Here is a 72,089-nt window from a genome sequence, read left to right as displayed (position 1 = left end):
AACTGTTGATACAACTTCGAAGGATTTCAAGTAAATATGACTATCTGCAGCCCATAAATGGTTCTTTGTCAACAACAAAATTTTCCTATCAAAGGAAAGAGACAATCAGTCATTTTATCATTTTATCTTCTTGAGAGATATATATCAGAAAAATAACCATATGAATCACTTCAAGAAGAATACCTATATAGAAATCCTATGCCCAAGGGATATCTCAAGAAAGTGAAAGAAATTCTTCTGGAATCAACCTGATTTGCGGTAACTGTCAAATCAATTTTAATTTTTTATAAATCAACGGCTCAGAATAATCTATTCATAATCCGACGATAAAGAAATTGTGAATTTTTTTAGTTTTATATAAATAAATTTATAGTAAAAATAATGTAAAAAGAAACGTAATTAGTTTAAATTGAGACATAAATTCAACGATAATTTGTTGCAAGATTTGCTTTGACAATGTTCTTGAAGGATTGGTTTGATTTTTTCCTAAGGACTGTTGTATGCTTAAGGATTTTTTTAAAAAAACTCTTAGGTAATCAGAAAATGGTTTTACAAGAAAACTGTTGTCACCTATATTCTAATGGAGGTGATTTAGACAACAGGTAATACACTATTGTGTGACACACATTTACTCAATAGAGGTGATAAACAATTGTCTACATCTTTTGCTTCTAATAATGGTTTTTCAGCACCATTGTCTAAAATATATGAACACATGTGTTCTGAGCCACCGTTGTCTAACTTGCACAACAGTCATGATAATTAGTTGTCTAAATTTAAAGTGAGCACAATGGTTTATTATGACCTAAAAACAACTTGTGTAAGAGAAGTCACATAATAAGCTGAACTATAAGCATTGTCTCATTGGAGCACACTGGTACCATGTAGACAATACATTGGAAAAAGTTGAATCACCATTGTGTGAAGGGAAGTTGCACAATGCTTTTTAGTCAACGAATCGTTCACCTTTGTCTGATGATTTGGGACAACAGTTTTTTGATCAACCATTGTGTCAGTGGTGTTGTTTGATTCAGTTTCTGGTGTAGTGTAGTAAAAGAAACAGGTACTTAATAATTCATTTCTCAGTTAAGTACCAAAAGTCAAATAAATAAATCTTATCAATTTAAAGAAATTCATTTCTTTGTGTTCAATGATATCTTTCATATATCGCATAACACAACATCCACATTCAGTGCCACCAGGATGTTTAGGGCAGCCCTATTCCGATAATACCAAATATATAATCAGTCAACAAAGTAAAAAAAAATTTAACTACAAAGAACCTATTAAATTAAAGTTCATAATTACTTATAGCGAGATTTACAATTTTGGGATTTTTTATCACCCTTCCTTTTGAGCATTGTAAGACCTAACTGCTCTGTAGACAAAAATTAAGAATATTGTCAAATCAAAAACTAAACAAGTGCAAAGATAGAATAATATCAAATACCTATGCTAAAAAAATATTAATTACCCCGTTAATGCATTTTCTAGTTTTGGAAAATGGGTCACACGTGACAATGGATTGAGGAAAAAAAATTTTGATTCCCAAATTACGACCAACATCCAGTGCATACTGTTGTCATTAGATCAAGGCCAATATGAGGATTAATAAAAAAAATAAACAAATATATTGAAACACTTGACATACTTCTGATTAAAAGGCATGAAGTGAAGAACACCATCATTCAGTCTGCTAACGATATAAGTTTCAAACTCAGCATTAAACTTATATCTCAATAGATCAACAAATGCATACATGTCCAAACTCTTCCTGTCATGAACCATGGTACACAAGAACCTGCCAAAAAGGTTTTATACATTTATAATTTATATAATTATCCTTAAAAATGTAAAATGAGATAAGATTGACAATAAAAAAACAAAAGAAACTTACTCCATATATGTTGATATAACTGCTTGTCCTAATATTTTAAATTCCGAGAGTGCAATTATATTTTCATGCAATAAGAATATGGTTCTTTCTACTCCAAACACATCAAAATCACAAAGAATTTGAATGGAGGCTCCAGTTGCTTTCATAAAACAGCTTGCATGTTTATACAAGATCTTGTATCGTTCAGGCACGTTATCACTCAGCACCACCTTACCAAAAAGGTCTTGTGCAATTTGCAGCTCACCCTTCTTTGCAGGTTCCTTTACGTTTCTCTTTCTCTATTAAAAATGTAAAATTATGATTAAAGGTTCCATTAATTTCAAGGTTCCTTCAATCAATATTATAAAGAGGCATTAAGAAAATATATACCTGAACAGGAGTAGGACCATTGTGGGCGTAGATTATCAAATCTCGAGGCCAGGCTAGAAGAGATCCAACCGCTTGTTTGACCGTCTCTATCTCACCAGCTATCGGTACCAGAACCAGGGCATCTTCCTGAATAATTCTGTCTACTAAGACACGAGCATGGTCCGGTTTGAGAGGCACTCCATGAATAGTTGAAGCCATATCTCCATCATAAAAAACAACACCAAAAGCTACCTTTTTGTCAATTGTATCCAGTGACAGCTCACATTTACGTGGCCCCTGAATTTATAATTATATGGATCCAAATATGAGTCTCCTTGATTAGAAACAACAATTAAAAAAGGCAACTTCGCATTGGATATAAAACTTGCATCTATTTTTTTACCTTTTCATGTGTTGGAGGTCGAGAGCCAATTATATCAACAGCAATACAATCATCGGCACCTTCATTTTCAATCAACTCTTCTGCAGCTGCAGGCTCCACAGTCAAATCAGCTGCCCTTTTTTTGCACCTCGACAACTATCTCCGTCAGAAAACTTTGGTAATAAGTGAAGATTTGATGCCCCAATAAGTGCCCTTAATTCTACAATCTCTGACATCAAAGTTTCTGTTTTTTGTCAAATTCCTCCATTCTGTTCTCAAATTTCTCCTCCCTATTTTTATCACGGACGATCAATTCATCTTTACTAATTCAGTTCTTTCCCCCCTCAGCAAATTGAAATAAGTTATCGGGGTTATAAAACTTCCAACTCCACGAACCCTACCTGAATGCTCAGGGGTTTCCTAGTACGGTAGAGAGAACATCATTGCTCCCGGATGATTTGAATTCACCTTTTTCTTGCATCTCAATTAAAGAATCCTTTTAACACCCTAACAATTAATCAAGTTGTGAAGAGTAGGTTTGTCAATGTCTACAGAGTACAATAAGTATTGCAGATGTCCTTACAATTTTATCAAATTTCTGCGCAAGGTCCTCATCAATCACAACCGTCAGGTCCTCTGGCATATGAGCTTTTCTCAAGAAAATTGCCCAATTAGGTTTTTTCCCGGCTTCAAGCGCCCTGCTTTCACCTGATTAAAAATTAAATATTAAAAATGTAAATATAAATCAATAATAAAAAGTACTTCCCACTCACGATGTCAATTATAGTAACTAATTGACTAATTATGAGTAGAAAATGAAAATGATGCAGTGCTGAAATTACATAATGCTAATAAAATTTTACTTCTTCTTCTTCTTCTAGACCAATATATCCTTTTCTTGATAGTCTATGGGGATACTTTCGCTTACGAACTCTTTTACTTTGCTTTTTATTAATTTTATGCATCCAAATAAATCGTAGAAATGTATTAGATTTTAAAATTTTAGGTCAAGACCAAAGATCTGCAAAATAAAAAAAACTAGCACATGCCTGCCATTTTTTTGTGGTCCTTTCTGCAACAAACCGTCTCTAGGACTCCTTACCGACGAATGCATACTTCTTAGGAGGCTTATACAGCTTTTTCCTTTTTCCAATATACGGCATCACATACTCGGTGGTTTATTTGGTCTTGAATTTCCTCCATTTCACACCGGCCGACTGTAGACATGTCTTCTCAAGTTCTTGAGGCACCTTGAAGGTATCCTATATAATTAAATGGCAAATAAACAAGTTACAATAATTATTATCTTAATTAATTAATTTCTATATGACATGATTCAACCATCTGATTGTATGTTTATATGCATTTACAATAAAATGGACTGCAATTTCAAAACTATAAAGATGATCATACCTCAATATCATTCCAAATCTTTTATTTCAATTCCGTTGCTACTGTGAGCCAACTAGTAATATCAATTGGAACCATTGTCCTCGCTAGCATGCCAATGTAGGACTGTAATGTGTGTCTGGTATCTCCAACTGGAATTCTAATGCCATTGCATCGCACTTTGAACTTCTTTCATTGAGCTCTTTTCATGACTATATTGTGCATAGCACAAACACTTCTTTTTTATCCACAAGTTGAATTCTTTGTGGAGTGTGTACTAGTTATTGTTGGTGTCGGCTCTTTAGCTTTGGAAGTTTCCTCCAGGAGGTTTTGTTGTTTGTGTTTCTTGCGATGCTTCATGTTGTGGAGCATTAGATTCATGTTCTTGTATTTCTGATTCTTTTACCTCATCCTGCTTATTCCGATCTTGCACAAATTTGACTTTACGTGCAATGCACTTTGCCATTTTTCAATATATTTGTAAAATGCAATTAGCTTAGCATAAGGCAATATTTTATGCATATATTAAATCATAAGGCAACATTAAATCACAAGGAAATATTAAATCACAAGGTAATATTAAATCACAAGGCAAGATTAAAACATGAAATTAAATCTCCTTACTAGAATTAGCAGTTAATATTAAATTTCTAATTTTATATCACTTAATGGAAAATCTAAATTAAATCACAAGAAACTAAATTAAATCTCCTTACTAAAATTAGCAATTAATATTACATTTCTAATTTTTTTATCACTTAATAGAAAATCTCCTTACTAGAATTAAATTTAGTTTCTTAGTTTTCGGTAATAACTTCTTAATTGGCTAAAAAGATACATATTTTTTGATGCAGAAATTAAATTACAAGGCAATATTAAATCACAAGGAAAGATTGAAACATGCAATTAAATCTCCTTACTAGAATTAACAGTTAATATTAATTTCTAATTAAATCCCCTTACTACAAGTCTTCTGCTTTTATTTAGATTAAAACAAAGAAGCATTTAATATCACATATTAAATTGCTTTTGATGTTCAAATTAAAATGAAATACTAATATTGATCACTTCTTGATCAAAATTCCCTCTCCATTCTCTCTTCGAATTTCAGAAGTAGGCTCCGCATCAGTGGCATTAACATCAATAACAAATGCAGGGATTTTAGAGCAAAAAGTGGATTTTCCAAGATCGTGTCTCTTAATTCATCGTCATTATACACTTCATGATAGTCGCGACTCATTGAGGTTAATACGACTGACCATGTAGAATCAACTGGATCTTCAACGTAGAAAATTTGCTTCACTTGGTAAACTGACATATATTTATCATTTTGTGTCCTTTTCGACTAAGGTCCATGAGTGTGAAGCCAAGATCATCTATCTTCAATCCATTTTCGTTGTCTACCCATCTACACAAAAATAATGGGGCTTTAAATCCATGATAATCCAACTCCCATATTTCTTCAATCCTTCCATAAAAGGTCATATCGCTCTCCACGGGATTTAAATCTTTAGCACTGGAAACCTGGAACGTCTTAGCTACTAAGGAGACATCACTATTTTGTACAACCCTTGCATTATCTGTGTCTTTTGTGAAGTAACGCACCCCATCTACCAGATAGCCTTCAAAAGAAAAAATAGTGAATGACAGTTTGTATGCAAGCCAACTTATCATTTGTGAAACAATTTCACCATTCTCTATTTCATCATTAACCTTTTGTTAAAACTAGTCCGCTAAAAGCCGATTGTGCTTACCAATCAGCCACTAAATGGTTTTCTTTCTCCCTTCATAAATATGTTCAAGATATTCCTTGTGCATCCTTGCAAAATGCACAAGCTAAATTAAAAACAACAAAAATGTTGTCTGAAAAAAATTTATTACAAAAAATAGACTTATATAATATATGGATGAACTTCAGGATTGTTTAGAAGCACATGTAAATGTGCCTCGTCCCATTCTCTTTCTTCCACCGACTTTATTATTGTAGCGGATAATGGACCAGAAAGTTTGCTACCATGGTCCTTCGGAAGACCAGCAGTTGTGCAACTCTGCTTAGCAAACTCTGCACAAAATTCAACGGATTCTTCTCCAAGATATATTTCTGCTATACAACCTTCCGGATAAATTTTTTTTTTCACATAGCTTTTGAGCACTTTATTAAACCGTTCGAAAGGAAACATCCATTGATAAAAAACATGTCCACATAGTCGCAATTCTCTGACCAAATGAACGGTAAGATGTATCATTACATCAAAAAATGATGGAGGAAAAATCTTTTCTAGCTCACATAATGTTAGTACCACATCCGCTTGCAGTTTTTCCAGTTTTGATAAATTTACAACCGTGTTATATAAAGAGTTAAAAAAACACAACCTGATAATGCTAACCCTAACATTTTTAGGGAGTACGGACCGTATTGCGACCAGAAGCAATTGTTGAAGGAGTATATGATAGTCATGGGACTTGAGCCCAAACAACTTCACATTAGCCATTGATACACAGTTTTTAATATTTGATGTGTGTCCATACGGTAGTTTCATTGATAATAGTGATTTCAACACTTTTCATTTTTCGGCCTTTGTAAGAGTAAAAACTGAAGGAGGTAGGTAAGTTCTCTTTACACCTACTTGCGGAGCTAAATCAACTCTAATCCCCATTTCCATCATGTCATTATGAGATGCTTCACTGTCTTTAGACTTGTGCTTTATATTAAGTAGTGTCATGATGAAATCTCCAATATTCTAAGTCAAAAAAAATTGTCTTTTTCATCCATGGAAAGTCTACCTTCTTTTCCTTCTTTACTTCTTTTCCAAAAGTAAATTTAATTTACTCTTATTGCTCTAAAAACCTGTTCTCCAGAAAGGGGTTGACGTGGTTGTCCAAATTCTTGTTCGCCATTAAAAGCTGCTTTCTTCCTTCTACAAGGATGATGCCTAGACAAATAGCGACGGTGACCTTGATAACATATTTTTCTACTATGGGATAAATATTTAGCAACAGTTTCATCACCACATATAGGACAAGACATATACCCCTGATTCACACAACCTGATAAATTTCCGTATGTCGGGAAGTCATTTATCGTCCATTACAACATTGCACTTAAAGTGAAAAAAGAATTGGTACTAGCATTGTATACATTTGGCTCACCTTCTTCCCATAGCTTCAGCAAATCATCAATCAGCGGTTGTAGAAATACATCAATGTTATTACCAGGCTCATGTGGACCAGAGACCAGTACTGTTAACAACATAAACTTCATCTTCATGCATAACCATGGAGGAAGATTATAAGTTACCAAAACTACTCGCCAACATCTGTACCTATTAGTTAGACTGTTATTATGTGGGTTGATACCATCTGCCTCCAAAGCTGAGCAGAGGTTCATTGGCTCATTACCGAAGGTTGGCCACCTATAATCAATATTCTGCCAAGAAGGTGAATCCGCTGGATGACGCATTTGGTCATCTTAAATTATCCTGTCGGAATGCCAAGTCAAAATTTTAGCGGTTGAAGCAGATTTAAACATTAAATCTGGGAATAATTAGAAAGTACCACATTACTTTTGCTGGAATATTAACCCTAGCTTTCTCATCCTTCCCCAGCTTCCAACGAGATAAACGACACTTGGGACACTCAGAAGCATTCTCGTTTATACCCCTGTACAGAACACACTCATTCGGACATACGTGGAATTTGATATATTCGAGGCCTAAATTAGATAAGGTTTTCTTTGCTGTGTACGCATTAACGGGAAAGAAATGATCCTCGGGAAGTAAGGAACCCACAAAAGATAGTAGGTCAGTAAATGCATTATCGCTAATACCAAATCGCGCCCTTCAGTTATGCAACTTTAACATTGAATCTAGTTTACTGCACTCACTAACCTCATATAGAGGTTGTTGAGCATCAGCTACAAACCACTTGAATTTATACAAATCTTTATCATAATCATCAGCCCCCGAATTATTATATGCTGCTTCACAAACACCAAAGGCTTCCGTGCGATCAGGATTAATAAGCAGCCTGATTGGTGTTAGAAGCAGCAGTTGACCTAGAAGTAGTCTTAGAATCCCCCATGCCAAATCCATTTAATGTAACCCAAGCTAAACCCATTCTCATACAGATGACCCCTAATAACTTTTACAATGAACTTTTTGAAAATATCGCAGTGTGAACATGGACAAGGTATGCTCTTAGGATCTTTTTTATTATCTTCGGCATAAATCAAAAAAATTTCAACCCCGATTTCGTACTCTAATGTGTCCATGTCTTTCCCGATACATGTTTTATCCATATGTTGTTCCATCTATACAGGACCTACCTAATTATCATTACAAAAATATAATTAAATACGGGTTTCATATATATATAAGCTCATGTTATGATAACATACATTAATTTAACTGCCTAAAAATGTAAAAATATGCTACCATAAATGGTTGATTACACTATAATGAGGTAATAATACACTGTAATGAATCATTCAAAACATTCAACTGTAAAAAATTATAAGCACTATACAAAATCCAAACAGTGTGCATTCTTAATCGAACAAAAATTTAACTTTCAGTGAGTAATAAAATTGCAAGCATTCAAATTTCAACTTTAAATTACAAGTATAAAAATTTTAAAATAACGTTATGCATAATAAATCCAAACTCCAACAAAAAACAACATGTAAGTATAAAAACAAAGAACAAAAAATCAAAAGTAACATGTAAGTATAAAAACAAAGAACAAATCCAACTCGAACAAAAACCAACATGCAAGTATAAACACTCAATCGAACAAAAAATCGATATGTACCTTAGCAAACAACGATTTGAAACCAAAATCAAACTAATCCAAAGCAAAACTCGAACCACTCGAATTCAGACTCGAACCCAAATGAACTCCAAGTTGTAAATCGAACCTTTAATCCCTAAAACTGAAAGCTCCAACTTTTAATCCCTAAAATCCATGCTTAATCGAACAAAACAAAATGAGAAAAAAAGGAAAAGAAGTTAGGTTAAATAGAAAAATAAAGAAAAAAGTTAAAGAAATAAAATGGGGAAGAAGTAGGAAGAAAAAAGGAACAAGTTTGTAAAGAAATTGAAAATTTCAAAAGGGGGAGAAGAAGTTAGGTCTGAAATCAGGGAAGAAAAGAGAGAGAATTACCTATTTTTGTCTGAAAAAGGGGATATAATATTTTTTATTTATTTTTAAATTTTTGTCTGAAATATTTCATTTTTTTAAAGAAGGGGGGGGAGAAGATAGATGCAAAACAAAGTTTTTATTTCAGAGAAACGGGAAGTATTGGGGGGAACTTATTTGGTAAAAATTTGTCTAAGGCGGGGGAGAGAATGAGATCGTGCTTAAAAATTTTAAAGACAAGTTTTAGACATCGGTTAAAGGATAAACTGATGCATAGTTTAGTAAAAGACATCGGTTCTATTACAGCTGATGTAAAAGAGCCCTTTTAACATCGGATAAAGAGAATGGGATCGCGCAAACTGAGTAAGAGCACTCCTCATAGCAGCAGTCTTCGCCATTGGATAGCACTTCACTAGAAACTTCTGTGCAAGATCTTGCCAAGTAGTGATGGACCCAGCTGGTTCAGAATGTAACCAGTCCTTAGCTTTATCCCTCAGAGAGAATGGGAAAAGCCTCATCAGTCACACCATTATATTTGAAAGTACTACAGATCTCGACAAAATTCCTGATGTGCATGTTGGGGTCTTCAGCCGCAGCACCTCCGAAAGAAACAGAATTCTGCACTAGTGTCCAGCTTGATTTCAAAAGTGTTAGCCTGAATAGCCGGATGAAGGATGCTTGATTGAATGTCATCAAATTTAGGCCGAGAAAAGTCCATAAGAGCTGGATCTGCCGGAACTATACGATCACCCATGATTATTGGTTATTTCTGCTCACTCTCTTTATCCGAATCTTCAAAATCTATCTTCTCCGAAATATCAAGAACTGAGTCTGTCTCCTCAGCCGTATCTAAAGTCCTCTTGCGAGTACGAGAACGTGTTTGCATAAAAGCTCACTAAAGTACCTGAAACACAACCGGAAACAATAAGTAACACGTCTTAATCAATGAGTCTTAATGACCATTGATGGTAAGTACATAAACAAAACAAATATGCCGAGTCCCCGGCAACGGCGCCAAAAACTTGTTAGGCACAAAACACGCACTAATAATTCACGCAAGTATACACGTTCGCAAGTAATATAGAATAATTTCTAGTTCGTTTCCACAGAGATTCAGACTAATTATATTCAATTAACACTTACTCACCAATGTATGATTACTTCTCAATGTCAAGATAATAACAGTTAGATTTGATTAACTAATTATTAACTATAATTAACTACGAGAATTAAACACTTAATTGATACTTGAATTAACAATATTAAACACACATGAGATCATAACTTTATTACTACTTCCTTCAATAATTATATTTATTACCCTTAGCATGTAACTGTGATGATATTAATCGAACAACACGAAACTGATAAAAGCCAACTTTCGTTGTACTAATACCATTATACCTAACATCCACAATTAAGATAGAAGTTGAATAAGCATCAATTATGTTGAGACCCTATATGTCTACAGAATTTGACAACATAATGATTTAAGCACAAGTTATTCCTTATGATTACACAGGGCAAGTAAAACGGTTAGAGTTACCCACTAATCATGCATACACATACATGAACCTATGCTAGCATGGCAAGTTCTAAACCTTAAGATCCACCATCGCTTCACAAAAGATTAACAACCTATCTTATATGTTCGCGATGCACATAAGACGAATAAGCGCAACCTATACTAGATATCATACAATCATCACACACTAAGATATTAAACAACTAACTAAAGAATTTCATAGTAAATCCGTTACGACCCCATGATCACGATTAGCCCATGATAGAACTCATCGTCACCATGGGTTCATATGAAAACATGATAATAACACACAAGATTAACTAAAAAAATACTTATTAAAACTAGAGTACGTCACAAGAGTAATAAGGTTCAAAGTAAAGAAAACTAGCATCCACTGATACAATAAACAAAAGAATCACAAGAAAATGTATGCTTCCTCTTCTTCGTTGCGATGTGCTAAAATGGTCTTCTTCCTTCTCTCCTTGCTCCTTGACTGATACCACAATTCTTCTTTGAAAAGTCTCTGAAACTACTTATATAGAAGCCCCACAAGACCCAGCTATCTCAGAAGTCAGAAGTCCAACAGAATCAGTAGTCTAAAAATCGGTATTTTAATTTACGCCCCTGAGCGGCCGCCCAACAATCTTGAGCGGGCGCCCAGCTTCCTGAGAGGCCGCCCAGCTAGGCTGAGTGGGCGCCCAGCATCTTACTGGAAAAAAATTTATTCTGCTCCTGTTTTCTGCTGCGTTCTGCTCCTAACTTCCCACTTGCAATGCCAAGCACTCCCCTAGGTTTATTCCTAATGAAATCTCCCCACAAACGCAAGTTATACCCTGAAATGCACAAACACTAGAAAAAAGCATCAAATACACAAAATACTTGATTTCAAGACATCAATTCAAGCCATTATGAGACGTTCTAACTAGTATAAAATGCCACTTATCACACCCCCAAACTTAAATCGATGATTGTCCTCTAGCATCACAGACTCAAAAATAAAACAAAAACATACATGAATACAATCTACATGAAATCCAGCGGTCCCCCTCACAATGACTAAACCAACCAACTCATAACATCTCAACAAATGCAGTTAGGTGAATAAAGATCAATCAAATCATGCAATCTAACATACAACTAGAAACGTGGTGTATGCGGATGCTTAGCAGATATGCTTCGAAACTAGATCAATTATCATAACTCGACTATCCTCAAGGCAATCACATGATTATACGAAGAATAAATTCTAGGCACAAAATGACTTATAACACTTCAAGATCACTGGAGCTTATTACGGAATCATGCTTTTTATTCAACACAACAACAAATGCTTATTTAATCGTGCAATGAGTGAGGTCCACAAAAGACTTATACAATGGCATCCATTTAGTGAGCGTTAGGTTAGCCGATCCCAGACTATAAAAGCCTTAGGTCACTAAGCACAAAGTCCCCTAAGAACTTAATATCTCGAATACCAAAGAGCCCACTCGTGATCAATTATGCATTAACTCTTTTTTTTCTTTCTTTTCTTTTCTTTTTTTTCTAATTTTTTTCTTCTTTTTCTATTTTTTTCTCTTCTTTCTTTTTTAAATTTCTGAGCAAGTGCGTTTCGCTCCATCTTGCTCAACCCTAGACTACTCGCATAAAAATACGAGCCGGCTACTAGCCATTTGACGCCTAGCCACAATTAGCAATGAATTCCAATTTTTACTCCAATTTTTTCTTTTCATACCTTTTATTATTAAAAGCCTATTATAAATTCTAAGCATAATCAATAGATTAACCTCAAAAACCATCCAACCATGACAACAATCTAGTCCTTAAGCATACTCTAAGACTTAGTGAAATTACAAGTGTTTCTAGCATACATGTCAACCTACAAGACTCAATCATCACTCTAACGCTATTATTACACTCACATCAATATCACAAATCAATCGGTAAAGCAACGCAAAAGGGATCATGGTATATGCATGAGCTAAATGACATGATAAATAAAGCTATAAAATAAAATAAAAAACTATATAGGAAAAATATGCAATTATATGAACTAAACTATCATGAATATGCAACTACATCACACACACACAAAAATATTCCTTAACTATCACCCCCAAACTTAAAATCTTCACTGTCCCCAGTGAAGGTAGTAGAAAGGAACACAGGGTATACCTACTCGGAGAAATCATCATCATCACCCTCAGAGGGTGGAGTATCAGGAGGCGGATAAGCAGAGTCCTCACCAAAAATGGGCCACTAGATGTCAGCTCCAAGGCCTCTGAAAGCAGTCCCAAATGCAAGGGTGAGCTCCTGAGCGAACCTACTATGCGACTCATACATCATATCCATCCTTCTCGATAGCCTCCTATACTGGGCATCAGCCATCCCAGCGCCCTCCTGAGCTCTAGAAGAGCCTGCCTAATCACTAACCTGACTGGGCCTAGCCATGGTGGCACCAGCTGCTGGACGTCCTCCTGGAAGACGATAACCCAAACCATGCTCCTCGGGCTCTCCACCCGTCCACTCCTGCATCGCATTCACAGTCGCTGAATCAATAGGAGCGGCCGACATCTGCAAATGCTCGTGAGAAGGCCAATGAACTCCCACTGCTCGGTATAGCTTCGTGACAGTAGATGCATAAGGGATGTTCATGTGCTTCGCTCCCCTCAAAAATTTCAGAATCCCTTGGTAGATGAACTCATCAAGGTCCACATAGTACTCCTCATTCAAGATCCCCCATAATAACCTTGCTCTCTCGACTGTAACCTCATGTGCATGTGATGTAGGCAAAATATTAGCACAAATAAAGTCATTCCATGCACGGGAATACCTATTCATCGCAATCGCAGGAAAAGAAAGATACCCGTTAGAACCAATCTTGAACCTCCACACCGTGCCCGGCTGATAGAGAGTAGCACAAATCAAATCCAAATCAAAGTCCTCGGGGGTCTTCTCATTCCAATTCTCCTCAGTGGGCTTCCGTTGTCGATGTCCAATCACACGGTGAATCGCCTCCGAATGATAATCCACAGTAAGCCCACGAACAACAGTAAACCCATTTTTTTCAGCCTTTGCGTTCGCATAAAACTCGTGAACCACGCTCATCGGAACCGCCTCCGGTGACTCACAAAAAGAAATCCACCCCTTTTCAGGAATCATCGGCAACAACTCACCGTCCCTCCCTGATGGTAAGAATCCCCTCTCCTTCAAAATCGGCTTATCCAGAAGCCTAGTATACTCCTCATCAGCATCCCTATCAAATAAACGAGGTCTCGCAGCAGTTCCCCTTGAAGAATCAGTAGTAGGAACGGTTCTGCTGCTATCAATAGTTTGGGATCTCTTAGGTGCCATTGAAACTGAGAAAAAGTGTTTAAGAGTTGTGTTTTGAGTATAGGAGAGATTTTAAGGTTGAAAGTATATGAGAGTGTATATGGAGGAGTTGTATATATATATAGGGTAGGGATTAGGGTTAAAATTTGAATAGGAGTGGGGTTTGAGGGAGATAAAATGTGGGTAGTGGAAAAGAAATCGTGGGTTGTGGGTTTATATTTTGAATTTGTGTTTTTCTGATTTTTTTGGATTTTTTTTAAGGCAAAATTTTTTTTTCAGACAGTTGGGACATGAGCGTCCGCTCAGCAAAGCTGCGCGGGCGCCCAGCATCCTGAGCGGCCGCCCAGCTAAGCTGAGCGGCCGCCCAGCTAAGCTGAGCGGGCGCCCAGAGGGTCTCTGGAAAATTTTTTTCTTGCCCAAATTTTCTGATTTTTTTTTGGTTTTGGATAGGTTACTAACAGAATTCTTCAGAATTTTTTTTAGGGTCTTCAGTCGCAGCACCTCCGAAAGAAACAGAATTCTGCACTAGTGCTCGGCTTGATTTCAAAAGTGTTAGCCTGAATAGCCGGATAAAGGATGCTTGACTGAATGTCATCAATTTTAGGCCGAGAAAAGTCCATAAGAGCTGGATCTGCCGGAACTATACGATCACCCATGATTATTGGTCCTTTCTGCTCACTCTCTTTATCCGAATCTTCAAAATCTATCTTCTCCGGAATATCAAGAACTGAGTCTGTCTCCTCAGCCGTATCTAAATTCCTCTTGCGAGTACGAGAACGTGTTTGTATAAACGCTCGCTAAAGTACCTGAAACACAACCGGGAACAATAAGTAACACGTCTTAATCAATGAGTCTTAATGACCACTGATGGTAAGTACATAAACTGAACAAATACCCCGAGTCCCCGGCAGCGGCGCCAAAAACTTGTTAGCCTGAATAACCGGATGAAGGATGTTTGACTGAATGTCATCAATTTTAGGACGAGAAAAGTCCATAAGAGCTGGATCTAGCAGAACTATATGATCACCCATAATTATGGGTTCTTTCTGCTCACTCTCTTTATCCGAATCTTCAAACTCTATCTTCTCCGGAATATCAAGAACTGATTCTGTCTCCTCAGCCGTATCTAAAGTCCTCTTGCGAGTACGAGAAAGTGTTTGCATAAACGCTCGCTAAACTACCTAAAACACAACCGGAAACAATAAGTAACACGTCTTAATCAATGAGTCCTAATGACCACTGATGGTAAGTACATAAACTAAACAAATACCCCGAGTCCCCGGCAGCGGCGCCAAAAACTTGTTAGGCACAAAACACGCACTAATAATTCAAGCAAGTATACGTGTTCGCAAGTAATATAGAATAATTTCTAGTTCATTCCCATAGAAACTGTGACGGCCTCAACCCCGGGGTCAGGAGTTGACGTCATCAATAATAATAATAATAACCATCAGAATTCAATCCAAATCATTAATAATAAATAACTACGACCCCTTTTACCAAGACCTTTTCCAGGCTTAAGTATAATTTAGGTTACAACTAACACAAACCAACTTACAACAAACATCTCGACTCAACTAACTTAACACAACAACTCAACAGACCACCCTTGGTCCAACACAACCATCTCAGAGGAGTCTGACACGACGGGAACTAGAATTCTGCCCCGACTTCCATGTAAGAATCTCCTAGGCATCTGCAATACATATATAAAACATTCTGCAAAGGTGAGCAATCAATTGCTCAGCAGTACCACTATATGAATAACAAGTAAAAATGATTTATAGTAAAGCAGTCATAGGAACAGAATTCATAACTTGCCAGAAACATGAAAAACAGGTATAAACAGGATATTAAAACTAGCATGCTCTGTAAAACAAAATTAATAGTCGTGTGCTGTGCATATAACCATAGTAAAATTTTAGCATGCTATTTTCATTTATAACCTTCCGTTCCCTTACCGGAACTATAAAACTATCTGTCCCGTTACGGGGACCCAAAACCATTGGTTCCTTTACTGGAATCAAAAAATCACAATCAGATATGTATTGGATGTTATCTAGGGATGGCTGATCAGGCCTCCACACAAATTATCTAGGATAGTTGGTCGGGCTATCACACAAAATGTCTAGGAAAGCTGATCGGGCTTTCACACAAAATCAACGGATTCGCAGAGACTAGCTAGGTCTCTGATTATCTATGTTGGACTAATCGGTTATGTAATGCGCGCAACCGAATTAGCCACTTACGTAACATTATCGAATATCTGATTCATTTTATCCAGTTTCAAAATCACTTTTACCTATCTCTTGTTAAAATCAATTCTGTCACAGCACACTATTCAAAACCTCTTTTCCATTTTAAATCACACTTTAGAGATAAGTGTTTTCAGAAGTTACTTTTTCCCAAAAACACATATTTAACAACATTTTTCAAACACAGGGGATACGTAACTTAAAACATTTTTGTTCCATTACGAAAGTAAAACATTTAGTTATTCATACGTACTGAACCATAAAAGAATGGTCAGGGGTACTTGCCTTGCAGAGCTTTACGACTATCTCTGATTGACCTTGAACTAACTTGGACACTCGATTTTATCACCTTACTATCAGACTATCCTGGATCCGACTTCAACGTTCGGGTCCTTCGCTTGGAACCTCGCTACGCTTGTCGACTGATCACTAGGTTATCCTTAGTTCGATTTCACTTCTGGAGTCCTTCGACTAGAACCTACAGAGCCGAAGTACTCTACGTTAGACGTCTAGGTATGCTTGACATATCCTCGATAACAATTCTACCCAAATTATAACAATCCCGACTCGCACTTATATGCACTATTATAATAGGATAACACACACAATAATCAGGGTTCACATTCTCGAAAATCGGTTCGGTGTTCGTTTCCAGAAAATACATATACTTGTAATTTTACGAATTTAGGGTTACTGGATTTTGACAAAACATTCACCACAACATACAATCAGGTTTTGCACAACATATATGTATATACTTATTTATACTCGTTCGACGTTCCGATAATTACAGGGTATGTCACGAATTTCTGAATTTAATTTCCAAAAATTTTGGCAGCACCTCCAGTGTTTATCAGCCTACCCGTCGAACAACTCGACGTCAAATTATAACAACAACAATCCAACAATTCATTCCACAAATACAACCGAAATCCGTCTCACAAATCCCAAACACCGATTTAACCAACTAATTATTATTATTACATCTTATACTCATACTCGTATATTTATTAATTTGTAGGACTCAGAACAACGTCATCACCGTCCACCGTCGGCTATCCAAGGCTCATCGCCAACGGCGGTAAAATTCGCGGGTACCCATCTATTCCGGGTTTCCCAACGCGAATCCTACCGATATTTAATTTTTTTTCCTGCACCGAATATTATCACATATTTTTATTCATATAATTTCTGCAGAGAATAATAGAAATTAAAATCAGTAAGCAAATAGTCGAAGAACCCAACACAGATTACAAGACCAAACAGCGAGTCTCGGCCAAGCGCCACCACCCTCGCCGTTTCCGGTGAGGGGCGGCGGTTTCCAAGGAATACTAGAAGCGTAAATATCACCCGCTAAATATATATATAAACGTATATATATGAGTACAGGTATCCCACAAAAATAGAATCAAAACCAACAGTTACCACGGCGGTTCACCAGAATAACACAGCGGCGGCTGGAATCCGGAATAATAGCGGGCAGGGGCGGCAGAAATGCGATAAAACAGGGAAGAGGGACAAGAGAGAACAGCGAGAAAGGAGAGGGACGAAATCACGAGTGATGGAGGAACAGAAGGGGGTATATCCCTCTCTTTCTTTTTTTTCTGTTTACACAGCATGCAGCAGCAACACCAACACAAACAAGAGACTGCCACATTTCTGAAAATGGCTGAAATTTTGCCACGTATCAGCTACCCATCAAAAATTCGACACGTATTACCCTTCCCGGGTCTATAGTTTACTATTTAACGATATAAACACGCGAGTAAATAAACCCGAAAGGACACCAAACTAATTGTAAAATTCCTATAATAATTAAATACTAATAAAATATAAATTTCATAATTTGTAACACAATTCTGAAGTGCACCGCATATCCGCATTCTACAATTAATGAACCGGGTTGCACTTAAAACAATTTCATAAAATCACGAAAATGGTCTTAAAATATTAGAAATATCCCGAAGTAAATAAAAACATAAATTTTAAAATTTTAAAACAATTTCTGAAATGCAATTTATACCCGCTTTTCTCAAATAAACGAATCGACATGCGGGTAAAATTAATACTGAAAATTCCTAAAATAATTTTAAAATTCTCGGAATATTCCAAACTTAAATAAATATGGGTTTCATAATTTTTGAAGAATTCGGGAATTAAATACAGATTTTACAGATAAATGCTATCAAAAAATCATGCAGGGTTAAATAATTGATAAAATATTGATTTCTCAATTTTATAAAGTCCTAAAAATAATTATTGAAATTATAATGTCATAAAAATAATTTTAGAGACAATTCACATATTTATACAAATAAACTTGTATTAAATCCACTTTTAAAAATGAAAACAATTCAGTATAGTTAATAATTAATTACATGAACAATCATGTACACCATAATCACCTACACAGATAAAAATAAAACAACCCCTAGCTGACAGAAGCTATATACATATATTATTCATTTAATAATTCTATAATTACGCATTTAAATAATATAAAAATACACGAGTCGTTATATCCTTCCCCCTTAAAAAGATTTTGTCCTCAGAATCTGATCTTGCTAAATAAACGAGGATATTTGTCAAGCATATCTGACTCTAACTTTCAGGTAGACTCTTCGACTCAAGGATTTATTCAAAGCATACTCATTATGGATATAAACTCATTCCTAAGGACTCGCTCTTAATGACCCAAACTAGGATCGATCATTCCACGCAGAATAAATTTGGGTAAGAGCCCATTAGCTTCTAATCAATGGCTTGATTCAAATTAGAAACATATCGCTTAACATTAACACATATAATATATTATATATATATACTGCAACTGCGGCGTAATACCAACTCATAAATAACTTTATCTATATTCCTTTATTTCTCGAAAGGTTCAATACGTTTAGGACTCTACTTGTTCTTTCTATTCAAACTTAACCAATCTCTTCCAAGGTAAAACTTTTGCCTATACTACGATCTTCATTCTATATATTCATATTCTTCTGATGCAAATCCGCTTTCTTTCTTCATCTATCTTGAGCAGTTTCAACTCTTTTCCGAGTCAACACCACCGCACTCTGGATATACTGAATTAGTTCAGGACTTAACAATATCTCTACTCCCACTTTATCTCAATAGAGGGAGGACTCATGTTTATGTCCACACAAGACTTTGCAAAGTAACATTCTCGTACTAACATGATAACTATTATCATAGAATACTCAATCTTTAGTAGATAATTATCGCGGTTCACTTTTTAAACCCATCATATATATACTCTCCACACATCTTATATTGTCTAAATCATCTTCTCACTTTAACCCTCTGTCTAAGGGTGATAGGTAATACTGAGTTTCAATTTAATTTCCAACATTCGATCACTTCTTACTCATTTCCATTAGTTAAGGCTAGGAAATAATCTTATATACTATTCTCTCATCGCCTTCAGATACTCAACTTCAATTCCCACAGTTTCCAATTCCATACTGATTCATTGGCAATTTTAACCATATTTAATCACTTTTCTCTGCACAAAGCATAAACTACTACACTGACCTTGGATGGTGGTTAATGAAGTACTCCAAATCTTTTGTTATTTTTCACCTAAAATTCATATTTTAAAACTTAGCGTATAATTGCTTCCCTTCTAATCTTCGTAGGGAAATCCTTGGGCGTTCTACACAGACCTTGTTAATCCGTAGGCAGCTGAGGATGTTATCAATAAATACAACTACACCATCCAAGTATTTCTTATGCACCATATCTTTAATTCCTTATAGTCAGCTGATACAATTATTACTCCATATATTATCACCAGAACTTACAACATTCATAACCCACTCTCATCATAATCTTTGATATGTCTTCAGGCTGGATCCTCAATCAATAGTCAATCTCCGAGAAACAACACATTCCTTGCACTAAGTCACATAAGTAACCAATTCTTTATAGAGGTTACCTATTCTTATATATCATTTTGTTAAACTCCCAATAATCAGTACACAATCTCATAATTTCCTTCCTTTTTACAGCAATATCACTGGTGCACCCCAGAGAACTATATCTAGTATGCTCACCTTCCTTTCCAATAACTTTAACTGTTATCAAACTAATTATTTCATTCCACTGGCCTTTAGAGACTCCAGGGTAATTATTCATTACTCAACTTCCTACAGCTTAAATATTTTCTTCTTCGAATCTTTACAAATGGTGGATCTACCTTATATCCTTAGCTTATTACTCCTTTTCTCGCATGATTGGAAGAACTTCTTATATTGCTTCTGCACCTAGAACTTACCTTACCATTGGCTTCCATACACTTCACAATTCGCTTTTTATAAAAACCATTCCTTGCCATAATACAGGACAACCAGCTCGGTCTTAAAATCACACCAAACCCCTCTAGCTTAGAGGGTGTCAGATTAACTGCAACTATGTCCAACTTCTAACCGCTTGATTTCTTGGTTCTTTTAAAAATTCTATCTCTAGATGAGCTGAATGTTGGCCCTTGGGATGTAATATCTTGAATAACCGTTCTACAACTCCTTGCAATATGCCCAACTTTTCCACAATTATAACACGTAACTCCTGGGTTTTCTGGATTACATTCCGAGGCATAATGACCCTTATGTCCACACTTAAAACATTGCACATTCTATTTGCATGAACCACTGTGTCTCCTGTCACAGGACTTACAATCCACTGCTGACTTGACTGATTGAGCTGGGGTGGAAGCAATTGAAATAGCACTAGTCATAGCCTGAAATAAACTCTGTCTCCGGAATCTTTTACTCCTATTTCGGCCAAAACGATTCTCAAATTCCTGACTGGATTCTCTTTGGTCTACCTTGTCCTTAACACCTTCTAACTTCCTTTTCTTATCACTTTTTCCTTAACAGCCAACTTCTGGTCACTTTCCATTACCAGGGCGGCCTGAACCATAGAGGAGTATGTCTTGAGTTGCAATGCCACAAATCCTCTACGAATCAGGCTTCAACCCTTGCTGAAACCTCCTTGCTTTCTGAATTTCCGTACTTACATACTCAGGAACTAATCGGGCCAATTCTGTAAACTTGGCCTCATACTCCAACACACTTCTCTCACCTTGTTTCAGCTCTAGAAACTCGACTTCCAACTGATTCCTTAAACCATCGGGAAAATACTTTTCCAAGAATAATTCTGTAAATCTTGCCCAAGAAATAGGGCCTTCTCCTTCCAACACTCGAGTGGATTCCCACCAATAATTTGCTTCATTCTTAAGAAAGTAACTCGCATAATCGGTCTTAAGATCATCACTTACTTGCGTGAGGGTAAATGCCTTCTCCATTTCCTTCAGCCAATTTCTAGCAACAACAGGATCCACTTCGCCTTTGAACTCTGGGGGCTTAACAGACTGAAAGGATTTAAATTTAGTAGTTTGGTTTAGCTCTCCTTGTTGATGTTGTTGTTGTTGAATCTGTTGGATTAACTGCAACTGTTGTTGCTGTTGCTGGCGCAACAAGTCTAAAATTTTATTTATAACTGGAACCTCCGCCAAATTGCTACTATTTTCTTTAGACTGTATAGCTTTCTTGGGTGGCATTTTCCTGAAATATGACAGGGAATTTATTCAAAACATAATGAGAATTTATAACAAAATATCACCGTTCAAACGGTGCACCTGCATCAGGAAAATGCTGCCCAATTAAAGCACCTATGTTCTTATTCTTAGGTTCCATTTATAAAAGATATCTAGATCAGCAACACTAGCAACAATAGCAATGATAACAGTGGCAGAATCAACAACAACGCAGAAAACTGGAATATAGAGGTACTAAACAGTATGGTATGCTTTCTCAATATAACAACAACCGAGCAACCTTTTAGCACCACTAAAGTACAACATTAACAAATTCCATGTACCGCCAAGCTAGACGGGCTATCCTAGGCACCACCCAAAAAGGGTAAACTGGTAAGTCAAATTAATATTAAGAATCATAGACTTGGCTAACGCACTAGCCTGAGGTTCAATCAACCATTCTTCCCAAAGCGACTTCTTATCTCTTACAATTGACCAATCTTGCACGGAGTTAGCTTCTTTAAAACTGCACCCTTCAATATCGAATCATGAATCTTCTCTACCACTTTCATTTCAGAAGTAACAACTCGATGAAAAACTTCTATTCCTCCAGAAAGTCAACTCTTAACTACTTTCGATAACCAGGACTGTCTAATCACAAGAGCTACTGACAATCTACTGCCTCAGGACTTCAAATGAAATTTCAAAGTCAAAGAATCAATGATGCATAGAGGATAAAAGAAGAAAACATAGGTATGACTGAGAGCAATCATACAAGTACATAAGATGGCCAGTCTTAGTACCATACGGTCACAACACATAATTCGGTGGCGTCCCACCAGACCCTTTTATCACATAGACAAATGGTCAATTCTTATGCATTGTTTGCCCCAATTACCCGAAAAAGTCACCGAGGAAAGAAACAATGTTCAGATAAGAAATTCACAAGTAGAAAAGAAAGAATCCGATTGGTAATGAGATTAACAGAACCCTGAGTAGCTTACTTCGGGTTCACAACTTCCTCACCGGAAAGATAAGCAACTTATGGAATAAAAAACAGTTACTCTGGAGACAACATACATTTCAAGGAAGAAATAGAAGGGTTCAAAAATACCACCTCCCGTCCTGATCCACATTCACTATGAAACTTGGACGTCATAGTAGCCAATGACTATTATCATACTATCTGAACTCACAGAGGTCACACAATCGGGCCAATAACATCCTTTGACATGGAAGAGGTAATATTTGGAAATAACGTTGGCGTCTTCTCAACTGACATAACAAGAGCCCGCTTAATGTTGAATTCCCGTAATCTGACTCATTTTCTTGAGAGGACAACTAAAAAAACTCTATCGGACATTACTAATAATACATATACGAAGGAAACGTAATCTAGGTTAGGGCAGTTCCAGTCAATCCTCAATAAACGTCAGGGTTACGCTTCCGAAACCCTTGACTAAACTCATAGACTCACTCCTCTGATTGAGTTGCTGACTCACATCTATCTACAAACCTTCCTTCACTCTTTTGACTCTACCCATAACCTAAATCAAGGACTCAAATCTGTAGCTCTTATACCAACTGTGACGGTCTCAACCCCGGGGTCAGGAGTTGACGTCATCAATAATAATAATAACCATCAGAATTCAATCCAAATCATTAATAATACATAACTACGACCCCTTTTACCAAGACCTTTTCCAGGCTTAAGTATGATTTAGGTTACAACTAACACAAACCAACTTACAATAAACATCTCGACTCAGCTAACTTAACACAGCAACTCAACAGACCACCCTTGGTCCAACACAACCATCTCAGAGGAGTCTGACACGACGGGAACTAGAATTCTGCCCTGACTTCCACGTCAGAATCTCCTAGGCATCTGCAATACATATATAAAACATTTTGCAAGGGTGAGCAATCAATTGCTCAGCAGTACCACTATATGAATAACAAGTAAAAATGATTTAAAGTAAAGCAGTCATAGGAACAGAATTCATAACTTGCCAGAAACATGTAAAATAGGTATAAACTGGATATCAAAACTAGCATGCTCTGTAAAACAAAATCAATAGTCGTGTGCTATGCATATAACCATAGTTAAATTTTAGCATGCTATTTTCATTTATAACCTTCCGTTCCCTTACCGGAACCATAAAACTATCTGTCCCGTCACGGGGACCATAAATCATTGGTTCCATTACTGGAATCACAAAATCACAATCAGATATGTATTGGATGTTATCTAGGGACGGCTGATCAGGCCTCCACACAAATTATCTAGGATAGTTGGCCGGGCTATCATACAAAATGTCTAGGAAACCTGATCGGGCTTTCACACAAAATCAACGGATCCGCAGAGCCTAGCTAGGTCTCTGATTATCTATGCTGGACTAATCGGTTATGTAATGCGCGCAACCGAATTAGCCACTTACGCAACGTTATCCAATATCTGATTCGTTTTATCCAGTTTCAAAATCACTTTTACCTATCTCTTCTTAAAATCAATTATGTCACAGCACACTATTCAAAACCTCTTTTCCATTTTAAATCACACTTTAGAGATAGGTGTTTTTAGAAGTTACTTTTCCCCAAAAATACATATTTAACAAAATTTTCAAACACAGGGGATATGTAACTTAAAACATTTATATTCCATTACGAAAGTAAAACATTTAGTTATTCATACGTACTGAACCATAACAGAATGGTCTGGGGTACTTGCCTTGCAGAACTTTATGACTATCTCTGATTGACCTTGAACTAACTTGGACACTCGGTTTTATCACCTTACTATCAGACTATCCTGGATCTGACTTCAACGTTCGGGTCCTTCGCTTGGAACCTCGCTACGCTTATCGACTGATCACTAGGTTATCCTTAGTTCGATTTCACTTCTGGAGTCCTTCGACTAGAACCTACAGAGCCAAAATACTCTACGTTAGACGTATAGGTATGCTTGACATATCCTCGATAACAATTCTACCCAAATTATAACAATCCTGACTCGCACTTATATGCACTATTATAATACGATAACACACACAATAATCAGGGTTCACGTTCTCGAAAATCGGTTCAGTGTTCGTTTCCAGAAAATACATATACTCGTAATTTTATGAAATTAGGGTTACTGGATTTTGACAAAACATTCACAACAACATACAATCAGGTTTCGCACAAGATATATGTATATACTTATTTATACTCGTTCGACGTTCCGATAATTACAGGGTATGTCCCGAATTTCTGAATTTAATTTCCAAAAATTCTGGCAGCACCTCCACTGTTTATCGGTCTACCCGTCGAACAACTCGACGTCAAATTATAACAACAACAATCCAACAATTCATTCCACAAATACAACCGAAATCCGTCTCACAAATCCCAAACACCGATTTAACCAACTAATTATTATTATTACATCTTATACTCATACTCGTATTTATTTATTAATTTGTAGGACTCAGAACAACGTCATCACCGTCCACCGTCGGCTCGCCAAGGCTCATCGCCGAAGGCGGTAAAATTCACGGGTACCCATCTATTCCGGGTTTCCCAACGCGAATCCTACCGATATATAATTTTTTTCCCGCACCGAATATTATCACAAATTTTTATTCATATAATTTCTGCAGAGAATAATAGAAATTAAAATCAGTAAGCAAATAGTCGAAGAACCCAACACAGATTACAGGACCAAACAGCGAGTCTCGGCCACGGGCCACCACCCTCGACGTTTCTGGTGAGGGGCGGCGGTTTCCAAGGAATACTAGAAGTGTAAAGATCACCCGCTAAATATATATATAAACGTATATATATGAGTACAGGTATCCCACAAAAACAGAATCAAAACCAACAGTTACCACGGCGGTCACCGGAATAACACAGCGGCGGCCGTAATCCGGAATAACAGCGGGCAGGGGCGGCAGAAATGCGATAAAACAGGGAAGAGGGACAAGAGGGAACAGGGAGAAAGGAGAGGGACGAAATCGCGAGTGAGGGAGGAACAGAAGGGGGGTATATCCCACTCTTTCTTTTTTTTTTCTTTTTTTTCTGTTTACACAGCACGCAGCAGCAACACCAACACAAACAAGAGACTGCCACGTTTTTGAAAATGGCTGAGATTTTGCCACGTATCAGCTACCCATCAAAAATTCGACACGTATTACCCTGCCCGGGTCTACAGTTTACTATTTAACGATATAAACACGCGAGTAAATAAACCCGAAAGGACACCAAACTAATTGTAAAATTCCAAGAATAATTAAATACTAATAAAATATAAATTTCATAATTTGTAACACAATTCTGAAGTGCACCGCATATCCGCATTTTACAATTAACGAACCGGGCTGCACTTAAAACAATTTTAGAAAATCACGAAAATGGTCTTAAAATATTAGAAATATCCCAAAGTAAATAAAAACATAAATTTCAAAATTTTAAAACAACTCCTGAAACGCAATTTATACCCGCTTTTCTCAAATAAACGAATCGATGTACGGGTCAAATTAATCCTGAAAATTCCCAAAATAATTTTAAAATTCTCGGAATATTCCAAACTTAAATAAATATGGGTTTCATAATTTTTGAAGAATTCGGGAATTTAATACAGATTTTACAGATAAATGCAATCAGAAAATCATACAGGGTTAAATAATTAATAAAATATTGATTTCTCAATTTTATAAAGTCCTAAAATAATTATTGAAATTATAAAGTCATAAAAATAATTTTAGAGACAATCCACATATTTGCAAAAATAAACTTGTATTGAATCCACTTTTAAAAATGAAAACAATTCAGTATACTTAATAATTAATTACACGAACAATCATGTACACCATAATCACCTACACAGATAAAAATAAAACAACCCCTAGCTGACAGAAGCTATACACATATATTATTCATTTAATAATTCTATAATTACGCATTTAAATAATATAAAAATACACGAGTCGTTATAGAGACTCAGACTAATTATGTTCAATTAACACTTACTCACCAATGTATGATTACTTCTCAATGTCAAGACAATAACACTTAGATTTGATTAACTAATTATTAACTATAATTAACTACGAGAATTAAACACTTAATTGATACTTGAATTAACAATATTAAACACACATGAGATCGTAACTTCATTACTACTTCCTTCAATGTTTATTGTTATTAACCTTAGCATGTAACGGTGATGATATTAATCGAACAACACGAAACTGATAAAAGCCAACTTTCGTTGTACTAATACCATTCTACCAAACATCCACAATTAAGATAGAAGTTGAATAGGCATCAATTATGTTGAGACCATATATGTCTACAAAATTTGACAACATAACGATTTAAGCACAAGTTATTCTTTATGATTACACAGGGCAAGTAAAACGGTTAGAGTTACCCACTAATCATGCATACACATACATGAACCTATGCTAGCATGGCAAGTTCTAAACCTCAAGATCCACCTTCGCTTCACAAGAGATTAACAACCTATCTTATATGTTCGCGACGCACATAAGACGAATAAGCGCAACCTATGCTAGATATCATACAATCATCACACACTAAGATATTAAATAACTAACTAAAGAATTCCATAGTAAATCCGTTACGACCCCATGATCATGATTAGCCCATGATAGAACTCATCGTCACCATGGGTTCATATGAAAACATGATAATAACAAACAAGATAAACTAAAAAAAATACTTATTAAAACCAGAGTACGTCACAAGAGTAATAAGGTTCAAAGTAAAGAAAACTAGCATCCACTGATACAACAAACAAAAGAATCACAAGAAAACGTATGCTTCCTCTTCTTCGTTGCGATGTGCTAAAACGGTCTTCTTCCTTCTCTCCTTGCTCCTTGACTGATACCACCATTCTTCTGTGAAATGTCTCTGAAACTACTTATATAGAAGCCCCACAAGACCCAGCCATCTCAGAAGTCAGAAGTCCAACAGAATCAGGAGTCTAAAAATTGGTATTTTAATTTACGCCCCTGAGCGGCCGCCCAGCAATCCTGAGCCGGCGCCCAGCTTCCTGAGCACCCGCCCAGCCAGGCTGAGCGGGCGCCCAGCACCTTACTGGGAAAAACTTTATTCTGCTCCCGTTTTCTGCTGCGTTCTGCTCCTAACTTCCCACTTGCAATGCCAAGCACTCCCCTAGGCTTATTCCTAATAAAATCTCCCCACAAACGCAAGTTATACCCTGAAATGCACAAACACTAGAAAAACGCATCAAATACACAGAATACTTGATTTCAATACATCAATTCAAGCCATTATAAGACGTTCTAAGTGGTATACAATGCCACTTATCAAACAAACTTGAAGAGCTTCTTGAGTGTTTTTAATATTAATCATAAAAGTTTAATTTTTATAAAATGAATTTAAATAGGTGAAAAGCATTTCAAAAGTTCGGTCATCTACGGAGTTTTACTATTCTTAACGCTTTCACTAAAACGTTGATTTCTCTCAAACCGTTAATTCAATTGATGCACCATTTTTGGGTGTGCAATTCAGATAAAATTTAGAACACATTATTTCAAAATGGTTTTCTGGTAACATGGGTGAAAATCCCGAAGTGACAGTTTATTGGAAGTATATGTTCTTGGCGATCACTCCTTGCGCGACCTCGGTTCCGACATTTTTAAAAAATCAAAATATTAACATATTTAGCTGAAATTTTATATAGGCCTTCCTCACTGTATAATTAAGTCATTGAACAAGTTTCATGATTTTAAACAATGTTTAAGAGCCTCAATTATACCCTCAACCTCAGCACTAGGTAGGAGTTTGGTTTTCTCGACTACGTTCACTAAAATGAGCTTTTCTCCTAATCCATAAATCATCTCGGCACGATCTTTATATGGTTACAAACTAGAAAACAATAAATTTACATCCATGTCCAGTAGTGTTGAAAATATTAAATTTACAATTTATATTTATTGCTTAAAATAGTCCTAAATACAAATGGACATTACGACGGCTATACGTGTAACCATTCCTAGTTTTAACTTCGTTAATTTCATTGACAATGACTCAAACACCAATTCCTTCATATTTCATGAAATATCAGTCCCTAAACTATATGAAATCATCACCAAGATCAATCCATAACAATCAACCATCCAAAACCAACTTTTTATAATCCAAACTTAATGAACCAACATGTACTTAAACATAACTCAAACTTAATCTTATAACTTAAGTAAATCAAAGGGTGGATGATGTTTATACCTTCCTTGAAGCTTTTTAATACTTAATAAATTCATAAGATCCTTGATGAAGCCTTGGTTTGGATTTAGGAGCCTTAAACTTCCATGAAAAATCAAGAAAACAAGTTAGTGATTTTCGGAGTTACTATTCACCCTCAACTTCAAACATTTTTCTAAAATTGCAAACTTCATGGATGGGATTGCAATTTAGTACGTGACTTACGCATGATATGAAGGAGGTTTGGTAATAATTTGGTGATTTTTGAATGAATAGAATGTGAGTTTTGAATTTTTCTTTCCTCCTTGTTCTTGAAAATCAGCATTATGTTCTTGAAGAGAGAGAGAGAGAGAGAAAAAAAAAGTTTCTTGGCTTGGCTTCCTTTGGAAGTATTTGATGATATTGAGTTAATTGCATTTTGCAACCCCTACCTTTTATTGAATAACAAAACTATATACTTACTTTCAAAAATACAGTTTGCAACCCCTAACTTTAGACATCAAATACAATATGCATCCCTTTAACCATTTTGTTGAAAATACTTATATTGTGGAGGGTAAAATTGAAATTCAGCAAAATATTTAAATAAAAATTTTAAATTTTTTTAAATTAAAATAAAATTTAGAATTTCAAATTATAAAAATAATATTAATGTCAATTATTTTATTACTCAGTATAATTTTTAAAATTTTAAAATATAGATATATTTAGAAACTTTATGATTATATATATAAACATATATTTTGCTTAATAAATATATTTTAAGTATTTAGCATTATGATTAATTTAGAGTATTACTAATAGAAAATAGCTATAATTTTTTTCATGTAAAAAATGCATTAAAATAAATATTTTAATTAATTTGAAATTTTAGTTATTAATATTAACATCTCAATTTCAATTTTATAACCACAATGGATGCATGTTGTAGTTGATATTGAAAGTTAAGAGTTGCAAACTGTATTTTGCAAAGTAGGTATACTATTTTGATTTTAAATGAAAGGTGGGGGATGCAAAGTGCAATTAACTCGATGATATTTGTGATATGTATTGTGTATGTATAAGGTGTGTTCAACAAGATGCTTCTAATTCAAGCCTAGGTCTTAGCTTGCACACCACACTTGACTAGGCATTTTTATTATAAAACATAAATTCTTATTTTAAGGAATGTTATTTTTTCACTTAATTCTTAATTTAATTATCTAGCTTGGATAATTTATTTCTAATTAATTTGCATGGGATTTTCATGGCCTTGGTTCGTTTATTTATTTTCTTACATATTCGCTTGGTCGTTTATTCTTTTTCGTAATAAATCTTCGTAAGCGATTCGGGGGGTAAATCCTTTCTTGTAAATCCTTTATGCTTTGAAACCTTATACTTAAATTTTAATTTGTAGAATTGTAAATTCTTAATCGTAATGTGATTCTTGTATTCCTCGATAGTCCGTAAGATAAGGTTGTTTTACAAAGTTCGTTTTCTCCGAAAACGAATGGCTTCTATATACACTCATTTGGTACGTATAGTCACAATATCAACTCAGAATCTTAAATTAAAAACTCGTATATGGTATGGTCGCAAAAGTTTTTATTAAACCAAAAGGTTAGTATTCATAAAGGTATTTTACCGATGTCAAAAATTCAGGTTTTTACACTAGTTTTTGTTGACTAATACCCCATGAATGGCTAGCTCTTTTTGATCAATGGTTGTCTTGATGAATTGATAAAAGGTTATTTCATGTTATTTTTCAGTTGCTATTTCCACATGTCTTGGATTAGCCGTTAACAAATAAAGCTTTCTAAATATATCAAAGCTAAAAGTTCATCGGTCAATTTTCTTATCTTCTTATTGAGAAAATCTTCATAATTATGATATACCAAATCTTGAGTCTTCTTTTTTCCAGATGCATCTGAAGGATTTCGAGGAATAAAAAGAAACGAAAACTATAATTAAAAACATTAAAAACTAGTATTTTCGAAACCCACCATAGGATCCATGTAAAAAACATATATTTAATTTGTAGATCAGATTGTTTACCTTAAGAAGCTTTAAAAATTGATCGACTAATGAAGATCCAAACCTTATTCAATCACCACGCATCCACTCCCGCGATCTCCGCTTGATCGATATCCACACAAATGCTTAAACTCAAGAATTTGATGTGTACTAGGACAAAATCATTTCTTCTTCCTCTCTCCATCTTCTCTCTAAGTGGCTAGGGTTTTTTTAATCAAAGTCTTGCATTAAAAATCAGCTACCAGAGATATTATATAGAGAGTAGAAAAATGAATTATAACTCTTAACTAATCAGGAGTTATTATTAATTCAAAATTCCTATTTGTATAATAATTAAGTCTCACTCAATTATTTAACAACTGAATTTCATAATTAATATTAGTAAATTTGAATATAATTATTTATCTAATTAATTAAGTCATACTTAATTAATATTATAAATAATTCGAATTACTTTAATTGAATTGAAATCCAATTTGAATTAAATAATCTTTCAAGCATTCCGTGTGACCCTATATGTTATTATTACGTTTGCAACGAATTTTAAATCTAATTTAAAACCATAAACAATGAGCGGCATCCAGGAATATCATTGTTACCCAAGTAATAATAATTAAATCGGTGATCGATTAAATCTTTCGTGAATAATGTACAATAAAATAGAATCCCTTTAACCACATATTTTGGATTAAACTAGAGGCATATAATGTGTCATTCTCATCATAGTATAATCCAGATTTCCTTGATCAATGAGTAGACTATCGTATATGTTATATATATTTGATAATGTCATGGCTAATATGTTTTATGTTTAGCTTTCAGATCTTGTGTGAACAGGATAGATCAGTACTTAACTGTTGATCAGTACTTATACTGGAAGTCAGGACTTAAGGATATCAGTACTTGTATTATCAGGAGATAATCATCAGAAGATAGATATCAGAACTTAAGTGCTGAAGGACAATCAGATAAGGACAGTAGCTGATTAAAGGAAAGAAGATCGAGATAAACATAAGAAGAGATATGCATGAAGAAGGAATTCCGTGAAGAATGGAATACTTGGAATAGAAGATATCTGATTGATATATTTTAGGAAGCAGAATTATATTCCATATCAATTAGCGATTATCTTGTAACTGTGTAGTATATAAACACAGGCATAGGGTTTACACTATAAGTGTTATCATTATCGAAGTTATTATTCTATATAACCCTAGCAGCTCTCGTGATATTTGTTCATCACTGAGAGGTAACAGTTCCATATTGTAACAGAGTTTATTGTTTCAATAAAGTTTGTTTTCTGTTACTTAAGTTCTTTAAGTTCGATTTGAGTGTACTATACACTGTATTCACCCCCTCTACAGTGTGTGTGTGACCTAACAATTGGTATCAGAGCCTATCTGTTAACATACATACAGTTAAAGATCCAAACACAATCATGTCGGACACAGAAACTCCAACTAAGCCTACTAAAACTGAGGAACCACCGAAGACACAAATTCAGAGTCGGTATGAGACCATCAGAGTCCCCATACTGAGACCATCTGAATATCCCATATGGAAGGTAAGGATGACCATGTTCCTGGAAGCAACAGATCCAGAATACCTTGATAGAATCAAGGAAGGTCCTCACAAACCAACCAAACTCGTTGTTGCAGTTGCAGGTGAAGCAGCAATGACCGTACCAAAGGAGAAGAGTGATTATACTGCTGAGGACATAGCATCAATTGCTAAGGATGCTAAGGTACGACACTTACTGCATAGTGCCATTGATAATGTAATGTCAAACAGGGTAATCAACTGCAAGACTGCTAAGGAGATATGGGATGCTCTGGAAACAAGATGTCAGGGAACTGACACAATTAAGAAGAACAGGAAGACAATACTCACTCAAGAGTATGAACACTTTGACTCAAAGACTAATGAGTGATTGAATGATTTATATGATAGATTTGTCAAACTTTTGAATGATTTGTCATTGGTTGATAAAGAGTATGATCTTGAAGATTCAAACCTTAAGTTCCTGTTAGCTCTTCCTGAATGCTGGGATTTGAAGGCAACGACAATAAGAGAAAACTACAATCTTGATGAAACAACTCTTGACGAAATCTATGGAATGCTCAAGACACACGAGCTGGAGATGGAACAAAGAAGCAAGAGGAAAGGAGGAAAGTCAAGGACAGTTGCTCTTAAGGCTGAAGAAGAATTCCTCAAAGCAGCTTCTTCAAAGAAAGACAAGGGTAAAGCTCTTTTCATAAAGTCTGATACTGAGTCATCAAGTTCTGAGAGTGATGATGACTCAGATTCTGAAAGCTTGCCTGAGACTGATGCTGATGAGGAGATGATGAAACTGTGTGCTCTTATGGTGAAAGGAATCACAAAGATTGCATACAGGAAGTTCAGGAAGGGAAAGAAGTTTTCCAGGAAAAGCATAAGTTCTGATAAGAAGAATTTCAGAAGATCTGAAGGCAGAGGAGGAAAGTCTGACAGAGGAGATTACACCAATGTTAAATGCTATAACTGTGGTGAGAAAGGCCACATATCTCCTGACTGCAAGAAGGTAAAGGGTGACAGAGGCAAGGCTCTTGTCATAAAGCAGAAAAGCTGGACAGACACTTCAGACTCTGAAAGTGAGGAGAACTATGCATTGATGGCAAATGCTGATAAAGAAAGTGCTGAGAGCAGTTCTGAAGCTGCTGAAACAAAGGTACCTCAGACTACTTATGCTTTTCATACTGATGATATTAATGAGTTGAGAAGATATCTTAAAACCATGTTTGTTAGTTATAGAGATCAAACTTTAACATGTGAAAGATTAACTTCTGAAAATCTTGTTTTTAAGAAAAGATATGATTTCTTAGAAAAAGAGTTAGTTATATTCCATCAAACTCAGAAGGATAGAGATGATGCTTTTTATGTTAGGGATGAAGTGCTAAAAATGAATGAATCTCTAAAAACTGAGTTAGAAAAGGAAAGAGAGATAATCAGGACTTGGACTAACTCAGGCAGAACAACTCAAAATTTGCTAAGTAGTGAAAATTGGAAAGAGGGCTTAGGTTATGGAGAAAATAAGAATGATAAAGGAACTGAAGAAATTAAGCCTGTTGTTAAGCAAAAGCCAAAGTTAAAACCTGTTAAGTTTGTAACTGTAAAGTCTGATAATGAGAAATCAGAAGTTAAAGAGGAATTAACTTCTGACAAACTAAAATAGGAAAAGACAGCTGAAGTAAACATAGGCTTAATGATAAAGAAGCAGCTTAAGCATAAGCTGAAAGATGTCAAGAATGCAAACAAGGTAAAATCACCTAGAAAAAATAGGAATGGAAAGGAAGGTGTGAATAAAAGCAATGATTATAAACCTGTTCCTGATGCTCCTAGGAAAACATGTCATAACTGTCGAAGTTCTAACCATCTGGCTTCTTTTTGCAGGAAAAATAAGAATATTAACTCCTTACCTTCAAAATCAGGAGTTAAGAGTCAGTCAGTTAGATACAAACCACAAAATCCTTGTTTTCATTGTGGTAGTTTATGGCATTCCATTTATACTTGTAAGGAATATCATAATTTGTACTATGATTATTATCAAATAAAACCTTCTTTGAAGAAAGTTTCCATTGTTCCTTCTAGTATAAATTCTGATTCAAAGTCTGATAATGTAAATTCTGATAAGAAAAATGTTAACATAAACTCTGATGCTAAATCCGCTGCAAATGTTAACAAACTTAATAAGGCCAAAGGATCCAAGCAAGTCTGGGTCCTTAAAACTAATAATTAGTGGTCTTTATGATTGCAGGGCAACAGGAAAAATATTCTAGTTCTGGACAGTGGATGTTCAGGTCATATGACTGGAAATAAGGCCCTGCTATCAGACTTTGTGGAGAAAGCTGGCCCAAGTGTTTCTTATGGAGATGGCAACATTGGAAAAACATTGGGATAAGGCAATATCAATCTTGGGAATGTCATCATTAAAGAAGTAGCTCTGGTCTCAGGACTTAAACACAACCTTCTGAGTATAAGTCAAATCTGTGACAGAGGTTATCATGTTGATTTCTTTGAAGAACACTGTGAAATTGTGAGTAAATCTAAAGGCAAAGTTGTTCTGAAAGGATATAGACGTGGTAACATTTATGAAGCTAAGCTTTCAACAAGTACTGATGGCTCTGCAATCTGTCTGTTAAGTAGAGCATCAATTGAAGAAAGCTGGAATTGGCATAAGAAACTCTCTCATTTAAATTTCAACAATATAAATGAACTGGTCAAGAAAGATCTTGTGAGAGGATTGCCAAACACAGTATTTGCTCCTGATGGTCTTTGTGATTCATGTCAAAAAGCCAAACAAAGAAAATCTTCATTCAAGAGCAAGACTGAATCATCAATTCTTGAGCCTTATCATCTTATACATGTTGATCTATTTGGTCCAGTAAATGTCATGACTATTGCAAAGAAGAAGTATGCGTTGGTCATAGTGGATGAGTTCACCAGATACACATGGGTGTATTTCTTTCACACAAAAAGTGAAACTGCATCTATCTTGATTGATCATGTCAAACAGCTGGATAAAATGGTCAAAGATTCTGTGAAAATTTTAAGGAGTGATAATGGCACTGAGTTCAAGAATTTGATAATGGAAGAGTTCTGCAAAAGCCATGGAATAAAGCAGGAATTTTCTGCTCCTGGAACTCCACAGCAAAATGGAGTTATTGAAAGGAAGAATAGAACTCTCATTGAAGCTGCACGTACAATGCTTGAAGAAGCAAAGCTTCCAACCTATTTCTGGGCTGAAGCTGTGCAGACTGCTTGTTTTACTCAAAATGCAACACTCATTAACAAGCATGGAAAACACCATATGAGATGGTGAAGAAAAAGAAGCCAAATCTGAAATATTTTCATGTATTTGGATGCAAGTGTTTTGTTCTCAAGACTCATCCTGAACAGCTATCAAAGTTTGATCTAAAAGCTGATGAAGGAATCTTTGTTGGATATCCACTTTCCACAAAAGCCTTCAGAGTCTATAATTTGAGAACAAAAGTGGTCATGGAATCTATCAATGTCTCTTTTGATGACAAGAAGATCACTGGTCTTAAAGATTTCGTTGACCATGATCAGCTGAGATTTGAAAATGAAGACTCATATTCTGATACTGAAAATCCTGACAGTCTAAGTCCTGATACTACAAACTCTGACGGATTAAACTCTGATGTTATTGAAACTGTGGTGACTACGTTAAAGGAAGATGCACCTATGCAGGGGGAGCATACTCAAGATCCTACCACATCTCAAGAAACATCAGAACATGCATCCGGCTCTTCAAATTCTGATTCGTCAAGTTCTGATAAGCCAAGTTCTGATAATGCTGAAAATCTTAAATCCAACTCAGAGAGCATAGTTTCAGGGGGAGCATCAGAAAATGAAAATGAAGATAGCATGGATCATGGGGGAGCATCCAGTTCTAGAGAAAACATTCCATCTGCAAGGAAGTGGACAAAATCACATACACCTGATTTGATAATTGGAAATCCTGATGCAGGTGTCAGAACTAGAACAGGTACTTCAAATGAGTGTCTATACAATTCTTTTCTCTCTCAGACTGAGCCAAAGAAAGTAGAAGAAGCTCTTCAAGATGCTGATTGGGTGCAAGCAATGCAGGAAGAGTTGAATGAATTTGAAAGAAACAAAGTCTGGACCCTAGTGCCAAGACCAAAGAATAGATCTGTTGTTGGTACAAAGTGGGTATTCAGAAACAAAACTGACAGTGATGGCATAATTACAAGAAATAAGGCAAGGCTGGTTGCAAAAGGATATTCTCAACAGGAGGGAATTGATTATGATGAAACATTTGCACCAGTTGCTAGGTTAGAAGCCATAAGGATATTTTTGGCTTATGCTGCTCACAAAAAGTTTACTGTCTTTCAAATGGATGTGAAAAGTGCTTTTCTCAATGGAGAATTGGAGGAAGAGGTATATGTTGAACAACCTCCAGGTTTTGTAGATACCAAACATCCAGATTATGTCTACAGGCTTGATAAAGCACTTTATGGACTTAAGCAAGCTCCTAGAGCATGGTATGAGACTTTAGCTCAGTTTCTTCTGGAAAGTGGATTCAACAGAGGGACAATAGACAAAACACTGTTCTACCTCAACCATGGAAAGGACTTACTTCTGGTCCAGATTTATGTTGATGATATCATTTTTGGATCTACAAATGACAAACTTTGCAAGAAGTTGGCCAAACTAATACAGTCAAGATATCAGATGAGTATGATGGGGGAACTTAGCTATTTTCTGGGCCTTCAAGTCAAGCAGAATGAGGAAGGCACTTTTATTTGTCAAACCAAGTACACCAGAAACTTGCTAAAGAAATTTGGAATGCAAGATTGTTCAAGTGCATCCACTCCAATGGCCACAGCAACAAAACTGGATAAGGATACCGGTAAATCAGTAGATATTACTGACTACAGAGGTATGATTGGCTCTCTACTCTACCTAACTGCTAGTAGACCTGATATCATGTATGCTACCTGTCTTTGTGCAAGATTTCAAGCAGATCCAAGAGAACCTCACTTAACAGCTGTAAAAAGAATCTTTAAGTATCTTAAAGGAACAGCTACTCTGGGATTATGGTATCCTAGAGAATCAGATTTTAAACTAATAGGTTACTCAGATGCAGATTTTGCAGGTTGCAAAATTGACAGGAAAAGCACAAGTGGAAGCTGCCAATTTCTTGGAGGCAGATTGGTTTCTTGGTACAGCAAGAAACAAAAGTCAATTTCCACATCAACTGCAGAAGCAGAGTATATTGTTGCAGGAAGCTGTTGTGCATAGATTCTTTGGATGAAGAATTAGTTACTGGATTATGGGTTAACATATTTCAAAATCCCTATTTACTGTGATAATCAAAGTGCTATTGCTATGACAGGTAATCCAGTTCAACACTCTATGACAAAGCACATCAGCATCAGGTACCACTTCATCAGGGAATATGTGGATGAAGGTACAGTGGAATTGCATTTTGTTCCCACAGATCAACAGTTGGCAGATATCTTCACAAAACCATTATGTGAAGCTACTTTTACAAGATTGGTAAATGAACTTGGAATGGTTTCAGGTTCCTTCTCTAAATCTGCTTAGACTTGTTCTGTGTTATCAGACTTTATGCTCAGTATTTACAGAATTAATCTCATTGTGTATTCTATGCTTAATTGCTAAATATTTTTAAGTACTGACTGTTGTCTGATATATATTTCTCAACTCTGATAAGTGATATGTCTGTTTCAGTAATTATTCAATCCTATGAGGATAACTGTGCTAGATACTGACCTAGTAGTCTTCAATAAACAAATGATTCCATGGAAGAAGTAATTATTTCAGTGGAAATCTTATGACACTAGCAAATTCTGATAATTGAGCTTAGTTAAGTTCACTTTGTATATCTTATTACTAAGTCACAAATTAGAATAATGCTACTCATCTGTTAAGTTCTGATACTAGTAAAACTGCTGAATGCACTAAGTGCTGATAGACCTCTCTTATCAAAAGAAAAAGCAAAAAGATCAAAGAATAAAATCAGGTACTCCTTTGAGATCTAGAGTAAAAATGTGTAAGGGACGACCCAAGTGCATTGCTGGTATTAAGTAAATATGCATCAGAAAAGCAAAATATTTTCTTGGTGACTTTTCACACTCTATGATTACTGGAGAAATACTCTGAAAATAGCATAAATTCTGATAAACAGTCGTGAGTCACTTACACTGAGAAGCCACTGTAAAATAGAATTTCAAAAGATGCATAAAATTAGCACAAAATAGTTGAGGTGGACTCAAGCATAAACTCATTCTTCAGTCGGTTTCAGGACAATGACAGATCTTTAGCAAAATTTTAGTTATGCCTTATTTCTAAGATGTACTGCAGTGAATCAGACTTTACTCTTTGTCTGTTTTTAGCTTAATACACACACTAATCACTCCATCTGAATGATGAAAATTTCTGTGGTGGTCTATGTTATTTTCGATAAACAGTCAGTGTGTCCTTATTGCACAAATTCTGAGGACAAGTTCTAAGTTACACGTTCTGATGATTAAGTTCTGACGTCCATAACTCAGAACTTGTATGAGGATTTACTAAGATGGGCATTCCTTTTTCGAGTTAAGAAATTATGTTCTGATGACTGTTAAGTTCTGGTATAGGTCTAAGTTCTGATTTCTCAGTCTAATCCTTTACTTGGCTTATCTTTGAATAAAATTTGATAACAGTCTCAGTTTGTACTCAAATATGTTGAAGTGGAAGATTAATAGTCACTATGATTAGGATTAATGGTTTTGTACTTGAACAGTCCACTGTTTCTTGTGTCTTGTGCGGTCTAGACCATGATTCCTCTTTCCAATGACTGTTATTCTTTTTCAAAGTCTAGGGAGACGAGGTAGAATTAATTCTACCTGTCAGCATTACATATCTTTGCGTCTCTTGGCATTCTCTTGCCTATATAAGCAACCACTTCACATCAGTCTTTCCATCACATTCTTCTCACACACTTATCCTCCTTCTTCTGTCAAAAACACAATGGTTCGATACAACATGTTTTTGAACACACAAACCTTCACAATGGAGCTCAGTTGTGCCGAGTGGCAGCAGGAGTGGCATATAACAGCCATTCCTGAGGAGATCTGGGACTCTATCCCACAGGAGGTGCTGGCTCACCTTCTATTCTTCGAGATGGATTACCATCGCCATCTGGAGCGCCTGGAGGAGGAAAGGCGGGAAGCTATCCGTCAGCAAGAGCGAATCATACGACTCGCCATCTTGTTCGTCGAAGATAGGAAGAGGAAGATGACTTAATCTTGTCTTCTTCCTGTTCTTCTTCATCCTCAGCTTTGTCAGGCTTCTTAGCCAGGACTAAAGCTGTTGATGTTAGGATTAGAAGCTTAGGGAAAATCTTGTATAAGTATTGATGTAATTTCCATTTCATAAATGTATTGACTTGATATATTAATGAAAACTGTTTTTACTTCAAGATTGTGTCTCTGAGTTATTTTATCTTGAGTTGATAAATCCTGATTGATATTCTGATGACCATTTAAATTGTACTTTTAGTTAAGTTCTGATTCTCTGTCAGCACTTATTCATCAACATTATCTCGGTCATTTTTAACATGATTTATTTTCAGAATATTAATGTTGCAGTGACAAATAATTCAATCAGTGATAACGGGTTAAAATTTGAATTGTTTCCCTTGATAAATGGAACAGTTTTTCCTTGAAACTCGGCAAATGGGTAAGTCATGATTACTGTTTTCTCGAGCCCAGTAACTATCCGTTATTACTGCATGTCTGACAGGTGTCCAACGGTAATATTTTTTTTGTATAAGTACAGCAGAGAGAAGATTTCTTTAATCTTTTTAATTTCTTCATCTTCTATCTCTCTTCTTACTTTTACTCTCCTTCACTTTACTATTTCCGTTGTTTTCATACAGATATTATATCAAACACCTATCAGGCATACTTAACTCTAATTTTTTTTCACATGGCACCAAAGGATTTAATCATTGATGGAGCTAAGTTTGTTCCAAACAACTATGCTGCAATTCTTGATCATGCTGAAGCTCCATCTGAATTGCACTTTGTATCTTGCACATAGTGAGGTTGGGTACACCTTAACTCAGCCTGAATTATTTTCAAGTCAACAAGTTCTGAGGTTCTGGAGGACTGGCGTTTTTGATGATGGTGGTAACCATGGAACTCCTAGTATTATCTTCCAAGTGGGTGATTCATCTTTTGTAGTCACTCCTGGTACATTACGCAGGGCTTTACATCTTCCAGAGGATTGTACTTTCTCAGTTCCAGAGGACTCAGCCCTTAGGGAGTTTATGGCTGCATTGGGATATGAAAAGAGTCTGACGAAACTTGGACAGTTGAAATGGGCTAATATCAGAAGAGAATGGAGTTTCTTCTTTGATTGCATCACCAAAGCTTTTGGAAATAAATGTTCGAATTTTGATGCTATTCTCATTATGAGTCAGCACATCGGGTATGCAATTATCAATCAAACTCATTTTGATTTTGCAACTGCTTTAATTGGTTTTATTGGGGATAGGATGACAGAGGATCGAGATGTTGTTTATTTTGCTAGATTCTGTCAACTTATTTACACTTATTGTACTGATGAACCTCAGTTAGTCAGCACCCAAACCCCACCTTTTAAGGTTGCAAAAAAGTACTTTAATGATCTGGTAAATGCTGATACTAAGAAGAAAATGGTTAGACCATTACAGATTCCTAAGTCTGTAAAACGGATCCTGGTAAATGCTGATCCTAATACCTATAGATCTGTTTACTCTGATGTTCAACCACCTCCAACCACCCAAAATCCATCAACCTCAGTACCTACCTCTCATTCTACTCAACCTACCCTCTTACCTTATCTCAAATCCTATCTCTCCACTTCACAGACTGCTCAACCTTCTTCTTCAGCACCTATTGTGAAGCCTACATCCTCTAAGCCAAAGAGAACAAAGACTGTTCCTCAAACACCTCAAAAGAGGAGGAGAATTACTCTGAGAGATGAATCTGATTCTGAGGATCAGATTCCTTCTTCAGAACCTGTGGTAGATGAAGCTGAGAAGGCAACTTCTCAGAAGGATTCTGCAATTGGGGGTTCTAGGCTTCTCAAGAGGCTTAGACGTATGACAGTTCCTGAAACTCCCAAGGAATCCAAATCAACAAGGAAGTACAAGAAACAGAGGGCACAAAGGCCAGTTTCAGATGATGAGGAGGAAGCAGCTAAGGAAGGAGATCAGGAATCTCTGATCTTACAAGACAAGGAATTTGCTCCAGTCACTTCTTCTCCATCAACTCCATCTCAGGAAGCTGTATCTGACAAGGCTAATTCACCTTCTGTGTCTCTTGTTGATCCAGACACAAGTGCTGAAATTGATATTCAGAACCTGGTTGTGCCTGAAATACTTTTCTTAGAAGCTCCAACAGCAAATAATCCTTCCACAACACTTGTTACTGATGCTGTTCAAACTCCTGAGTTATCACCAACACCTTCTCTGCATCAAGATGCTGATGATCAGATTTTAGGTAAGCATCAGGATATGGCTGTTGATCAGAACTTAGTATCAGATCAGCAATTAGAGGATGCTGAAGCCTCCATTGCTACTCACACTGTTGTCTTATCAGAAGATACTGATTCTCTAAGTTCTGATGCTGCAAATGTTGGAGATACTGGTGAGGCTGCTACAACTGTAGATGCTGATGAAGCAGGTCCTTCAGGACATACTCCTCCACTGACTCTTCCTAAGTCTGAACTGGTAAAGGAGTTTGTTATCAGGGATGCACCAGTACCTTGGAGTGAAACTCCTGCAGGTCAGGAGTGGACTAAGGAATGGAACTCAGTTTCATGTGTTCCAAATGCTTTACATCTTGCTGAGCACTTGACTAAAGCTGATGAAATGTTATATTCTGATGATTTTAAAACCCAGCTTAGAGTCACTGCATTGAGTACTAAACATCTACAAGGTCTTCATTCCAACACTCATGCAGAGCTACACAAGATTCAGGAGAACTTTATCAAACAGGAACAAGTTTGGAAAATTGATAAGAAAAAGTTCTTCCAACCTACCATTGACAGGGTTGCTTATATTGAGAAAACTCAAGAGAAGCAACAAGCTCAGATTGATCAAATTCTGACAAATCAAGCTTCTCAGCAATCGCAACTTACTGAAATCCAGACCTCAGTGGAACTACTTATCTCTCTTTTATTACCTGCTGATGCCAAAAAGGGGGAGAAGGTAATTAAGTCCAAATGCAAAACCAACAAGACACTGCAAGGAAAGGATGATGGAAAAGATGACCAAGGAAACTCTGGAATGGGTAGTGGTCATAGTCAAGGTAGAAGGTTTACATCAAGACAAGCTAGTCACAGAACAAGTTCTGATACTGGGAAAAGAATAAGTTCTGCTGCTGGTAAAAGGATAAGTTCTGATGAACTTCTAGATCTTGATGAGGAAATGTCAAGACTGTTATTTCTTCAAGAAAATCCAGGGATGGACTTGGAAAGTTTAAAGGAAGAAGAAGCCAGACTTAAATCAGAGAAAGTCACATCTAAATCTGAAGCTTCTGGTAAAAAGTTACTTCCAAAACCTAAAGGCATTGTGATCAAAGAAAGGATACATACTGAAGAAACTTTGGCTAGATCACAACCACAGATAGATCCAAGATCCAAGGGTAAAGAAAAGGTTGGTGAACCTATCAAGCCTTATGTACCTCCTGAGGAAGAAGAAATTACTGATGGAAAAGATGATCTTGCTCTGACTTCAAGAAAAGTTCTTAAAACAACCTCTGACATGGCTCTAGTTGTTCAGAGTCAAGAAATTGTAAGTTCTGATATTCAGAAGAAGCAAGTAACCTCTGACAGTGCTCAAGTGAACTTGATATCAGAAAATAGATCTAAAACACTCCTACCAGGATTCACTAAAGTAAAACAGACTCAATCTTTGAAGACTACTCCAAGTGGTTTTGAAGCAAGAGTAGTTACTGGAAAGGAAGCTAGAGATAAAACTGGATTGGGAAGTGCTGATGAAAGAAGAGTGCACAACACTACCGATGATCCAACTTCCTTGAGTGAACCAGGTATTGGAGCAACTCCTGAGAGATTGAATCAACTGGAATCTGTACAGATGGTTTACCATACCTACTTGAAAGAATACATCATGTTGTATTTCATGACAGATGGTAGGGTTTATCATATAAGACAAAATGCCATTCCTTTGAAGTATTTTGAAGAATTGGAGCATGTACTTTTCTTACTTCAAGTGGATGACAGAATAACAGAGACTGCTGCAAACTACTTAAAAGAACAGATTCAGAGACAGAAAAGGCTTTATTCTGTTAAGTCTGACAGCAGATATGTTCCAAAGTACAGAGATCACAATGGTGATATTGTTGATATGAAGCCTAATACTGCACAGATCAGAACGTATCATGGTATTAAGGGACTTGAATTCAATCTTGAATCTGACAAAGCTTATGTTATAAGACTAGATCAGGAGTTAAGGAAAGCAAAGATTAATGATCTCAGAGCTGCAATTTTTCAAACTGGTGAAGATACTGCAGAGCTTAAATGTGTTAAAAGGAGAATGATTGATGAACTAAGATATGCTGAGAAATATTTGTTGAAGAACTATCTCAGAACAACTCCTGACATCAGAGAGATCAGAAGATGATGAAGCCAAGTCGAAGATCTACAACTGCTTAAATTCTGATATTTATACAGATTGAAGTTGTTATCAGAAGTTGAAATTGGTAAAACTTTAAGGACTGTAAGTTGTAGTTATCTAGTCTATTTCTCATGCATTTGTACTTAATGTTTTTGACATCATCAAATATCTGTTTAACTTGTATATTTTGTTAATTTACAAGTTGGGGGAGATTGTTAGATATATTTGATAATGTCATGGTTAATATGTTTTATGTTTAGCTTTCAGATCTTGTGTGAACAGGATAGATCAGTACTTAACTGTTGATCAGTACTTATACTGGAAGTCAGGACTTAAGGATATCAGTACTTGTATTATCAGGAGATAATCATCAGAAGATAGATATCAGAACTTAAGTGCTGAAGGACAATCAGATAAGGACAGTAGCTGATTAAGGGAAAGAAGATCGAGATAAACATAAGAAGAGATATGCATGAAGAAGGAATTCCGTGAAGAATGGAATACTTGGAATAGAAGATATCTGATTGATATATTTTAGGAAGCAGAATTATATTCCATATCAATTAGCGATTATCTTGTAACTGTGTAGTATATAAACACAGGCATAGGGTTTACACTATAAGTGTTATCATTATCGAAGTTATTATTCTATATAACCCTAGCAGCTCTCGTGATATTTGTTCATCACTGAGAGGTAACAGTTCCATATTGTAACAGAGTTTATTGTTTCAATAAAGTTTGTTTTCTGTTACTTAAGTTCTTTAAGTTCGATTTGAGTGTACTATACACTGTATTCACCCCCTCTACAGTGTGTGTGTGACCTAACAGTATAAATCTAGCATATGAGTGTGGCCACGCATTTCATAGTCTAGCTCACACAAAAGGCTAATAATATCACTCTTAAAATTATGAGGGTCAAATCATTTCCAGATCATTCACATTTCTCGTACAATTCATAATATATCTGAAATACACTTTTATCATTACACGATCAATGGTAACATTTAATGTAATCAAAGTATATTAATTCTCGTACATAATGATTTCAAGTGCAAGGACCATTACATCATTATCACATTGAGAATTTCTTGTGACACAACAGACATGTCGAATCTCAAACTGGATCTGTGCATCACCATGTACATTTATATCTTCCTGTGGTTTTGACTTTAGTATCACTATACCTATGATCAATGAGATGTGATCATCAGTCAACAAACACACTAGTCTTAATATATTATTATTGTCCCATAATAATAATACTCGACTAGGGACCATTTCTAAGTCACGTACTTAGAGATATAGAATTCATATCATATTCCAAGGACATTCATTAACCTAACATTTATATAGAATTAAATTAAGATATAATAAATTATAAAGGGAATAATCAATAGAACATAAACATTAATAATCCAGATGTCTTAAACTAAGACATTATAGTGTTGTTTCTAGGGCACAAACACTAACAATCTCCCACTTACACTAGAGCCAATCACCCATGTATCTAATACTCATGGAACTAGTATGACCATCGTGCTTCTGCTGCGATAAAGCCATAGTCAGTGGGTATGCAACAATATCATTATTATGCACTTTACATATATATCTCCCGGATCATTAATCTCATTAATAAGGTGCTATTTCCTAAGTACATGCCAAAACAGTCTCCTCGACTGTTTCGAAAACATCAATACATTTGGCTTCCATTATAGAATCATCAATGTTCTCGTTATAAACTATTCTAGCTAACATCACTTATATATAGACAAAAAACAAACTAGACATAGACATATAATCATCCTTGTCTGTCCAAAAATTAGGTTTAGAAACTAGCATCAGTGTAACCCTTTATAACCAGTTCCCTACCTTTTCCCTACACTAAAAATAATTATTTAGTCCTCTTTAAGTACTTAAGAATATGCTTGAAAACTAACCAGTGACCCTCACCTGGATTAGACTATTATCTGCTCATCATGTTCAAAGCATAAACATCAGGACAAATACATATCATTGCACATATTATAGATCTAATTGCTCAAGCATATGAAACTTTCTTAAACGGCCATTATCATCTAATGATTTAGGGGGAAATTATCTTTTGAGATCACTATCACGTGAGACATCGAAACATATTCTTTCTTTGCATCCTGCATCCTAAAATGGTGCAATACTTTTAATGTATGTACTATAACTAGGTCGATTAATCTCCTCAATCTATCTCTAGATCTTGATCCCTAAAATATAAGTAGCATCGCCTAAGTCTTTCATCGAGAAACTATTTCATAACCAAGTCTTAACAGCATGTAGGGAAGGTATATAATTCTCTATTTGATATATGTCATCTATATATAATACTAGGAATGTCATAAGGCTCCACTATGTTAGGTCCAAAAGGTACATATAGAGGGGGTGAATGTATGTTTTTCATTTTTATCAAATCAATGTAGCGGAATATCAAAACTAAAAAGAAATAAATACATAAAGAGATTTTGGGTAAATATTCTTTTTATTCAAAAGTATAATTACCTGGAGGGTTTGCTTGCAACTCCAAATACAAAGATTCAAAGCTATAAATATAAAAAGAACTAAAACAATAAGCTATAAATCTAGGGTTCTTCTTATCACTCTAAAAATCTAAAGCTCTTATCAAAAGGTATTAAATACAATCAAAGAGGCTTAAATAATGAGTGTTACAAGTTTGTAAGGCTTTATATGGTGTGAATCAAATTGGACATGACCACTCCTTGTCAAATCAAGCTTTTAAGAAATGCTGAAAAACTTTTGCAAGAGCTTCACACTGTAGAGAAAATGTAGAGATACATTTTCAATCTGCTGCTATTGATTATATAGGGTGGTAGGCTGGAGAAAGAAGGACATGTGGTTGCACCAGGACCAAGCTTTTAAATTGATAGATCTTGCATTTCCAAGTTACTTGCATTTAATTTTACTTGTGACCTGTAACTTCCTTGAGAGTATTGACTTGCATTCTTAATTTTTGTTTCAGTCTCACACTAACTTGCGACCAGAAGGATAGATGAATTTTCGCACTTGGAATTAATTAACTTAGTTCTTACTGGCGACCAGGTAGTAGAATGGGAATGATTTACTTGCGTTTTTCTTTACCCATTTACTTATGACTGGAATTGCCCTGTAGGAAGTTAATCGTGACTTAATACCTCCCTTGTATTCACTTATTTGTGACTTCATATTAACAAACGAAGAGGGGTTGTTTTGTAACTCCTTACTTGCGATCCTGGCACCTCTACTCTGCCAACTAGTGAAGGAATTGCATTTTCTTTTTCTATTTTAACACATTACTTGCGAATGAGTTTTGTCCCGTGGTTTTGGATTTCACGCGGCCGAAACAATCAAACAAGGCATCCAGAAGTGTTTTTGATACACGCGCGGCTGCTCTACCAAACATCGAAGCAGAAGCTATGTTCCTTTTGTAAATTAATCAAATGCATTATGCATACAAATGCATGCATGCAGGGATGAGTGGCACAAAACTCGTACACCATTTTTTTTATTTTTACAAAGTAAATGATTTACTTGTTTAAAATTATATATAAATAATTTATAAATAATTGTATATAATTTATATTATTTATAAGTTATAATATAAATAATTATTTGCACTCCACATGTGACACTTTATAAATAATTGCATGGCTTGAAATTACTTATTTGTCCTTGAATTCATTCTTGCAATCTTTTAGTTGTACTCCTCCGTATCTTCAAGCCTTATAATCTCCGGGTCTTTGCACTTTAAAATATTTTCAATATTCTCGAGTACAAAAACCACTTAATAGTATTTCCAAAAATAATACTCCATTTTCTTTCACGGATCACTGACGTCTAGTGCGAGGGTCTAGTTCACAGACGACTAGTTCCGCTCTCAGGCCTTCATATTATACCCGTACAAACCACTGTTAATTCTTCTACCAAATATAACCAACTTCACATAGAATCCTTGAGGTCTTCACACTTGATATGGATAGAAAATACATCCTAAAGACACATTAAATGTCGCACTAGTTACACTTGGGCTTCTTGTTAGAAGTCCAATACATACCTGTCTTGTTCGAGCTCATAGAAAACTCAAGATGATCTGTGTAGGAAAGGCCCACTAGTAGAGGTCGTCAAGGTCCAAAAATACAAGTTGTTCGTGGGCTAGCCCCAATGCGGATGAAAGAGCAGAGACATGTGTCCTAAACGGACTCAAAGTCCTACACAGAAGGTTCTAGAATTCCTTCTCTTATAGGACTCCTAATTACCATCAAAGTTGGAGACTTGTCCACCAAGTCTCCCAACACAAGTCTAACCCTAGACTCACCTCTATATAAAGAGCTCTACCCCTCAACCCAGAACTATGTTTTTGGCTTGATTCTCTACCACATAGAGATACGTAAGCATCTTGCAAGGATCGATAGTCCCGAACGCAAGACCATCCATTAAAGCTCGAAGCTCACAAACCCTAGCATTAAATACTAGCGTACTCCAGTTTTTCTTCCACCTGCAAAGTGATAACTGAAGTTACCCCATTCATGCAGGCTTATGGAGCCGAGGACGTGGTGCCCCTTTAGATCATGCATGGATCCCCAAGGATCGAAGCGTATGAACCAGAAACCAATGAAGAAGGGATAAGGCTCGCTCTTGATCTTATTGATGAGGTTAGAGATGAGGCCAACGCCCGTAATATAGAGCATCAATGAAGAGCGTCCCTTTATTACAATAGAAGGGTTAAAGAAAGGTTCTTTCAGCAAGGAGATTTGGTTATAAGGAAGATTGAGGCATCGAGAGTCAGGGAGAAGGGAAAGCTAGCCCCTAATTAGGAAGGACCTTATAAGGTCAGAAAGACATTGAGGCGAGGATCCTATAAGTTGAAGACCCTGAATGGTGACGAAGTGCCTCGCACTTGGCACACTTCTAACCTGAAGCTAATCCAGAAATCTGCTCAACAAGAAGATTATCCATAGATGTAGGTTGAGAGTCAGTTGATTTCAGCTATTGTGAGAGGAGGTGTGGTTGTTGAGGTTGTCAGGTTGATGGTTGGTGTGAGGGATCAGAACCACCTGTGATAGGAGTCACAGTTTGACTCACATATTTCTCTTTTTTTTATGAAAGGGTGTTGTTCCTCACCAGTTATGGGCTTGATGACTCAGCATTACCAGAATTGTGTTGATTCTGACCAGAAGATCCTTGTTCTTCTTCTTATTCTACTCCTCTTGAGTTGTGGCCAGCTTGATCTTCAGAATCCGAAGCTTGAGGACTAGTCCCTGAGATAGTGTGATTATCATTACTTGTGTCATGACCATTCCCTTAAGAATCTACATCAGAATTATGATCATCATGATCATTCTCATTATCAGTATCGTTGTTGTCTGAAACATCTTCAGTTTCATCTTCGACATCAGAAAGATCTTAAACATCAATATTATCATCATAGTCTTCCATCTGAATACTTGGGAGCTTGGCATCATCAAAAGTTACATTAAGGCTTTCCACAACCTTTCGATCACTAATCACATATACCCTGTAAGATTTTGACTCCAGAGAATAGCCCAGAAAGATACCTTCTTCAACTTTAGCATCGAACTTGCCAAGATGCGTATCGTCCTTAAGCACAAAGCACTTTTCTCCAAACACGTGAAATTATCTTGTTAATGTGATCAATAATCATATCAGCTGCTTCATCCTTTGAATGTAAGAATAACACCCACATGTATCTTGAATAGTCATCAACAATTACCAAGCCATATTTCTTTCTCGACATAGATATGACACTGACAAGGCCAAATAAATCCGTGTGAAGGAGTTGTAATGGTTCAGTGATGTCAATCATTGTCTTCTTATTGTGTGATTCCATCTTTGACTTTCCTTTCTCACATGCTTCGTAAAGTCCATCAGGACTAAATTCCATCTCGGGTAAACCTCTCACCAATTCCCTCTTAACCATCAATAGAATTCCAGTCTTGGAGTTCAAGTGGGAGAGCTTCTTGTACCATACCCAACTTTCATCTAAAGAGGCTTTACTGTACAAACTCATTACTTGATCATTAGTAGAATTCCAGTCAGCTACGAACAAATCACCCTTTCTAACTCCACTAAGAGTCAGCTTCCCATTCTTCTGATTAGAGATTAGAAACTTCTCCTTCTTAAACAAGACTTCACATCCTTTGTCACATAATTGACCGATATTGAGGAGGTTATGCATAAGACCTTCAACCAAAGAGTATTATTCAATGATGACATTGCCAATTTCTAAATAGCCATGTCCCGTATTATAACCTTTTTGTCATAAGTGCACATAGGCAACCCCTACTATACAGTTGCATAAGGCCTAAATGGTGTTGCATAAGGTAATAGGCAACACCAGGAAGGGGTTGCCAATATGGACATGGTCGTAGAGCCCTAAGGCAATGAATTATGCAACACCAGAAAGCGTTGCATTATGCGTCTTTTGCAACAGTAAAAGCGTACAATGACAACAACAATTAGTGTTGCATAAAATGAAGCCACATCACCACTGTGTCCTGAAAGGTTTTTAGCAAATAAACGCAACGAAAACGTAAATTTAAATCTTAAAAAAACGAAACCCTCCGCAGGATCTGTTAGGGCGAAAACATGCACTAATATTCACACAAGTATACGCGTTCGCAAGTAATATAGAATACTTTCTAGTTCGTTCCCTCAGAGACTCAGACTAAGTTATTGTCTAATTAAACTCACTCACCAATGTATGACTACTTCTCAATGTTAAGATAATAACACTTAAAATTGTTGATTAAATATTAACTATAATTAACTACTTAATTAACCACTTAACTAACACTTCAATTTATCAATAATAAAACACTCATGAGATCACAACTTTATTATTACTTCCTTCTATAGCCATTGTTATTACCTTTAGCATGTGACAGTGATGACATTAATCGAATAACACGAAACTGATAAAAGCCAACTTTCATTGTACTAATACCATTCTACCAAGCATCCACAATTAAGATAGAAGTTGAATAGTCATCAATCATGTTGAGTTCCTATATGTCTACAGAAATTGACAACACAATGATTTAAGCACAAGTTATCCCTTTTGATTACATAGGGCAAATAAAACTGTTAGAGTTACCCACTAATCATGCACAACGTACATGAACCTATGCTAGCATGGCAAGTTCTAAATCTCAAGATCCACCGTCGCTTCATAAGAGATTAACACCCTATCTTATATGTTCGCGACGCACATAAGACGAATACGCACAACCAATACTAGATATCATGCAATCATCACACACTAAAGTATTAAACAATTAACTAAAGAATTCCATAATAAATCCGTTGCAACCCCATGATCACGATTAGCCCATAATAGAACTTATCGCCATCATGGGTTCATATGAAATCATGATAAACAACACAAGAAAATAATAACTAAACTAATTATATTAAAACAGAGTACGTCACAAGAGTAAATAAGTCAAAGCAAGAAAACTAGCATCCAAGGTTACAACGAAACAAGAATCACAAGAAAATATGCTTCCTCTTCGCTGCAGTGTGCTAAATCGGTCTTCTTCCTTATCTCCTTCGCTTCTTGCGCCAAACACAATCTAAAACATAATCTCCTTCATATTCTCTATGAAAACGTCTCAAATCTACTTATATAATAGTCCCATAAAACTCAGATTACATAGAAGTTGGAAGCCAAACAGAAGTAGAAGTCTAAAATAATTCAGCTTTTTCCCCGACCCTGCGCGGCCGCTCAGCATTTCTGCGCGGGCGCGCAAGGCTGCTGCGTGGCCGCTCAGCATTGCTGCGCGGGCGCGCAGGACCCTACTGGAAAAATTCCAGGTTTGCTCCGTTTCTTCGCCGTAATCTGCCCGTTCTTTTCCTCTCGCAATGGTGAACACATGCCAAGGCTTATTCTTGATGATTCCTCCTCCGAAATGCAACTAATACCCTGAAATGCATAAACACTAGAAAAACGCATCAAATACACAAAATACTTGATTTCAAGACACCAATTTAAGCCATTTTAAGACGTTCTAAGTGGTATAAAATGCCACTTATCACACCCCCAAACTTAAATCGATGCTTGTCCTCAAGCATCATAGACTCAAATCAAATAAAAATATGCATGAATGCAATCTATATGAAAATGCAACGATCCCCCTTACTACAATTAACCAACCAAATTGTCACGTCTCAACGAATGCAGTTAGACACTAAAGATCAATAAACTCATGCAAACGGACATACAGCCTGAAACGTGGTGTGTGCAAATGCTTAACAAATATGCTTCGGAACTAGACCAATTACTATGACTAGACTATCCTCAAGGCAATCCTACGATTATACAAAGAATAAAAATTCTAGGCACAAAGTGATATACAACACTACAAGAACTCTGGAGCTTACTACGGAATCGTGCTTTTTATTTACAACTCAAATGCTTATTTGACCGTGCAATGAGTGAGGTCCACAAAAGACTTATACAATGGTATCCATGTAACGAGCGTTAGGTTAGCGGATCCCAGACTCTAAAAGCCTTAGGTCACTAGGCACAAAGTCCCCTAAGAACTTAATAACTCGAATACCAAAGAGCCCACTCTTGATCAATTATGCAATTTTTTTTTTCTTTTCTGAGCAAGTGCGTTTCGCTCCATCTTGCTCAACCCTAGACTACTCGCATAATATGCGAGCCGGCTACTAGCCATTTGACGCCTAGCCACAACTAGCAACAAATTCCATTTTTACTCCATTTTTTTTTATGCCTTTACCACTAAGAACCTATTATCAAATTCTAAGCATAATAAATAGATTATCCTCGAAAATAATCAGATCATAACAACAATCTAGCCCTTAAGCATTCTCTAAGACTTAGTGAAAATACAAGTGCTTCTAGCATGCATATCAACCTACACAACTTAATATCACTTTAATGCTATCACTACACTCGCATCAATATCACAATTCAGTCGATAAATTATTGCAAAAGGGATCATGGTATATGCATGAGCTATATGATATGACAAACAAATAAAGCTATATAAAAAAAACTATATGGCAAAAATTATGCAACTATATGAACTAACTATCATGAATATGCAGCTATATGACACACACAAAATATTCCTTAACTACCACCCCCAAACTTAAAATCTTCACTGTCCCCAGTGAAGGTAGTAGAAAGGAACACAGGGTATACCTACTCGGAGTCATCATCATCACCCTCAGTGGGTGGAGTATCAGGCGGCGGGTATGCAGAGTCCTCACCAAAAACTGGCCACTGGATATCAGCTCCAAGGCCTCGAAAAGCAGTCCCTAACGCAAGAGTGAGCTCCTGAGCAAACCTGCTCTGCGTCTCATACATGGCATCCATCCGCCGTGAAAGCCTCCTATACTCGGCATCACCCATCCCAGCACCCTCCTGAGCTCTCGAAGAACCAGCCTCACCACGCCCTGGCCTAGCCATAGTAGCACCTCGTGCTGGACGTCCTCCTGGAAGACGATAACCCAGCCCATGCTCCTCAGGCTCACCACCGGTCCACTCCTGCATCCCATTCAGAGTGCCAGAATCTATCGGAGCTGCTGGCAACTGCAACTGCTCATGAGCCGGCCAGTTCACTCCTACTGCTCGGCATAGCTTCATAACCGTGGATGCATAAGGGATGTTCATATGCTTTGCTCCCCTCAAAAACTTCAGAATTCCTTGGTAGATAAACTCACCAAGGTCCACATAGTATTCCTCATTCAGAATTCCCCACAACAACTGTGCTCTCTCAACTGTGACCTCGTGTGCATGTGAAGAAGGCAAAATATTAGCACATATAAATGCATTCCATGCACGGGCATACCTGTTCATGGAGATCGCCGGAAAGTGACGATACTCATTATTGGCTGGACTGCGGTTCCAAACTGTGCCCGGTCGATAGAGAGTCGCACAAATCAAATCCAAGTCAAAATCCTCAGCAGTCTTTTCATTCCAGTTCTCCTCCTCGGGCTTCCTCTCTCGCTGTCGAATCACACGGCGAATCGCCGCAGGATGATAATCAACCGTCAGCCCACGAACTACAGAAAACCCATTCTTTTCAGCCTTCGCGTTCGCGTAGAACTCGCGAACAACACTCATCGGTACTGCTTCGGGTGACTCACAAAAAGCTATCCACTCCTTCTCTGCAATCATGGGCAACAACTCACCATCCCTCCCTGATGGTAAAAACCCCCTCTCCTTCAGAATGGGCTTCCCCAACAGCCTAGTGTACTCCTCCTCCACAGCTCTGTCAGTTAACCGAGGCCTTACAGCAGTACCCCTTGATGAATCAGCAGTAGGAACTGTGCTGCTGTTATCAATAGTGCGTGCTCTCTTGGGTGCCATTGATTTGTGAATAAAAGTATGTAAGAACTGATTTTTGATGTTTATGAGAGGGTTTAAGTGTAGGAAGTTTGTGGGAGATATGTGGGATAGGTGTATGTATATATAGGGTGTGGAGTAGGTTAAATTAGATTAGGAGTGGGGTTGAGGGATAAAATCATGGGGTAATGGGAAAAGAATTCGTGGGTTTATGGGCTGTGATGGGTTTTTGTGTTTTTTTTTTTCTGAACTGTAAAAAATTTTCTGGAACTCGACCCCTGCGCGGCCGCTCAGCATTTCTGCGCGGGCGCGCAGAGGGTCTCTGGAAAAAAAAAATTTCAGCCCCTGTTTTCTGATTTTTTTATGTTTTTGGATAGGTTATTAACTTCTAAGGGTTCCTGTAACAACAATTCATGGGTTGCCTCCCACGCATCGCTTCTTTTTCGTTATTAGCTTGACGTTCCGTACCTTTCTCAAGTAGTCAACAAAATGGCACTAACCACCTCTCGGTTTGCCATGTCCCCATAGTAGTGCTTCAACCGCTGACCGTTAACCTTGAATGCTTGGTCCGAATCATTCTCAAAAATTTCCACCGCTCCATGTGGAAACACAGTTTTGACAATAAAAGGTCCAGACCACCTTGATTTCAACTTCCCAGGAAAAAGTCGGAGCCGAGAGTTGAATAACAGAACTTGTTGCCCTGGCACAAATAACTTAGGATGTAGCTTCCTATCGTGCCACCTCTTCACCTTTTCCTTATACATTTTGTTATTCTCGTACGCTTGAAGTCGAAATTCATCAAGTTCATTAAGCTGAAGCATTCTTTTCTTACCAGCTGCATCTAAATCCAGGTTCAATTTCTTCAATGCCCAGTAGGCCTTATGCTCAAGCTCCGCCGGTAGATGACATCCCTTACCGTACACCAACTGAAATGGTGACATCCCAAGTGGAGTTTTGTATGCTGTTCTGTAAGCCCAAACAGCTTCATCGAGCTTTAAAGACCAATCCTTCCTTGACGGACAAACGACCTTCTCTAGAATGCGCTTTATCTCTCTGTTAGACACTTCCGCTTGACCATTTGTTTGCGGATGATAGGCAGTAGCTACTCGATGATTCACATTATAACGCTGTATCATAGAAGTGAACTTACGGTTGCAAAAATGCGATCCTTCATCACTTATGATTACCCGAGGCGCTCCAAACCTTGTGAAAATTTGCTTATGAAGAAAATTTAGTACTACCTTTGCATCATTTGTCGGTAAAGCTTTAACTTCGACCCATTTTGAGACATAATCGACTGCCAGCAAGATGTACTGATTATTGCAAGACGAGATAAAAAGGCCCCATGAAATCGATTCCCCATACATCAAAGACCTCGACTTCAAGCATCACATTTAATGGCATCTCATCCTTCCTTGAAAAATTTCCCACTCTTTGGCAACGATCACACCTTAAAACAAACTGATGAGCATCCTTGAACAAAGTAGGCCAGAAAAAACCTGTTTGCAGAATACGAGCTGCCATCTTCTCACCTCCATAGTGTCCACCATAAACCGTGGAATGGTAGTCTCGTAATATCCCCTCCGTCTCACAGAACGGGATACATCTCCTGATGATCTGATCAGCTCCCTGTCTAAACAAATATGGTTCATCCCACATATACCACTTCACCTCATGCAGAAACTTCTTCTTTTGAGCGGATGTCAAATTAAGCGGCATTATATTGCTGACAAGATAGTTTACAATATCTGTAAACCATGGTTCTTCCTCCTGAATTGCAAACAACTGCTCATCCGGAAAAGATTCATTGATTAACGTCCTATCTTGTGAAGTAGAATCGGGATTCTCCAACCTAGAGAGATGGTCAGCTACTTGATTCTCAGTACCTTTTCTATCTTTGATCTCTAACTCAAATTCTTGAAGTAAAAGCACCCAACGAATGAGTCTCGGCTTTGAATCCTTCTTAGAAACCAGATAGCAAATAGCTGCATGATCAGTGAATACTGTCACTTTCGTACCAAGCAGATAAGATCGAAATTTCTCAAAGCCAAAGACTATAGCCAAAAGCTCATTCTCAGTAGTGGTGTAGTTCAATTGGGCCCCATTTAAAGTCTTACTCGCATAGTAGACCACATGGAAGAGATTTTTCTTGCGCTGTCCCAGAACTGCACCTACCGCATAGTCACTCGCATCACACATCATCTCAAACGGTTCTGTCCAATCTGGTGCTGTAATAACTGGTGCCGTGATCAAATTCTCCTTGAGAGTCTCGAATGCTGCCAAACATTCATCATCAAATTTGAAAGGCACATCTTTCTCAAGTAAATTGCACAACGGCTTAGATATCTTTGAAAAGTCCTTGATGAATCGCCGATAAAAACCCGCATGACCGAGAAAACTACGGATTCCTTTCACCGAATTAGGTGGGGGAAGATTTTCAATGACTCCCACCTTGGCCTTGTCCACCTCCAAACCTTTGCTAGAGACCTTATGCCCAAGGATAATGCCTTCACGCACCATAAAATGACATTTCTCCCAATTAAGCACCAAATTAGTTTCCACGCATCTTTTGAGTACGGCGCGCAGATTATTCAAACATTCATCATATGAGTGTCCAAAGACGGAGAAGTCATCCATGAACACTTCGACGTTATTTCCAATCATGTCAGAGAATATAGCCATCATACATCTCTGAAAGGTGGCCGGGGCGCCACATAACCCAAACGAAACTCTACGAAAAGCAAATGTGCCAAATGGACAAGTAAAGGTAGTCTTTTCCTGATCCTCTGGTGCAATACAAATCTGATTATACCCGGAATAACCATCCAGAAGACAAAAATACTCATGTCCCGCCAATCTGTCAAGCATTTGATCAATAAATGGGAGAGGGAAGTGATCCTTCCTTGTGGCTTTGTTCAATTTTCTATAATCCATGCATACTCTCCATCCTGTAACTGTTCGAGTAGGAATGAGCTCATTCTTTTCATTTGCGACCACAGTGATACCTCCTTTCTTAGGTACACATTGCACGGGGCTCACCCACGAGCTGTCAGAAATAGGATAAATGATGCCTGCATCTAGCCATTTCAGAATTTCTTTCTTCACCACCTCCTTCATGATCGGGTTCAGTCTTCGCTGCTGTTCCACAGTTGGCTTACTACCTTCCTCTAACAGAATTTTATGCATACAATATGAAGGACTTATCCCCTTGATGTCTGCTATGGTCCATCCTATAGCCGATTTGAATTCTCTCAAAATTCTTAAGAGCTTGTCTTCCTCACTACCTGAAAGGTCAGCTGAAATAATAACAGGTAACGTAGATGAATCACCTAAAAAAGCATACCTCAAGTGTTCAGGTAATGGTTTGAGCTCCAAGGTAGGTGCTTCCTCTATTGATGGTTTGAGCTTCCCTTCAGCATTCTTAAGGTCAGAAGTACCAAGAGATTCAAATGGTATGTCGAGCTTTCGCTTCCATGGAGAAGCGTTCAGATATTGTAATTGCTCGTTGCTATCTTCATCATCGCTGTCAAAATCCCCCACTAAGGCCTTTTCCAATGCATCAGACATTAGCATGTGATCGAGTTCCGAAGTAACCGCAAAATCAATCACATCCACTTTTAAGCACTCCTCATCTTCTGTAGGGAATTTCATTTCCTTGAATACGTTGAAGGTCACATCCTGATCTTGGACCCGCATAGTAAGTTCCCCTTTTTGCACATCTATCAAGGTACGGCCAGTAGCCAAGAAAGGCCTCCCCAAGATTATGGGAATCTTCTTATCTTCCTCAAAATCCAGAATAACAAAATCAGCAGGAAAGAAGAGCTTATCCACCTTGACGAGCACATCCTCAATTATGCCCCTTGGGTAAGTAATGGAACGGTCCGCCAATTGTAGCGACATGTATGTGGGTTTTGGATCAGGCAGATCCAGCTTTTTAAAGATCGACAACGGCATCAGATTAATGCTTGCTCCCAAATCACAAAGGCACTTGTCAAAATTTAGATTGCCAATGGTGCAAGGAATGGTGAAGCTTCCTAGATCTTTCAGTTTTGGTGGTAACTTTTGTTGCAGAACCGCGCTACATTCTTCCGTGAGAGCAACGGTTTCAAGGTCATCCAGTTTCACCTTCCTTGAAAGAATAGTCTTCATAAACTTCGCATAACTAGGCATTTGTTCCAGCGCCTCAGCGAAAGGTATATTGATGTGAAGCTTCTTGAACACCTCCAGAAACTTCCCGAACTGTCTATCCAGCTTTTGTTGCTGCAATCTCTTAGGAAAAGTTGGTGGAGGATAGAGCTGTTTCTCCCCTGTATTAGCCTCAGGCAGAGTGTGTTCAACAGTAGTCTTCTTTGGTTCCGCCACTTTCTCCTTTTGCTTAGATTCTTCATCTCTAACTTCAGCTTCGACTTCTTTTGCCTTTTCAGCATCAGCTACTTTTCTAGACCTTAAGGTAATAGCCTTGACTTGCTCTTTAGCTTCCTTCCTGCCTGGTACTTCCGTGTCACTGGGAAGAGTGCCAGGTTGACGATTGAGCACTGCATTGGCTAATTGACCGATTTGATTTTCCAAGGTCTTGATAGAAACCGCCTGACTCTTGCATAACAGCTTAAGTTCCTCAAAATCAGCACTAGTAGGTGCAGCTGCACTTCCCTGTTGAGGATATGATTACCTTGTAGCATACTGCTGTGGTTGCTGAATCCAGGTGGGTTAAACTGTTTACTTACTCCTTGCTGATATGTTGGCTGAATAGCATTCTGATTATTCCCCCAGCTGAAATTTAGATGATTTTTGTTGTTAGGATGATAGGTCGCTGGCACAGGCTGATGTTGTCGCTGATAATTATTCACATACTGAACAGATTCGTTGACAAGAGAACACTGATCCGTAGCATGAGAACCTGCACAAAGCTCACAAACCATATTTATTTGATTAACTCCATACGTAGCCAAAGAATCAACCTTCATTGATAGCGCTTGGAGCTGGGCTGCAATAGCGGTGGCTGCATCAACTTCCAGAATACCTGCTACCTTGCCTGACGTCATCCTCTGAGTTGGGTTTTGATGCTCATTTGCAGCCATCGTCTCGATAAGATTATACGCCTCAGTATAGCTTTTAGCCCATAAGGCGCCTCCAGCTGCTGCATCGAGCATGGGCCGAGATTGGGCCCCCAAACCATTATAAAAACCAGTGATTACCATCCAATCCGGCATTCCATGATGTGGACATTTTCTCAACATTTCCTTGTAGAGTTCCCAAGCCTCGCACATAGATTCTGTAGGTTGCTGCGCAAACTGAGTAAGAGCACTCCTCATAGCAGCAGTCTTTGCCATTAGATAAAACTTCACCAAAAACTTTTGCGCAAGATCTTGCCACGTAGTGATGGACCCAGCTGGTTCAGAATGTAACCACTCTTTAGCTTTATCCCTCAGTGAGAATGGGAAAAGCCTCAACTTGATAGCCTCATCAGTCACGCCATTATACTTAAAAGTGCTACAGATCTCGACAAAATTTCTTATGTGCATGTTGGGGTCTTCAGTTGCCACTCCTCCAAAAGAAACAGAATTCTGCACCATCTGAATAATGCCCGGCTTGATTTCAAAGGTGTTAGCTTGAATAGCCGGATGAAGGATGCTTGACTGAATGTCATCAATTTTAGGCCGAGAAAAATCCATAAGAGCTGGATCAGCTTGAACAATACGATCTCCCATGTTTACTGGTTCTTTCTGCTCAGTTCCTGAATCCGAATCCTCAAAATCTAACTTCTCCGGAGTATCAAGAACTTCGTCTTTCTCCTCAGCTGTATCTAAGGTCCTCTTGCGAGCACGAGAACGAGTTTGCATAAACGCTTGCTAAAGTACCTGAAACACAACCGAAAAGAGTAATTAACTACTACGTCCTAATCACTGAGTCCTAATGACCAATGATGGTAAGTACATAAACTAAACAAATACGCTGAGTCCCCGGCAGCGGCGCCAAAAACTTGTTAGGGCGAAATCACGCACTAATATTCACGCAAGTATACGCGTTCGCAAGTAATATAGAATACTTTCTAGTTCGTTCCCTCAGAGACTCAGACTAAGTTATTGTCTAATTAAACTCACTCACCAATGTATGACTACTTCTCAATGTTAAGATAATAACACTTAAAATTGTTGATTAAATATTAACTATAATTAACTACTTAATTAACCACTTAACTAACACTTCAATTTATCAATAATAAAACACTCATGAGATCACAACTTCATTATTACTTCCTTCTATAGCCATTGTTATTACCTTTAGCATGTGACAGTGATGACATTAATCGAATAACACGAAACTGATAAAAGCCAACATTCATTGTACTAATACCATTCTACCAAGCATCCACAATTAAGATAGAAGTTGAATAGTCATCAATCATGTTGAGTTCCTATATGTCTACAGAAATTGACAACACAACGATTTAAGCACAAGTTATCCCTTTTGATTACATAGGGCAAATAAAACTGTTAGAGTTACCCACTAATCATGCACAACGTACATGAACCTATGCTAGCATGGCAAGTTCTAAATCTCAAGATCCACCGTCGCTTCACAAGAGATTAACACCCTATCTTATATGTTCGCGACGCACATAAAACGAATACGCACAACCAATACTAGATATCATGCAATCATCACACACTAAAGTATTAAACAATTAACTAAAGAATTCCATAATAAATCCATTGCAACCCCATGATCACGATTAGCCCATAATAGAACTTATCGCCATCATGGGTTCATATGAAATCATGATAAACAACACAAGAAAATAATAACTAAACTAATTATATTAAAACAGAGTACGTCACAAGAGTAAATAAGTCAAAGCAAGAAAACTAGCATCCAACGTTACAACGAAACAAGAATCACAAGAAAATATGCTTCCTCTTCGCTGCAGTGTGCTAAATCGGTCTTCTTCCTTATCTCCTTCGCTTCTTGCGCCAAACACAATCTAAAACATAATCTCCTTCATATTCTCTATGAAAACGTCTCAAATCTACTTATATAATAGTCCCATAAAACTCAGATTACATAGAAGTTGGAAGCCAAACAGAAGTAGAAGTCTAAAATAATTCAGCTTTTTCCCCGACCCTGCACGGCCGCTCAGCATTTCTGCGCGGGCGCGCAAGGCTGCTGCGCGGCCGCTCAGCATTGCTGCGCGGGCGCGCAGGACCCTACTGGAAAAATTCCAGGTTTGCTCCGTTTCTTCGCCGTAATCTGCCCGTTCTTTTCCTCTCGCAATGGTGAACACATGCCAAGGCTTATTCTTGATGATTCCTCCTCCGAAATGCAACTAATACCCTGAAATGCATAAACACTAGAAAAACGTATCAAATACACAAAATACTTGATTTCAAGACACCAATTTAAGCCATTTTAAGACGTTCTAAGTGGTATAAAATGCCACTTATCAGGATCCATGCGAAAAATAATATTTAATTCGTAGTTCAGTATGTTTACCTTAAGAAGCTTTACGTTAATGGAAAGATGGAGGTCTTTAATAGCGATCCAAGAACGATGAACGGAAATCCCTAGCTGCTGCTCCTCAAGTGTGAAGCACTCCACCGGTATCCACCAAGAGTACAATGTGATGGAGGAGGAAGAGGTTGAGAGAATTAGTTGCCTCCCTCTTGTTCAACTTCAGAATCAGGGTTAATTATTTGGGTTGAGGCAAATAGGGTTTATAATAGTATATTTATAGGCAAAATTTTCAGCTGAAAATTTTCCATAAAATATTATTATTATTAACCCTTTAATTGATTATTCTTATTAACCAATTAACTAATAATTAAAACACCTTTTAATCATTAATCCCTTTTCTAAACACTTTAGAAAAATAATTCTCTCACTTGATTTAATTTCCAAAATTAAATTCTTAATTAATAATATTAAGAATTAATTAAATCTCATTTAATCAATTATTAAATCTGCTAATTAATTATTTATTTCACAAATAAATAATTACCAACCATTATTAATTAATTCCTCCACCATTAAATCATTCTCTTTTATTGTGTGACCCTGTAGGTTCAATATTAAGTCGGTAGTAGAAATAAATAATAATAAAACTATTTTATCATTATTTATATAAATTCTCTAATTCATTAAATATGATTAATTAATAAATTAATCATATTTATTGTACATCGTGAGGGATACTTCTCAGCATATCGCGACTATCCGGATAATACGAATTCACTGCTTAGAATACCAAGAACCTATTCAGTGAGTAGTTACCGTACAATCAATTCCTTCTACCCTGCAATGTCATGATTAAATACAAGGCATGGAACTTGTGTCAAGCCTATCTTATTTAATCATTTGCTTTCCCATTCACTATGCTTAGTTCTATTTAATGTAAATTAGAAACTCCTTTCTAATTTCATTCGCTCTAGCCAGAGATTCCTGAACTAGCATAAGTGGATCAGCATTGAACATTCTCTTCCTTCACTCGAAGGGGTAGATCCTTTTTTGATCATACACTATCTTCGTATACAAATTCCTATACCCAGTAGAGCCCGTATAATTATCCCTGGAGACTAAGAACTAAACCAAAGCATAGTTCAGTGTACACAAGATGACTATGATGACCTCAAGTCTAAGGATACTTGTACAACTATCACTATGTGAACAACTGCTGACACGTGAGTGAACTCCATCAGTTGTTCAGCTGTGTGAGTCATGTTCAGTGAACTTATTCTATAATAAGCACCTACATACTAGCTATAGTGTCACCACACAAATGTCTATGAGAACAGACATCCTTCATAATGAAGCAAGCATAGTATGTACCGATCTTTGCAGATTACTAATTACCAGTTAGTAATCCTACGACCAGAAAATATTTAAGTTTAGAGTTATTGTAATATCCGGGATATAACGTGTAATTATTTTTGCTAATAAATAATTATTATATGTGTTCAGTATCTATTCTATGAATTATTTGTTAGGTGTTAAATGTGTTTGGATATTTAAAAATATTATTAATTGAGTATTTTAATTTTTATATGTCCAAAATAAAATATAGATAATTGTCATATCTTCCTAATTATTTTTACGTTGATTTATGAATTTATAGGAATCATTTGAATTTTATAAAATCTTTTTCGGGGTATTTAAAATCTATTTTATAAAATCGGGAACCAACCGACATCATCCGTGGTTACGTTTTTGGAACCTGAAACTCTTCCGAGAACTCCTTCCTAACCTAATTGTAATATTCCGAGCATATTCCATATTTCAACTTTTTTGATCCGGCCTACGGTTTGTCCTGCGCGGGTCCCGGCGCAACATTTTCGATACAATATTCATCTCGGTAAATCAATAAAACTCGTATTTTCGATAAATGGGAGCTTTTTATTAAACTATCCCAATTATCACCTCGTAGTACGTGTAACCAGGCGCTGAGACCAAGACCGCCGTACAAATTGTACTGATTTGGATAATTTCCCGAAAACTGATACCGTTTGGATCAGTTTTTACAAATAAACGTTCCATTTTATATCCGGAATGATCCAATGGGATACTAATTTTTCGTAATTATAAATAGCCTTTACCGTATTTTATTTCATATCAAAAATCATTTACAGTCAGTAATTATATAAATTTCCAGAGAAAATTCATAAATTCATAAACGTTTCTGAGAATCAAACCAATAATCGGAGGTGTTACCGGAGTCCGTTTGAAAAGCTCGAGTACTCAAAACGAAGGTCTTGAGGTGTTCTATCAGATTCTGCGTTCCAAATCACTGCAGAAATCAAGGTTTATTTTCTGAAAAATTATTTATTTTCGAATTAATTTTATTAAAAATATGAATTTTTGTTCGGATGATTGTTTGTATGATTTGATGTTTGCATGTTGTAGAGCTTGTTTTCCTGATGATTTTCATATGTCATACGTCTGATTTGGAGTTCAATAAGATGCTCAAAAGTGGGTTTAATTCTCGAATTTTAAAATTAGGGTTTATAACCCGTATGAATGTTTTCAATTGAAATTTGGGGCTTTTGGATTTAGGGGTTATTAGCTGTTGATATATAGTGAATTATGTTCCTTATGAAATTTGCAATCGATTGGTATGTAGCTCGTTAACAGAGGATTAGTGAATCGAAGGGAGTTGTGTTTTGAAGATTTGCGATGTTCCCCGGAAACCGGCGATGTTCTTGGCCAATTTCCGGCCAGGACAGGTATGAATGATGTGTTTTGATTGCACGAATAGATTCCTGGTGTTGTGTAGTACAAATCTGGAGCAGATGAGGGTGCCAGAATTGAATTTTCCGGCCATCCCTGTATTTTCCGGCGACGGGGTGTAAAAATTTCAGTTTAGTCCCTGGACTTTTGGGGACAATGAAGTTTGGTCCCTGAAGTTTCCAGAGTTTGCAAATTTAGGATTCCTATTTTAAAAATATTCAGAAATCATATTTCCTATTTATTTTTATTATAAAAATTCGATTTTAATTTCTGAAAATTCCAAAAATTATTATTTTAATTCCAAAAATTATATTTAATTCAAAAATAAATCTGAATTAATTTCAGTTAATTTTTAATTGATTAATTAGTCAATTAATTCAAAAATTAATTGATTAGTTGATTTAATTAATTATTAATTGATTTTAATTAATTATTTAATTAGATTTAATTATTTAAAAATGATTTAAAAATTCCGAAAAATAGTTTCGAGCTTTAAAATATTATTTTAAATTGTTTTTAAGGCTCGATAATTATTATAAAATTGTTTTGAAGCCAGAATTGGCCAACCGAACCCTGTTTACTACTTCAAAATTGATTCAACGATCTGTTTTAATTCCGAAAAATGTTTTAAAAATCATTTTAAATATCCGAAAGCCTATTGATGACCCGAGACTTCTTTTTTAAATGATATATCATTGATTATGCGACGTGTTATGTGTTATATGTGACTTGTTGGTTAACTGTCGGTCTGTATATTGGATGTTTACTTGTTTATTGCATAACTTTCAATCCGTTAATCGGATTTGGGTGAAACGAAGGGTAGATAGAAGTATGTGTCGAATAGAATCGTATAAATTGAATATTGATAGATGCTTATGATATGTGAGCAGAAGAGGCAATGCATAGGAAAGGGAAACAGGTAGTCGAGGAGTAAGACAGTCGTGACTGAAAGTGAGTGCAGTATAATAAGCTAGTACCAGGCAAGTGTTCTGAACTTTCTCGAGATATTATAGTGATTGATAGTCCTGTTTTATATTGCAAGTGCTTTGAAGCACTAAACCCTAAACCCTGATTCCAGTTATTGATCTTGAGCTGTAAACCTGATTCTTTCTAAACCATTGATTGTTGTATACCCAAATACGAACCTCAAATATACGATACTACTCCACAAATACATACAAACTAATTATCAAACACTGAACCAAGACTGCTTACACACTCAAACCATTATATCTTATGCTTTGAAAGGCCAAATCCTTGAAAACCTGAAATACTGATTCTTTTGTTATCCAATTCTTTCACTACCTAGCAGCCAAGCTTTGGAAATGCCATATTGATCTTTATGTAGATTGAAATCATTTTCATTATTGAACGTCTAATGTGGTTAATGATCCTGTTTATTGTTTATTACTGCTTATTTTGTTATTATGGTAGAATTTGATTGTTTTTATAAAATTGTGGACCAGATTCGTGGCCAGACCATATAATGGTCAAGTTAGGCCAATGTGTGCCTTGGATCTAGTAGTTAGAGCAGTGTTGTGTGCTTTGCTCGGGGTTAGTGCGTGACTGATCAGCAGCCTAACCTTGGTTTTTAAAATGAAAATATAATATCCAATTCTAAATCATAATCCATTGTTCACTTGTTATCATAACCATATTTACCTGATGATCATTATTCTCAGTTTTTTCATTGTGACTTGCTGAGCTAGTTAGCTCATTTGTGCGATGTTTTTATGTTCTTTTCCAGTTAAGAAGGAACAGGTTGGTAACGAGGATCCCCAGTCCAGCGTGAGAGCTAGGGGTTCAGGTTGATTGAGCTAAGCTAGTAGGCTTCTTTTGGAATACTTTGTGTTTGTAAAAGTTTGTAAAAATGTTTAGTACTCAGTGTTGAGTTGGAATATTTGGGATTTGAACGGTTTGTAATATAATTATGTGTTTGGCTTGTGTGCATACTTTAACCTGTTGTGGTCCGTGGTAGTTGGTAAGTAGGGTCCCTGCATATCATTATTATTATCTTTATCATTATTATAAGCAGGTGATAAATAAGGTGTGTGTGTGTGGACCCCAAACCTCTGACCCGGGTTTGGAGGGCGCCACAGGTTTGGTATCAGAGCTACAGGTTATAAGTCACTGACACAAGCCTAGTTTGATGGGAATGGGTAGAGGGTTAGGATTAGAAGTAAGGAATAGAAAGATAGAACGTCGAGAGGTTGAGTGCTATGGTATAACAGGTATTAGTGTAATTCGCGTCATGGTTCGAGATTCTTATATTGCGATATGATTTCAGATAGCATCGATGGCCGACTCTTTTATCCCCGTATCAGCTGATCACTCAGAGCCTTCAGTTGGAGTACCATCTTCAGATCCACGTCCTGTTGTTCCACCAGTATTGGCTATTCTACCTCCACCTGTATTGCAGCCCGTAACACTGCAGGCCATTCCACCCCCAGACATGAGGCCACCTATCAGAGGACCCCCACCTGCTGATTCAGGCTTTACTGGTCATTCAGTTATAGGAGTACCTTTCCAGTTCTCTTCTTATCCTGTCCCATATCATCAGTTTGAGGCTTGCCTTATGGAGCAGTGAATCCTACAGGGTCAGATTCAGGAGTTACTACATATCATGCGTACCAGAGAGGTTGGGAGTGGTGAGAGGCGACTTAGAGAGAGGCTTCAGGTGTTTCGTAGAGCAGCTGCTGTGAGGATTGCTGAGGCTACACATGAGGACATCACCCCTGATTTCCTAGTGGAGTGGGCTAAGTGGGTTCTAGAGGAGCTTGAGGAGATTGGAAGGTCCAGACTTGCCATGAGTCAGAGATCCAGAGATAGAGATATTGAGCAGTGTTATTATGGTTATGTATTATGTACAGTAGTGTGTAGTGTGTATCAGTAGACTTTTGGGATGTATTTATAGACCAGCTATGCTGACTAGTGAGTAGGTTATTGTACCCTTTTGCTTTTACTTCCGAAGCGTCTTTACGCTTGTACTACCCAAAACTTTTGATCTATATATATATCAGTACCTTTTCCTTTCGAGCACTGTCATTTATTTTATTGCACATGTTTTATTATACCTTATTTATTGTACCAGTTATACCCCTGTGATATCATGTACCCTATTTTCCATAACTGTTTATATTCTGTAAAGAAGCATGCAATTACTTAGTTCAACTGTTACAACCGTTTTCAAAAAGAGATATTTCTGTTTTACAAAACTTTTCTTTTATGCAAAGAATTTGATTTAAAAGCTAAATAAGTTGTTTGATTCTTTACAGAAAATGCCTCCCAGAAGAAATACCCGCACCAACACCCAGAATGGAGAAACCAACAACAACAATAATAACAACCAAGATGATACAAACCAGAATGTGAACCCAGGACCTATAGACCCAGCAATAGCCCAGATTCTTCAAATCTTGGCCCAACAAACAGTTCACCTGACACAACAACAACAAAGACAGACCAATCCCCTGGTAACTTTCAAAACTTTTCAGGCAATAAACCCACCAGAATTCAAGGGTTCCTTAGAGCCGATTGAAGCAAATGTTTGGTTAAAGGAGATAGAGAAGGCATTTTCCTTAGTGAAAGTAAAGGAAGAACAGAAGGTTGAGTTTGCAAGTTACTATTTGAAGAATGAGGCCACCTATTGGTGAGAGATGGTGAAGACATTGGAAGGTACAGATGTTATTACTTAGGAGAGGCTTAAGGAATTGTTTTTAGAAAAGTATTTTCCTCAGTTTGTCCAGGATCAGATGGAGTTGAAGTTTTTAGAGCTAAAGCAAGGAAATATGTCAGTGGCAGATTATGAGAGTAAGTTTGAGGAATTGTCAAGGTATGTGCCGTCATATGTGGATACTGATAGGAAGAAGGCTAAAAGATTCCAGCAAGGTTTGAAGCCATGGATCAGAGAGAAGGTAGCCATCTTTGAATTGGATACCTATGCAGGAGTTGTACAGAAGGCTATGATCGCAGAGACAGAGAGTGAGATGTCACAGAAGGAGAAAGAAAGCAAGAAAAGGAAATTTGAAGGGAATGAAGGTCAGTCACAATCAGGGAAGTTTCCAAATTTTAAGAAGGGCAAGTTTCAGCCAGGGAGGAATTTTAATTTCAAGAGACAAAATGCAGGCGACGGAGGCCAGGGCAACCGTTTAGTTAATGCGAATCAACCGAATCAGTTGAGGTTAACTTTTCCAGATTGTCAGGTATATGGAAAGAAACATGGAGGAATTTGTAATAAGTTGAATGTGGTGTGCTTTAAGTGCAACCAGAAAGGGCACTATTCAAGGGAGTGCCGGAATCAGCCCGCAAGAGAGCCAGCAAACAAGGACCAGCCTATGCGGAATCCAGCCATTAAGGTTCCAGCCATTGGATTTACGAGCTTTAAATGTGGGAAGCCAGGACATATAGCGAGGGATTGCAAGACACCAGCCCCAGTCACTAATGCATTGAGGATTATGGGGTCTACCCCAGCAGTGAATGAGACTCCAAGGGCTAGAGTTTTTGACATGTCTGTGAAGGATGCTATCCAGGATACGGATGTCGTGGCAGGTACGCTTAATGTGAATTCTTTATGTTCCAAAGTGTTAATAGATTCGGGAGTAACTCGATCGTTTGTTTCACAAGATTTTGTTAGTAAGTTAAATTATCCAGTTGAGTATTTAAATGAAATAATGACTGTGGAATTGGCAAATCAAGAACGAGTATCTGTTAATCAAGTTTATGGGAATTGTGAGATTGAGATTTCTGGTAGTAAGTTTTGTGTAGATTTGATACCATTTAAGTTAGGAGAATTTGACGTTATCTTAGGAATGGATTGGTTATCTAAGCACGATGCCCAGATAGATTGTCGAAATAAGAAGGTAATGATGAAGACGCCAGATGAAAGAATAGTAACGTTCAAGGGCCAGAAATAAGTAAAGAAGTTCTTTACGATGATTCAAGCCAAGAAGTTACTATGACAAGGATGCGAGCATTTCGTGGCATATGTGATTGATAGGAGTCAGGAGCCAGCGAAACTTGAAGATATTCCAGTAGTGAATGAATTTCCAGACGTGTTTCCCGACGAGTTACCAGGACTTCCTCCAGATAGAGAAATTTAGTTTGCAATCGACTTAGCACCTGGAACAGAACCAATATCCAAGGCCCCGTATAGAATGGCGCCCGTTGACATAAAAGAGCTAGCGAAGTAATTGCAAGAGCTGTTAGAAAAAGGAGTAATCAGACACAGTGTATCCCCGTGGGGAGCCCCGGTATTATTTATCAAGAAGAAAGATGGAAGCATGAGACTGTGCATCGACTATAGGGAGCTCAACAAGCTTACAATCAAGAACAAGTATCCGTTACCCAGAATTGACGATCTATTTGACCAATTGAAGGGAGCCAAGTTTTTCTCCAAAATTGACTTAATATCGGGATATCATCAACTGAAGATTAAGCCAGAAGATATACCAAAGACAGCTTTCAGAACAAGGTATAGACATTACGAATTTTTAGTGATGTCTTTTGGATTGATCAATGCCCCGACAGCATTTATGGACCTGATGAATAGAATTTTCAAGGAATATTTGGACAAGTTCGTCATTGTGTTTATAGACAATATTTTGATTTATTCAAAGGCGGAAGGGGATCATGCGGAACATTTGAGAACAGCTTTGGAGATTTTAAGGAAAAAGAAGTTATATGCTAAATTCTCAAAGTGTGAGTTTTGGCTACAAGAAGTCCAGTTCCTTAGACACATAGTCAGTAATGAAGGGATCAAAGTGGACCCAGCAAAGATTGAGTCAATTACAAACTGGGAAAGACCGAGAACACCCACCGAGGTAAGAAGTTTCTTGGGATTAGCGGGATATTATCGTCGATTCGTTCAAAAATTTTCAAGGATTGCAACACCATTGACAAAGCTTACACGGAAGAATGAAAAGTTTATATGGAATGACAAGTGCGAAGAAAGTTTTCAAAAATTGAAGCAACGATTAATCACAACACTTGTTTTGTCACTTCCAGACGATCAAGGGAATTTTGTAATTTATAGCGATGCTTCTCATAAAGGACTAGGATGTGTTGTAATGCAGCACGATAAGGTCATTGCGTATGCGTCAAGGCAATTAAAACCACACGAACAGAAATATCCTACTCATGATTTGGAGCTAGCAGCTATAGTTTTTGCTTTGAAGATTTGGAGACATTATTTGTATGGAGAAAAGTGTGAGATTTACACGGATCACAAAAGTTTGAAGTACATATTCACACAGAAGGAGCTTAATATGAGGCAAAGGAGATGGTTAGAATTGATCAAGGATTATGACTGCTCGATTAATTATTATCCCGGAAAAGTGAATATTGTAGCAGACACGTTGAGTCGGAAGGAAAAGTTAAATGTGTTATCAGTACCTGAAGAGATATATAAGGAATTTCAGAAACTGAAATTGGAAATTAGAGTTTGCAAGCCTGATGAAGCAAAAGTGTACAGTATGACTTTCCAGCCGGAGTTGCTAGGGAAAATAAAGAAGTGTCAGGAAAATGTAATGGATCAAGATATAAATCGTTTGGTAGGTGAGGAATTATGCACGCAGAAGGATGATCAAGGTATTCTTAGGTTTTCTTCAAGAATTTGGATTCCACCGGTGACGGAGCTGAAGAATGAAATTTTACAGGAAGCACATAATTCAAGGTATTCAATCCATCTAGGGAGTACCAAAATGTACAGAGATTTAAAGGAAAATTATTGGTGGCCAGACATGAAGAGGGAAATTGCGGAATGGGTTAGCAGATGTTATACATGTCAGAGAGTTAAAGCCAAACATCAAAGACCAAGTGGATTGCTACAGCCATTGGAGATTCCAAAGTGGAAGTGGGAACATATTGCCATGGATTTCATAGTTGGATTACCAAGGACAAGAGCTAATCATGATGCCATTTGGGTTATAGTGGATAGACTTACTAAATCAGCTCATTTTCTGCCTATAAATGAAAGATTTTCACTCGACAAATTGGTCCATATGTACCTGAAGGAAATTGTAGTTCATCATGGAGTTCCTGTGTCTATCGTATATAATCGAGATCCAAGATTTAATTCAAGATTTGGAAGAGTTTTCAAGAATGTTTGGGAACAAGACTGAATATGAGTACAGCCTACCACCCACAGACGGACGGCCAAAGTGAAAGAACGATCCAGACGATTGAGGACATGTTATGTGTTTGTGCTATTGATTTCAAAGGAAGTTGGGACGAGCA

General features: G+C 36.9%; 1 non-coding gene across 1 annotated transcript; it reads left to right on the top strand.

Annotated features, from left to right (window-relative positions):
- Positions 1-59,846: 59,846 nt before the first annotated feature.
- Positions 59,847-59,953, top strand: LOC141662916 (small nucleolar RNA R71). Its single transcript, XR_012551018.1, has one exon. It is a non-coding gene; the product is annotated as a small nucleolar RNA R71 (small nucleolar RNA).
- Positions 59,954-72,089: the final 12,136 nt, after the last annotated feature.

Source organism: Apium graveolens, chromosome 5 (assembly GCF_009905375.1).
Source record: "Apium graveolens cultivar Ventura chromosome 5, ASM990537v1, whole genome shotgun sequence".
Lineage (NCBI taxonomy): Eukaryota > Viridiplantae > Streptophyta > Magnoliopsida > Apiales > Apiaceae > Apium > Apium graveolens.
Note: the sequence above shows the minus strand (reverse complement) of the source record. Positions and strands in the feature narration are given on the sequence as shown.